General features: G+C 45.4%; 4 protein-coding genes across 4 annotated transcripts; 1 reads left to right on the top strand and 3 right to left on the bottom strand.

Moving 5' to 3' along the window:
- The first annotated feature begins 8,098 nt into the window (after window positions 1–8,098).
- LOC128846090 (olfactory receptor 11A1-like) lies at window positions 8,099–9,064 on the top strand. The gene has a single exon (XM_054045164.1). The coding sequence runs from the start codon at window positions 8,099–8,101 to the stop codon at window positions 9,062–9,064; it is 966 nt and encodes a 321-aa protein (XP_053901139.1).
- A 3,393-nt stretch (window positions 9,065–12,457) lies between these two features.
- Window positions 12,458–13,414, bottom strand: LOC128846089 (olfactory receptor 6N1-like). The gene has a single exon (XM_054045162.1). The coding sequence runs from the start codon at window positions 13,412–13,414 to the stop codon at window positions 12,458–12,460; it is 957 nt and encodes a 318-aa protein (XP_053901137.1).
- A 16,283-nt stretch (window positions 13,415–29,697) lies between these two features.
- Window positions 29,698–30,669, bottom strand: LOC128846088 (olfactory receptor 1020-like). The gene has a single exon (XM_054045161.1). The coding sequence runs from the start codon at window positions 30,667–30,669 to the stop codon at window positions 29,698–29,700; it is 972 nt and encodes a 323-aa protein (XP_053901136.1).
- Window positions 30,670–51,921: 21,252 nt separating this feature from the next.
- LOC128846871 (olfactory receptor 6F1-like) lies at window positions 51,922–52,851 on the bottom strand. Its single transcript, XM_054046125.1, has one exon. The coding sequence runs from the start codon at window positions 52,849–52,851 to the stop codon at window positions 51,922–51,924; it is 930 nt and encodes a 309-aa protein (XP_053902100.1).
- Window positions 52,852–72,089: the final 19,238 nt, after the last annotated feature.

The raw sequence follows: 72,089 nt of genomic DNA, 5'->3' as shown, positions 1-72,089 counted from the left end.
CTGGAGGCATTTCAGTTAATGCACAGAGTCAAGCTCCACTGGGAGCCTGGAGACATCCTGCAGAGTGAGTGAGAGCGTGCAGAGACTAAGAGGAGGGGTTAGATCCCGCTCCCCAGACCTAGTCACCTTCAGCAGAGAGGTCACTGCTTCACACTCAGGATCGAAGGTAAATGTTACCACCCTTGAGTCAACCCTATCTATCCTCAGGGCAAACCCTGAGGCCCTGACTCACTTGTTGCTCGGTTTCCAGATGCTAAAATTCCCATCACCGAGCAGGACCAGTGAGTGTTTCCCCTGCATTTGGATTTCAGGATCTGTGTCTTTTCCAGCAGAGAATCTTGTTTACCAAAAGGAGATATCCATTCACCCATCCGTGTCCCCATGCACCCACTCATCCACCCCAGTCAGTGAGATTGGGGGACCTCAGTGCTGCTCGGGAGGCATCCCGAGTTGATGGGAAATCCACACCGATTCGGAAAGAGCAGCCGCATCTGTCCCACCAGGCAAGGGGTTGCTTGTGCATTTCCTACTCTCCCTCGCTTCTCTGCTCTCTCCTGGATGTGTCAGCGCTGCTCCCAACGTAGCTGAACTGAGACACTGCAGAGCGGCTGGGAGAACTCAGTTATGGCTGCTCCACTGCAGTGGAGTCCATCAGCCGGTCCATGCCCCAAGACTCACCCGGATCGGATGGTGTATAGGGTGCAGTTGGGGGCAGAACCTGGGGAAATGGGATTGTGTCCAATCGGGCTGACTCCTTTGCGTGTTGGGGTCAAGGCTGGATTAACTTTTTGTGGGGCTGGTGCCAAACATATTTGTGGGCCCCCATGGGGGAAGATGCAGGGGGGTGGGATGGTCAGTCTCCGGAGTGAAGGGCGGGTTGGGGGCAATAAGGTAACGGAATGGCGGAAGCAGCCCCGCTCTGTGCAGCCCAGCAGGAGGGCACTGTTTACAAACCTGCAGCTGCCAGACGCACACTGGCCTGCCCAGCCCTGTGCTGCCAGCATGCCCCTTCCCTTGAGGGCGGGCCTGCACCACACCACCGCCTGCCCCATGCCCCACCCTTATGCCCAGCACCCCCTTACCCAGAGATCACCACCACAGACCTCTATACCCAGCCCCGACTCCTCCCAGAGACCTTCCCCACTGGCCTCCCATGACAACTGCACAACATCTTGAACACCACACCGCTCACCCAGTGCCCCCTGCCCATAGACCTCCCCACGTCCCACCACCCTCCTCACAGTCCCACCATCACAGCTGCACAGCACCCCATATTCCTGAGGAGATTCTGCACCAAAAAATTAAACATTCTGTGAACAATATTTTGAAATTCTGCAAATTTTTATTTGTCAATAAATAGATGTGGAGGCTGCAACATGGCAGTGGGGAGCACTGGCCACTGGTTGCATGGAGGTGGGAGATCATCCTGCAGCCTCCCCCCACCCCATCCTGGGACAGGGACTTGGCAGTGAGGCTGCACCTGACCCTGACACAGTGGAAGGGCCAGGCCTGCCCCAGAAACACGCTGGGGCCCTGACCCCTGGGCCAGGCGCACCAGGTGTGGGTGAGCAGGCTCAGCCTGGCAGCAGGATCCAAGTGCAGAGGGATAGAGTGTGGGGGGATCGAGGTGGGGTTAAGAGAGTTCTCTGTGGGGCAATCTGGGTGTGGGCGGCTCAGTGGGAGATCTGCATGCACAGAAGCTCATTGTGGGGTTCCAGGTGCAGGGGCAATGGGATTCTGCAGGGGATCGAGGTGAAGGTGTTTGGGGCTCAACGGGGGGTGGTGTCTAGGTGCAGGGTGGGGTTCATTTGGATGGGGGTCCAGGTGCAGGTGGTTGGGGCTCAGTGGGGAGGGTGCCTGGGGGGCTCATTGGGGTGGTACAGATGCAGAGGAGGTGGGACTTGTTAAGGTGAGGGTTTGATGGGCCGGCTTAACAGGGGAGCCTCAGCTTCTGCCAAGGGGATGCTGCATGCAGGGCTCCAGCTTCCCCCCTGTCCCCGCTTCTCTCATCCCCTTTTCTTCCGCATCCCATGCCCCTTCCCATCCCATCCCCTTTGTCCCGACTGCCTGTTTCCCCCAGCCACCGCTTCCCCACATCCCCTTCTCTTCCCCATCCCATGCTTCTTCCCCACTGCCCCATCTCCTCCCCACCCTGCCCCACTGCCTCTTTCCCCCAGCCCCTGCTTCCCCTGCCCCCTTCTCTTACCCATCCCATACTCCTTCCCCATCGTTCCATCTCCTCCCCACTGCCTTTTTCCCCCTGTCCCTGCTTCCCCCATCACCATCTCTTCTTCCCCATCCCATGCCCCTTTCCCACCACTCCATCTCCTCCCCATCCCACTCCCTTCCTTCCCCACTGCTTCTTCCCCCTGTCCCCTCTTCCCCATCCCTTTCTCTTCCCCATACCATGCTCCTTCCCCACTGCCCCATCTCCTCCTACTCCACCCCCTTCGTCCCCACTGCCTCTTTCTCCCAGCCCCCGCTTCTCTTCCCCATCCCATGCCCATTCCCCACCACTCCATCTCCTCCCTAGACTTGGGAGGTAGGGGGGAAACCAACTCCCAGCAATCACCGGTGGAGTGGAGCAGATTGGGACTGGGTCACTCCACTTCCTGCCACTCGGTGATTGTAGTGTGGGCCTGACCCCTACTGCAGTCCCCCAGGACGCGTAACTCAGGGGAGGGGGCTTGTGGGGGAAGGGGTGGAGTGGGAGTGGGGCTGGGGTGGAGCAGGGGTGGGAATAGGTGGGGGGCCGGAGGCCATGGGAAAGAGGCGGAGCAGAGGTGGGGGCTTTGGGGAAGAGGCAGGGTGGGGTCAGCTTTTCAAAGGCATCGGGCCAGCCAGAGACCCTTCTGACTGTGGGCCAGGCACCATGGCACCACTGGCGCCAATGTAAACCCGGTACTGGTTGGGGCCATGGCAGGACTTCCCATTAGGCACGTGCCTGGGGGTGCTGGCATTCTAGGAACACCTAAAAAAATCAAATGTTGCTGCTCCCGGAACTGGCAGGAGGCGAGGGTGGGGCTGGGACCAGCTGAGGGGGAGACGGCCCAGGCAGCCCTGCTGGAATGCCCCTCACTCAGCCCAGCAGACAGAGTCACTTCCCAGTGGAGCCGGGAGGCAGGGCTTTGGACAGTGGGTCTCTGGGCGGACTCTGGGCAGTGAAGCAATGGGAAGTGCTGGACAGTGAAGGGGTGGGGGGCACTGGGAAGTTGTGGTGGGGCTCTGCAGGGTGTGCTGGGCAGGGGGAGGTCTGATTGCATTAGGGGTAGAACCTGCCCAGCCATCTGGATGCTCTGGCGCTGCTGGCACTAGGTCCTGCCTCCTTCCTTGCAGGAGACCAGGATGGGAGCCAACGGGCAGCTAAAGTGTACTGAGCATTCTCCAAACTAGGGATAGTGCAATGCAATCCCCAGCACATGGATACAGCAGAGGGAAGCAGGCAGCTGCCGCATCCGACTGCATCTCCTCTCTCCCTCTGCCTCTTGGCAGGGACTGAAGTGGGTGGCAGATGGGGTGAAACAGGTTCATGTGCTGTGTCCATCCCAACCCTTTCAGAAGGCCTAGGGAAGCACTAGGGGCTGGAGGGCCATGGAGTCCCTGATACAAGAGGTTCTACTAGTATGATAAAGGCCAGTCATTCCCCTCTTTTATATTCCCCAGCCTGGGCCCTAAAAGGCATTAGTGAGCAGAGTGAGCACGGTGCAGATGGGAGAATGGCAAGAGACTAAACCACCTTTGCAGGGGTCTTGAGAACAAGGAGCCAGCTGGGAGCTGGGGGCAGAGGCATGACCCCTTTCCAGAGCTCAGGGTTCACGGGACACATGTAGGGGAATGTGTCCTGTGAAGGGCATGGGGGCTGAACAAAGGGTGGCACCTGGGCAGGTTGGGGTGGCAAAACACATGCTGGCCAAAAAAATAATGTGTGTTTTTGGGAGGGGGAACAAATCTAAAAATGTCCGAGTCATTTTAATTCCACCCATTTCAGAGATAAATCAATGGTTTATTTGATATTGGCATCCACATATATTTAAGGGTTGTCTCCATAGGAAAGTTAGATTGCGCTAAGCTAAGGTGTGAATTTAAACCAGTATAGTTATGCCAGTTTACTTCCTGGTGGAGATGCACTTATTCTAGTATAAGTGTTTAGCTGATGCCACTTGGGAAGGGGTTAGTTTGAGTTAAAGAAAAAAAAAGGCCATTCTTATTCTGGAATAAGGATGTGCTACCAGTATAAGTATATTGGTTTAACTATACCAGTATAATTATCCCAGGCTAACTGATAAAACTTTCTCATGCAGTCATGCAGACAAGCCCTTATTATTCAAGACAATGTTCATTTTTTCTTTGCTTTTTCAGTTTTTCTTTCTCCCCCATTTTCCCCCAATTCAGTCTTGTTTTTCCTTTTCCTGTTTTGCTACTGAACTCTGTTGAAAATCTGTGATTTTGGAAAGTAAGTTTGTTTTGAAGAAGGTACATCACCAATAGGAATTTACTAAGTGTGTCAGTAAAGCAATTAGACATGGGTTAAGGAGAGAGAATACATCTTGGCTTTAAGAACAAAAGAGATTGAAAAGATTAGGAAGATTTAGGTGCCTAATTGACTTAGGAACCTCGTAAAATTTTCAAAAGTATTTAAGAGCCAAAGTCCCATTTTCAAAAGTGCCTTAGGGACAATTTTTTAAAAGTATTTAGGTGCCTAGTGGGATTTTCAAAAGCATCTAGGCACCTAGATGCCTTTGAAAAGTCATTGATTTCATTGGGTGTTTGGCATTGAAAATCTGGCCCTAAGACACATTTGAAAATGGGACTTAGGCTCTTAAATACTAACTGCTATTAAAATTAAATAGAAATCAGTTTGCTACGTGTCTTAGGCACTTTGGAAAATAGGATTCAGAGTCCTAAATCAAATATGTTCTCTGGAAATTTTACTTTTAATTTGAGAAGAATGGTAGGGACGTTCAAAGGAATCTAGGGGAGTTAGGCAAACCAATTCCTTTGAAATTCAGTGGAATTTGTTTGTATAGCTGCCTTAGACTCCTCTGACAATCCCTGCCAAAATGACAAAGAGGGAAAAAGAAAAGGTAAGTAAAATAAGGGATGGTATCAAATAGATCAGCCATGAACTTCTATTCACTCTTTTTCATAAAGCGTTGCCACTGAACTTTGTACTTAGCTCATTTAGGATTCATAGGAGGAAATATTTTTTACATCATGTGGATTGAGCCTGTGGAAACTCACTGCCTAAGTAAATTACTGACAGTAGGAGACAGAAAAAGATAATCCATTTCTATGGGTACAAAGGTTATTCACACCTACACTAGCTAGGTGAAAATGTCCAAAGAATATCAGCTTCCATGCTTCAGGGCATAAGTCATCAAGTAACTACCGGGGGTTGGGGATAAACTTTCCCTAACATGGCTGGGATTTTCAAAGTTAGTTAGGCATCCAACTTAATTGAAAATCAATGGGAGTTGGGCACCTATCTCTTGTAATTGTCCTCTTAAGGATTCCTCATAAGAACATAACAATAGCCATATTGGGTCAGAAGAAAAGTCCATCTAGCCCAGTATCCTGTCTTCTGACAGTGGCCAATGCCAGCTGCCCCAGAGGGAATGAACAGAACAGGTAATCATCAAGTGATCCATCCCCTGTTGCCCCTTCCCAGCTTCTGGCAAACAGAGACTAGGGACACCACCCCTGCCCATCCTCACTAATAGCTGTTGAATGACTTATCCTCCATGAATTTATCTAGTTCTTTTTTGAGCCCTGTTATACTCTTGGCCTTCATGACATCCTCTGGTAAAGAGTTACATAGGTTGACTATGTGTGAAGAAATACGTTTTTTGTTTTTTTTTAAACCTGCTGCCTATTAATTTCATTTGGTGATCCTTAGTTCTTGTGTTATGAGATGGAGTAAATAACACTTCCTTATTTACTTTCTCCACACCAGTCATGACTTTATAGATCTCTATCATATTCCCCCTTAGTTGTCTCTTTTCCGCGCTGAAAAGTCCCAGTCTTATTAATCTCTCCTCATATGGAAGGTGTTCTATACCCCTAATAATTTGTGTTGCCCTTTTCTGAACCTTTTCCAATTCCAATATATCTTTTTAAAGATGTAGCGACCACATCTGCATGCAGTATTCAAGATGTGGGCAAACCATAGATTTATATAGCAGCAATATGATATTTTCTATCTTATTATCTATCGCTTTTGTGGGTAAAAAAAATCTTCAGATGCATGGAATGAAAATTACAGATAGAGGCATAAATATACTGGCACAAGAAGGGTAGGGAGTTACCTTACAAGTGGAGAACCAGTGTTGACAAGGCCAATTCAGCCAGGGTGGATGTGGTCCTCGCCCAATAATTGATGAGGAGGTGCCAATACCAAAGGAGGGAAAATGCTTTTGTAGTGAGCCAGCCATTCCCAGTCTCTATCAAGCCCAAATAATGGTGTTAAGTTTGCTTTTTGACTGCCGCTGCACATAGAGTGGATGTTTTCAGAGAACTATCCACAATGACTCCAAGATCTTTCCCTTGAGTGGCAACAGCTAATTTAAACCCCATCATTTCATATGTATAGTAGGGATTATGTTTTCCAATGTGCATTACTTTGCATTTATCAATACTGAATTTCATCTGCCATTTTGTTTGCCCAGTCACCCAGTTTTGTGAGATCCCTTTGTAGCACTTCACAGTCTGCTTTGGACTTAACTATCTTGAGTAGTTTTTTATCATCTACAAATTTTGCCGCCTCACTGTTTACCCCTTTTTCCAGACCATTTAAGAATATGTTGAATAGGACTAGTCCCACTACAGACCCCTGGGTGACCCCACTATTTACCTCTCTCCATTCTGAAAACTGACCATTTATTCCTATCCTTTGTTTCCTATCTTTTAACCAGTTATCAATCCATGAGAGGACCTTCCTTCTTATCCCATGACAGCTTACTTTGCTTAAGAGCCTTTGGTGAGGGATCTTGTTAAAGGCTTTCTGAAAATCTAAGTACATTATATCCACTGGATACTCCTTGTCCACTGCTTGTTGACTCCCCTCAATAATTCTAGCAGATTGGTGAGGTATGATTTCCCTTTACAAAAACCACGTTGACTCTTCCCCATCAAGTTATGTTCATCTATTTGTCTGACAGTTCTCTTTTTTGTTTACTAAACTTTCAACCAATTTGCCCTTTACTGAAGTCAGGCTTACAGGCCTGTAATTGCCGGGATCACCTCTGGAACCCTTTTAAAAAATTGGCGCCACATTAGCTATCCTCCAGTCCTTTGGTACAGAAGCTGATTTAAATGATAGGTTACAAACCACAGTTCTGCAATTTCACATTTGAGTTCCTTCAGAACTCTTGGGTGAATACCATCTGATCCTGGTGACTTAGTACTGTTTAATTAACAATTTGTTCCAAAACCTCCTCTAATTACACCTCAATCTGAGACAGTTCCTAAGATTTGTCACCTAAAAAGAATGGCTCAATTTTGGAATCTTTCTCACATCCTCAGCTGTGAAGGCAGATGCAAAGAATTTGTTGAGTTTGTCTTCAATGGCCTTATTGTCCTTTAGTGCTCCTTTACCATCTTGATCGTCCAGGTTGTTTAGCAGGCTTCCTGCATCTGATGTACTTAAAAAAATGGCTATTACTTTTTGAGTCTTTGGCTTGCTGTTCTTCAAATTCTTTTTTGGCTTTCCTAATTATATTTTTACACTTCTCTTGCCAGAGTTTATGCTCCATTCTTTCTATTTTCTTCACTAAGATTTAACTTCCACTTTTTAAAGGATGCCTTTTTTTGCCTCTCACTGCTTCTTTTACATGCTCATCTATAGAATCAGATTCTGGCTGCTGATGGAGACAACATACAAGACAATAAGAAACTATCATCTGATGTGGTGTGGAAATTGTTACATTCCTGTTTCCTTACAACATTTTAAAATGATTATTAACTTAGTCCTGGAAGAGTGGGTGGGGGACTGAGTTTGCTTCTTGGCCATTTTAAGATGAACTGGCAGAATATTGATTCTAGTTATTCTGGTATATTTGTATATTGTTATTACTTTTCTTTATTGAGGTTGCTGCATTGAATGGAGGAAAGAAAATGGGGAAATCAGACGTTGATCAGAGAATTCATCCTCCTGGAATTGGGGAATATCGCTGAAGTGCAAGTTCTTCTCTTCCTGTTGTTCCTAGCGATCTACATTGTGACCATGGCTGGGAACATTCTGATCATTGCCCTAGTTATGGCTAATCGACGTCTTCATACCCCCATGTACTTCTTCCTGTGGAACTTGTCCTGCTTGGAGACCTGCTACAGTTCCACAATCCTTCCTAGGATGCTGGCCAGTATGCTGACTGGGGAAAGAACCATTTCTGTTAGCGGCTGCATCACGCAACTTCATTTTTTTGGTTTCCTGGCAGCTACAGAATGTTACCTGCTAGCAGCAATGTCTTATGATCGGTATCTAGCAATATGCAAACCTCTGCAATATGCCATCTGCATGAATGGTAGGAACTTCCTCTGGCTGGCGTCTGGGTCTTGGATCAGTGGATTTCTGGGCAGTACAATAATGACATTTTTGGTGTCAAAATTAACTTTCTGTGGCCCAAATGAAATTGACCATTTCTTTTGCGATTTCACCCCAATGATTAAACTCTCCTGCAGTGACATCAGCCTGACCACCCTGGTGACCCTGATTCTTTCTTCCATGGAAACCCTGGTTCCATTTCTGTTAACCATGACATCCTATGTTTGCATCATAGTGACCATTCTAAGGATCCCTTCCACCAGCGGGAGGCAAAAGGCCTTTTCCACCTGCTCCTCTCACCTCGCCATGGTCACAATTTTTTATGGCACTATAATTATAGTCTATGTGATGCCAAAAAACAGTACACTGAGAGAGCTGAACAAAGTGTTCTCCGTCTTCTACACTGTCCTGACTCCCCTGGCCAACCCCCTCATCTACAGCCTGAGAAACAGAGAGGTCAAGGAGGCCCTGAGAAAATTTTGCACTAAGTATCTTGCATTCTCATGTTTTAATGCATTGGAATAATGAGTCTCGATTTATTAACCAGGAGGCACTATTTCGGACACCTCTAGCTCTGGCCAACCCCCCCCATCTACAGCCTGAGAAACAAAGAGGTCAAGGAGGCCTCAGAAAAGCCCTCAGTAAATTCATTGGACCAAATTCTCACCAGGTCTCCACACAAGTCAATGGAGCTATGCTGGTTAAACCAGCTGATTGGCTGGTCCATGGTGATCAGAAGACTTCAGATGGGCTTCATTAAATGAGAATTAATCCTTATGTTTTAAATAGTCTGGTTGGGCTGCATCTAGGTTGATGAACACTCAAACCATCTGGCACCACCATAAGAGAATGTCAGGATGTACTGAGTTCTCAGACAGCTGCATTGACTTTAGGGCAGGTATTTGCTTCTCTTATCACCTGTGGGGTACATGGGGTGGTTTGTGGGGGGCAGTGGGGGTCTCGGGGTGCAGAGGAGGCTAAATAATGAGCCCCACGATGTGGAGGATCTGAAACGGAGTAGATAAATCTGACCAAGATTGCAAGAGACAAGATCCATTCTAGGGCTGAAGGTGCTAAAATATAAAACTCGATGAAAAGATAATTTACCTGATGGATGTCCATGGTGCTTGTCTATGTAGCATTTTAATATTTTGACTTATATTTCAATTATAATGAAACAAAAACAAAGACAAGTATATCACTTATTTGTTGTCTGTCTGTCTTTCCTTTCAGTTAATGCAATTTTCATAATATCTGCAGTTATGTGCATTAATTTTCAGACATCAGTTGTGGCAGCAGAGAAATCAAGACTGAAAAAGGTCAACAAGCAAAACAAAATGACACACACAGCACAAACATAAAATCTTCTCTCTATTCTGCACATTACAATTCACCAGCTCAAACCAGCATATACTTCAGCAAGCATTCAGCAAGTGGCATGGTGGTCTAAATCACTGGTTTTCAACCTGTGGTCCGTGGATTCCTGGGGGTCCACAGACTATGTCTAAGGTTTTCAAAAGAGGTCACACCTCCATTCAAACATTTTTAGAGGTGTGTAAATGAAAAAAAAGAAAGATTGAAAACCACTGATCTAAATACAAGGCTCTTCCTTTGAGGTCAGGAAATACCAGCCTCAAATCCTTAGCCAAATCTAGCTGTTAGTAGGAAAGTTATTGCAAGATGAGAGATCTCCTTGCAGATATACTCACCCAGATGTTTGACGTAGGAATCACTTAGTGAAATTCTACAGCCTCGTAAGGCTCCTTTCTACTGTTAAAATTGACAGGTGAAGTTGTGTCTTGGCTTTGACTTCAATGGGACTAAGATCACATGCTTTGACTCTACTGCCCACTGGACAGAGCCTGGCGCGTTGACCAAATCATGGGAGTGAAAGTTAGGAGAGTTGGAACACATGCTGGGTGTGACAGATATGGAATAATGTGTTAATCCCATATCACGTTGGCCTGGTTCTTCAATGGGGTTTTCTGCACAAATGTTTTTGATTCACTGCTTCTCAGTGGGGGTTAGGGCGAGTGGTTCAGGATGGTTCAGACAAGATATAAAAACATACACCTGAGGTGCTTGGCTTTTGGGGAGAGGTCTCAGCATATGTTGAGGGGTGTGATTCCTGGACCCATCTCAACGTTGATTGGCCTAGGGGAGAGGAAAAATTGCCACCGGAAGGCCTGCCTGTACCTCTCAACACATGCTTGGGGTGGGATCTATGCCACGACCTTAGCACTGATTGGCCAGGGGCATGCTAAGAGGGGTGTGAAATGTTTGATGGGGGTATGGAAAAGTTTGCCTTAGTGCATGAAAAAGTTTAACAGCTTGGGTTCACCTAAATTATTATTGTGTAATGGTTAATAAGGAGCAAGAGAGGGTAATGATGGGGAAGGGGCAGCTATACTGTATAATGGGCACTAGGGGGGAGCAGAGGGTGGGGGAGGGAAGGGGCGGCTATACTGTATAATGGGCATTGGGGGGTGAGGGATGGGAAAGGATCAGCTATCTCATCAACTTAAGTGCATTTAGGATCAGATTCTGATCTCAATTCCACCTGAATATGGATCTCTGAAGTCAAAGCCTTTCCCTCCTGTTTCCATCAGTCTAATTAAGGTCAGAATCCGACCTGTATCAGTGACATTGTACATACTGTTATATTTTCATTCCATCCACCCATTATAACATAGACAAATATCCTTCCAATAGTTAAAATCATGATTCATCACTATATTTCATGTTCTCCCCATGTAGTATTTCGTGAATTATTGTTTTGAAAAACAGTGCAATTATGAGAGACGCAAATAAGGATCAGTGGGGATTGTTGCTAGCAAAGCTTTGGATGCACAACATTGTTAACGTGTTTTAGATTTAGGTATGTCTGTGTGGTTAGCTAGGAAGAACAATTGTCTTCTTTGTTTTGTAGTGAGAAATATAGAGATAACCTTATTCATCCTCAAGAGCTGAAGCAAACAAACCAGTTCCCTTGAGGGAAAGAGATGACAACAAGAAGATGCTTTCAAAGAAGCATCCCACACAAAATGGTAGCTTCTGGGAAGCTGACATATGTAGTATTCCAATGTCCAAATGCAATAATGATATAGACTATGGATAAAATGTTCAAAACGCCGAAATGATTTATGTGCTTAAGTCCTAATGTAATTCAATGGAATCTAGGCTATATGCATGTGTGTCTTTTCTAAAGCCCTACCAGCCCTGCTATTGACCTAGGAATACCTAGCTTCTTTAGATGCCTGCACTGTGGTGTTATGTATATTACTCTGATTCCCCTTAAATTACTATCCACTATTAACAGAGGAATGCTTAGGACCTGCTGCAGTTCTTTCGATCTTCTATTTTCACAGGGCTTTGAGCCGTCTCAAAACAGTCCTGTAGGGTCAGTAGGAGATCAAGCCAAAATCATCAAAGTTAATAACTTTGGCATTGTCCCTTAAGGGTTTGTGGAAAGGTGGCTTATCTTTTCCTTCCTGACTGTATTTTTTTTTAAGACAGTTGCCTGTTGAGTTAACCCCATATTGTCATACAGAAAAAGAGTCTCAGTAACCAGGAACATATGACATTACTAAATTATTACAGAGCAGCTCTGGATCCATGCTCGAGTTGCACACCAGTTTCTTGGGATGTAGGGATCATTGAGTGAGACTCTCTGGCCTGTTTTATAGGGGAGGTTAGATTAGATGCTCATAGTGGTTCCTTCTGGCTTTTAAATATATGGATCTATGAACAAATGAAAGCTGCAGACACAAATTGCTTTGATTTCAGTGGTTTCTTAAGAGTGAGCCAAATTGACCAGGCCTATGACAGGGATCAAGACATCGAGTGACTGTCTTTTAGACTCAAAAACACAGCTCAGGTTATCACCTTTTAGTGTAACCTACATGAGTTAGCTCAGTGTCACCAAATTCTCACAAAAGCCACAAATCTATTGAGAGATTTCTTCAAAGCCTCCTTGACCTCTTTGTTTCTCAGGCTGTAGATGAGGGGGTTGACCATTGGAGTCAGGACTGTGTAGAAGACAGAGAACACTTTGTTCAGGTTTCTCAATGTATGTGTTTTTGGTACAACATACACCATGATTAGGGTCCCGTAGAAGGTTGTAACGACAATCAGGTGAGAGGAGCAGGTGGAAAATGCCCTTTGCTTCCCAGTAGTGGATGGGATTCTTATGATACTGACTATGATATAGATATAGGATGTCAGGGTTAATAGAAACGGGGGAAAGATATCAATGGAAGCAAAACAGAAAGCAACAAGTTCTATCAAGTAGGTATCACCGCAGGACAGTTGGACCACTGGGGTGAAGTCACAAAAGAAATGATCAATTTTACTGGGGCCACAAAAAGTTAATTGTGACATCAAACATATTAATATGGTGACAACCACAAAGGCAATGATGCAAGACCCTGCTGCTAACTGGAGGCAAAACTTGCCATTCATAACAGTTCCATAATGCAGTGGTTTACATATCGCTAAATACCGATCATAAGACATCACAGATAAGAGGTAACATTCTGCAGCTGCCAGGCCAGCAAAGAAATAATACTGTATAAAACAACCACTAACAGAAATGGTTCTGTCCCCAGTCAGGAGACTGGCCAGCTCCCTGGGCAGGATGGTGGAGGTGTAGCAGATCTCCAAGCAGGACAAAATCCCCAGGAAGAAGTACATGGGGGTATGAAGGTGCTGATCAGCCACAACTAATGCTGCAATGAGGATGTTCCCAGCCAGGGTCACAATGTAGATCAGTAGAAAGAGTAGGAAGAGAAAGCTCTTCAGTTCAGGGAGTTTTCCAAATCCCAGGAGGATGAATTCCTTGCCGGCCGTTTCATTTCCTAGTTCCATGTCTGCCATGGGTTCTACCTTTGGAAGAGAAAACAAACTGAACTGGCAGTTGAAGACCATCAGGGTACTTTTCAATATACTCCATCTATTTCATTGCACAAATTATTAGTCCCCCATTTCCCCTTGTGGTGATGTGTCCATATCGCTGATGCATCATCTGACCTTCTGCTTTGGATCATGCATATTCTAGTTCCCCACCTTCACCAAGAAGAGATCAAACAAATTCTCTACCGATCCGTACCCCTGACAGAACTCTGATAGTTTCATTTTTTTATTCTCATTGGTACCCTAAACGCCTAATATTTTACAGCACAAACAATCTCCTAGGCTGATCATGTTTGGGTTTTGTTTTTCTTGTTTCAGGAGATAGACGTTTACCATTATATACTAACAACCCTTAATGTCATCCATTTTTTAAAGGAGGATCGGACACAATTCTTCTAAGCTATTGAGTTGACCTCTCAATCCTGATCTCTTTCTTTATCTCCCTATCTCTCCCTTTTGATACACTGATTTCTCTCTTTACCATTTTTGAAGTGTTGATCATAATTATACTTAGGCATTAAAAAATGGAACACGAGAACTGCCATACAGTTCATACAGAAGATTGGGGGAGTGTTTTGATCAGTGTCCCATCCCTCACAATGTCAACAGACATTTTCTCCCAAGGAAATGCTGTTTTTTTAGTTGAAATAAAGTTAAAACCTCAAAACATTTTTTTAAATATTTATTGTTAGTTATTTTTGCTTCGGGCACTGAATTGGCTGAAAATTACTGAACATTTTTCAACCCCAAACCAAAACGTTTTCTGTTTTTGCCTGAAAATGTTCTCTTATTTTCTGTTTTTGCTGTTCCAAGTAAAAATGAAAGACTTTTGCAGGAAAGCAGACCCGTTTGGAGAAAGCTCAGTTTTCCAGTCTAGAAAACTTTGGATGTAAATCTTTGGACCACTCTTAATGTCAACACAAGACTTGGATTTTGATTTGAATCATCAGAATATGCCCAAGTACATTAGATCATCTATAGTTTTATAAGAGAAATAAATACCTTTGTTTCAGGGTTTAAAGCAATGAATATCTGTCTGGAATTATGAAGAAGTGTGTTATATAATTCCTCTGCTTCCTCAGGAGCATTTGATACAGACCACTATCGAACAGTCTGACCTTGCAGCTCATAAGATATGTCTGCACTGCATTATAAACCTGGGTGTGTGGACTCAGTGTTTCCATGCCTGCACTTGAGCATCCAGACTGCATTGCTTACAATGCCTGGACCTGAAATCATGTGCAGTCTGGACATACAGGCATAGGACTTCCCTGAAGTCATTCCTCTTTGAACTAGAGTAGATCTTTTAGAAAACCCAGACAAATTTATGTTAGCCCTCTCCTGCTTTTTGCCTTTACAGTAACTCCTCACTTAACATAGTAGTTATGTTCCTGAAAAATGCTACTTGAAGTGAAACAAAGTTAAGCTATTCCAACTTCCCCATATGAATTAATGTAAATGGGGGGCGGGGTTAGGTTCCAGGGACATTTTTTTTTGCCACACAAAAGATATATATATATATATATATATATATATATAAGTTTTAAACAAACAATTGAATACTGTACACAGAAATGATGATTGTGAAGCTTGGTTGAGGTGGTGAAGTCAGAGGGTGGGATATTTCCCAGGGAATGCCTTACCGCTAAATGATGAACTAGCATTTGGCTGAGCCCTCAAGGGTTAACACATTGTTGTTAACGTAGCCTCACACTCTACAAGGCAGCACGAATGGAGGGAGGGGAGACAGCATGGCAGAGAGAGACAGAGATACACACTGTGTGTGTGTGAGACAGACACGCCTTGCCCCTTTAAGTACGCTTACCCCACTCTAAGTACACTGCATTTTTAAGTAGATCATTATGTTAAGACAGCAGGTGCTGCCAGCAAGTTCCCTGTGTCCTGAGCACGGTTGTGTCGTCTCCCCGCTCTGAGGAGATAAAGGTACAGGAGCGGGGGCAGGAGTGGGGGGAGGAGGACACCCTGACATTAGCACCCCTCTTCCTCCCCAGGCAGGGAGCTCCCAGGCAGAGGACGGGAGCAGCACATGGCAGTGCAGGGAGGGAAAGTTGAACTGCCCTGCAATTAATAGCCTGCTGGATGGATGCCACACAGGGAACTTAGGGGAGCAGGGAGCTGATAGGGGGGCTGCCAGTCCACCCTGGTTCCAAGCCCCCACCAGCTAGCTCCAACGGGCTGCTCTTCCTGAAAGCAGTGGACAAAGCAGAGAGCTGCCAAACAAGTTATAAGGGAGCATTGCGAAACTTTAAACCACCATGTTCTCTAATTGATCATCAAAGTAACAATAAAACAACATTAACCGGGACGACGTTAAGTGAGGAGTTACTGTAATTCTTTTTCTTTTTTCTCTAGACGTTCAGGGTTGTGTCTCCATCCCAGGGTCAAGATATCCAGAAGGTTTGATTTAAATGGGATTGCACCCAATCTGCTATTATAGCTAGAGTTTTTAGCTCAGTGTTCTGGATTAAAAAAAATATTTTGACTCTGCAGGGAGTCTATAGTGATGACAGAAATAAAGACAGACAGAGGAAACAGGGGAGCAGAGAGGTGTATGGAAATGGTTAGAAAGATAGATCGATTGATAGATGTGTATGGGGAAAGAAAGAAAGATCCCCATACACATCTATCTACCTCTGAACCCTTCTGTATGTTTTACTGACCTGCTTGACATATGTATCTTCTTTTAATTCAATTTCATAGAATAATGGAATTATTCCTCATTTTATTCTGGTCCATGAAATTATTCATATCAGTCAATTATTCACATTCATCAACATTCACAGTGATTCCGGAGAAGAAGAAGCATGATAAGACATAGCTTTGACACAACACATTGAATATTCCTAGCCTGTTAAAGACCATTCCTGGCCCATTAAAGACCTTTCTTCCCCAACACACCAGTGAGGGAAGCCTTAGCTCACGTTTGCCACTTCAAAATCCCATGATTTAATTGAAACAGAAATGGTGGAAATGTTTTACCTTTAAATCTGTTCTACGCAAGGCTGATTTTCGGATACCGTCCCTTTCCCCAGTGATTCAGAGACCAGGATACTGGTTCTGCAGTTTATCTTCTTCCATCATCTGCTTCACGTTCTTCAACAGTGCCAGGAAAGAGATCTACTATGAATATTCTATATGATGCTATTTGCCTTGTGCCCAGTTCCTACAAGAGAGACCCTCTCCAGATTTCTCTTTTATCCCTTCTGTGGGAAGGTGACATCTCCCTTGATGCTTACCTTGATTAATGAGAAGGAAAACTCAACACGCTAGTGCTGTAGATGGTACAAACACCAGAGGGAATGGAGACAAACTGCTACCCTCCGAGGAAATGGCCTTCCTTACTACATGCATGTGATGAGGTCATTGGTCACCTCCAATTATGGTGCTACAGTCCAAGAAGAGACTTACAAGAAACCTATTGCACATTTTCCCACCTAATTGCTATTTAGGAGACTCTTAAAAAAAAAAAAGAGTGGGGTCCCTCACCCATGTCTTCAGGGTGGAAAGAGAAAGGGAGGGTGTGACAGCTGGTCATGTACTCAATGTAAGATATCAGATAATGTTTGGGATTTTCCTGACATGCTGCTGACTTTCAAATGGACTTCTGCTCTTAAATCATGTAGACACTTGTGAAAAGCTCACATATTATATTCTCTGTTTCACCCTGGGAAGGATGAGAGAGGACATTCAGGCTGAAAGTTTTCAAGGGGCCTAAGTGAGTTAGGCCTTGCATTCCCAATGCCTTTTGATGGCATTTCAGTGTCTACCTCACTTAGGCACATTTCAAACACCCAGCCTCAGGTCCCAGACTTCTATGGAGACACAAATGTCTACAAAAATCTTAGTGACTTCACCCTTTTCATTATCTATGCTCTAATATGCCTATCAATGTGGCATCTGGGAGTGTCACATACGTTCATGGACTTATTCTCCCTGCATCCAAGTGTGGTAGGGGACTATTATTATGCACAGGGGAAACTGAGGCAAGGGGGGATTAAACAGCATCTCAAAGTCACATAGTGAATGTGTGAGAGAGCCAAGTAGAGTCTCAGACTTGCAGACTTTAAGGCCAGAAGGGATCATAATGATCATCTAGTCCAGTGGTTCTCAATCTTTTGTACTGGTGACCCCTTTTCACATAGCTGCAGAGGAAGGTGGGGGAGAAAAACCAAAAAAAAACCAAAATTAAACCAGGGTCTCTGCCAATCTGACCTGGGGGGAAATTCCTTCTGAACCCTAAATATTGTGGTCAATTAGACCCTGAGCATGTGGGCAAGACCCACCAGTCAGACACCTGGGTAAGAATTCTCTGTAGTAATTCACAGACTATGACAGAAAAAATAGGTTATCTTCTCAAAGAAAGAGATTGGGTTAGTCTGACATGACCTACCTTTAGTAAAACCATAATGTATTTGATCCCATTTACAGTTTACCTCTATGACTTTAATTAGCCTCTCTTTCAATATTTGTTCTAAGAGCTTGCAAACAATTGAGATCAAACTAACAGGCCTGTAGATCCTGAATTATTACCCCCCCCCCGCCCTTTTTTATATAGTTTCTATATTTGCAGTTCTCCAGTCATAGGGTAAAACGCCTGAGTATTTCAAGTTTCACTATCTTGATTTAAGCTCAGAACCATCCACCCTTCTGTGACGAACTGGGACTGTTCTTACTGTGGTCTGTGAATGCTGACAGGGGAGTGTGGCTAGGATAATCTGCATTGGGGGATGGGAGACTGACTGACTGAGAATACCTGAACATGTAACATGAGAACCCAGGAAGGGGTTAGAGGCCAGGTGACACCTTTGCCCAGGAAACTGAACAAAGGCTGAAGGGAGAGTTTCAGGAGCTGGCTGGGAGGCAGACGGGCTCTGACCTCGCAAGGGGCTGGGGTGCCCTGAGACCCCAAGATGGACCCAACTGAGGGGGGTCCTGTTGTCTGTGCCTGCAAGACCTGTCTTGGGCTGTATTCCTGTCATCTAAATAAACCTTCTGCTTTACTGGCTGGCTGAGAGTCATGGTAAATCGCAGGAAGCCGGGGGTGCAGGGCCCTGAGACCCCCACACTCCGCGACAACTGGTGGCAGTGGTGGGATCTACTGCACCCCGTGGACGGCGCTTCCTGCAGTAAGTGACTGGGGAGCAGCAAAACGAAGGGGGATCGACGGGGACCAGGTGGGCTGAAGAATCAGAGAGAGACGGTTTCAGGGAGCAATTAACCCCTGGGAGTGTGTGACCAGTGAGAAGGACTTTTGCAGTAACAGGGTCCCCTGGGGGATCGCAGCGAGCGGTCCTGGGGTGGAGGAGTCTGCAGCTCGACCCTGGCAGAGAGGTGGTGACCTGAAGAAGGGCTGGCACACTAGGGGTCCCCCTGGAATGGTGGAAAGCGGAGAGCGCAGGCCGGCGAGTGGCTAGCAGGAGGATGTTTGCTAAACGCCTCAAGAGTGACCTGGTGGAGCTGTGCAGGCAGAGGGGGCTGCGCATTGGGAGGTCCACCAAAGAACAGCTCATTGCCCAGCTGGAGGAGAGGGATCGCTTGGATGAACCGAGCCCTGTCCCTGAGAGAAGCCGCCCGGCGGATGCAGCGTGGGCCCCGGGGCTTGACATGGCTGGGAGGGGTCAGACTGCTGCCGCGGACATCCCGAGACCCTGCCTACCTATACTTAGGGGAGGGGTTGGGGGAAGCCCAGCAAATACCAAGGGCACCCTGACCCCGGCGACCAGCAGGGGATCGTCCCGGTGGAGCTCCCCGTCCCGGGAGCCGATGCGACTGGAATATGACAGGGAGCTGAGACTGAAAGAGCTTGAGTTAAGGCAGCAAGAACTGAAGCAGGAGCGGGAAGAGAAGGAGAAACAACGTCAGCATGAGCGGGACCAATGTCAGCATGAGCGGGAAGAACGGGAAAAACAGCGTCCGCATGAGGAGAACCAACGTCAGCATGAGCTGGAACTGGCCAGGCTGAGGAGCAGTGGGGCCCCGGGTGCGGTGAGTGAGGGGGGACCCAAGACTGCAAAGAGCTTTGATAAGTGCTTTCTGGCCCAGCGTAAGGAGGGGGAGGACATGGATACTTTCCTGACGGCCTTTGAGAATACCTGCAAGCTGCTCCAGGTTGACCCTGCAGACAGGCTCCAGTTTTTCATCCCCTCACTGGACCCCACAGCCAGGGAGGTGTACAGCCGACTGAAAGGGGCGGAGGGGGACTACGAACTGTTCAAAAAGGCCCTGCTCTGCGAGTTTGGGCTGACCCCTGAGATGTACCAGCAAAGGTTCCGGAGTCAGCGTAAAACCTGTGAGGTCACATACCTACAACTAGCCAACCGGGCACAGGGGTATGCCCGCAAGTGGATGGCTGGGGCCCAAACTATAGAGGACCCGCTTGACCTAGTCATACTGGAGCACGTGTATGAGCAGTGCCCATCCAACCTGAGGTGATGGTTGATGGACCAAAAGCCAGAGAACCCGCAGCATGCAGGTCAGATGGCCGACGAGTTTGTGAACAGTCGGGCAGGGGATAACCGGGAGGAGTCCCAAAGGAACAGTCCTGCCACAACACAAAGAGAGAGTCATCATGGGACCTCCCAGCGAGGAAATAGGGAGAACCCCCACCAAAGGGGAACATCCAGCGTCAGGTCCATCTGACGCACTCGAGGGGTCCATGGGACATGGGCTACTATCGCTGTGGCCAGAGAGATCACATACGGGCCCAGTGCCCCAGGCTCAGGGACAGACTGAGCAGACCGAACCCACAGAGGGTTGACTGGGTAGACACCCAGCCGGGCGAGAGGCAGCATTCCCAGGGAAGGGGTGCTGGCAGAGTACCACCTGCTAAGGAGGGAGGAGAGCTCCAAGCCAGCTCCTCTGGGGGCCTGGATGCTCCAGACTCAGGGTTTTTGGTTTATACGGTGGGCGCGGGGCTGTCCCTCTGGAGAGAGTACCTTGTTCCCCTGGAGGTGGATGGGAGGAAGATCAATGGATACTGGGATACGGGCGCAGGTGGTGCCCAATACCTACCTGACCCTGAGGGGGGTGGGCGGGACACCAGTCAAAGTGCCTGTGGTGAGGGTACACCTGAAGTGGGGGGCCAAGGAGGGCCCCAAGGATGTGGGGGTACACCTGTATTTGCCCACTGAGGTGTTGATGGGGGGGGACCTGGAGGACTGGCCAAGCAACCCCCACGGTGCACTGGTTGTGACCCGCAGTCAGAGCCAGCGAGGGGCACGGCGCCCTGACCTTGGGGAGGGTGCCTTGCCCGAGGCGCAGGACCCTAACCTGGTTGGGAGGGAACATGCAGGGACATGGCTCAGGGAGGCTGCGGCTTCAGACCCAGCCGGCGAGAGAGAGCAGGTGGCCATCCCTGTCCCAGCTGCTGAGTTCCAGGCTGAGTTGCAGAAAGATCCCTCCTTGCGGAAGATAAAGGACCTGGCCGACCTCAGTGCAGTACAGACTGTGGGGAGAGGTGGCCAGAAAAGGTTCCTGTGGGAGAAAGGGTTCCTGTACCAAGAATGGGCTCCCCCAGGGAAAATGGAGTCAGGGGGGATCAGGAGGCAGCTGGTGGTACCCCAGAAGTATCGCCACCAGCTGCTGTACTGGGCCCATGACATTCCCCTCTCAGGGCACCAGGGAACCTGGCGTACCCAGCAGAGGCTGCTACAGACCTTTTACAGGCCTGGGGTCTTTGTTACTGTCCAACAGTACTGCCGATCCTGTGACCCCTGTCAGAGGGGGAGGAAGGCCCGGGACAAGGGGAAAATGGCTTTAGGACCCTTACCCAGCATAGAGGAGCCTTTCATGAGGGTGGCCAAGGTTAAAAGGGGGGCTATGAACCAAGAGGCCCCAAATCACAGACCTCCAGACTGGAACACTGGGAGAAGACCCCAGCCCAGTTGGAACCCCAGGGGTATTGGGGTGGGAAAAGGGCACAGGCTGCATAAACCTTCCCACATGCGAACTACGAGTGCCACCGAGCAACCCCGACCTAAGGGGGGGGGTGAACCTGGAGGGGCCTGGTGTAATTCTCACCAAGGAATGGGAGGGATGCTGGGGTATCCATGGGAATGGGGGTAGATTCAAACTTCCCCAGGTCACTGGCTAAAGTGACCCTGCTCAGTTTGGTCTTGAAGGGGGGAGAGATGTGATGAACTGGGACTGTTCTTACTGTGGTCTGTGAATGCTGACAGGGGAGTGTGGCTAGGATAGTCTGCATTGGGGGATGGGAGACTGACCGATGGAGAATACCTGAGCATGTAACATGAGAACCCAGGAAGGGGTTAGAGGCCAGGTGACACCTTTGCCCAGGAAACTGAACAAAGGCTGAAGGGAGAGTTTCAGGAGCTGGCTGGGAGGCAGACAGGGCTCTGACCTCGCAAGGGGCTGGGGTGCCCTGAGATCCCAAGATGGACCCAACTGAGGGGGGTCCTGTTGTCTGTGCCTGTAAGACCCGTCTTGGGCTGTATTTCTGTCATCTAAATAAACCTTCTGCTTTACTGGCTGGCTGAGAGTCATGGTGAATCGCAGGAAGCCGGGGGTGCAGGGCCCTGAGACCCCCACACTCCGCAACACCTTCATTTTGCACTATAATTTTATCTGAATTCACAGTATGGTGGTGTGTGGGCATGGAGGGCATCTAGCTGGTTTCCTATATGCTTTTAAGAACTGCCTTTACCAAGGTGGGTCTTTCTATCTGCATCCAGTGGGGAAAAGTTGTAAGCTGCCTTCTTGGCTCTGTCATGTCTCTTACCTCCAGACTGGCCAAGTTCAGTATATTTTTGGGTGCTAAGAGCCCCTCGGTGCCAACTGGCAGAGGACCCACTGTACAGTGACTCAAATTACACCTGACACCTCACTACACCTAACACTTTGCTGTCATTATTACCCCTTCACATAACACAAGACCCAGGATCACCCAATGAAAGTCGTAGGCAGCCAGTTTAAAACAAACATAAGGAAGTAGTTCCTTGCACAATGCAGTGAACCTGTGGAACTCATAGCCAGGGCATGTCGTGAAGGCCAAAAATATAACTGGGATTAGATAAGTTGATGGAGGATAGGTCCATCAATGGCTATTAGCCAGGATGGTCCAGAACACAACCCGATGCTCTTTGTGTTCCTAGCCTCCAACTGCCAGAAACTGGGATGGATCACTAGATAATTACCCTGTTCTAGTCATTCCCTCTGAAGCCTCTGGCACCAGCCACTGTTGGAAAACAGAATACTGGGCTAGATGGACCGTTGTTCTCACCCACTATGGCTGTTTTTATGTTCTTATGTCCTAGTATTTATCTATAAGGAATGTCATGTGAAATAACAAATGAAAGCTAGTGACACACTGGCCATTGATATCATTGCATGATGGATGGATGGATGGCGCGTAAAGAATAATGAATGTGTGCTGGGAATATGTTCCTAAAACGTGTTTTGGAGGCAGAGTTGGTAAACATGTTTGTCCTGGACAAAGGAATGTTGATTTGCCTGCGTCTGAAATGTAAATCAAGCAGGATGAGCCAGAGACAATGAGCATTTCATTTGTAAACCCCAGTTATCAGGAAGTTGAGGAAACAGCATGGCACCAGAACACCAGAGGACACACCAGAGTCAGAACCCAGGGGTCATCCTAACTCTTGAGACAAAGACAATGAACTTTGGTGAATATAAGGAGAAACAAAAGGGCATCTTGTTATCCGTCACTGAGGGGGAGAAGAAAAAAAAAAAAAAAAGGTCAGCGGTCTTTGTGTTTAAGGAAAAGCGGATCCTCAACCATATGGGTCGGTGATGCTACGAAGTAGCTGTAGGTGAGAAAAATGTCTTTGCCAAGCATTATAACCTGCTGAGTTACATTTTAGTCATGAGAAGATTATAATAATTTTTTGTTTTATTTGTAACCATTTTCTGGGCCTCTGATCTCAGTATTCCTGAAATCTCTTCTTTGTTAATACACTTAATCTGGTTTTATTATACATTCATCTCAGTGCTATTCTACTGAAGTGAGGTGGGCATTGTTGAAATTCCCTCTGGCCCATAGGTGCCAACTTCCTCTCTACCCAGGGAAAGCTCAATCTCCCTCTCCACCCCAGGCTCTGCCCCCACTCCACCACTTTCCCCAAACCCCACCCCCTCCCCGCCTCTTCCCTGCCACTTTCTCCTGAGCATGCCCCATCCCCGCTCCTCCCCCTACCTCCCAGAGTGTGTGGGGGGGAGCTTGGCTGCTGGTGTTTTTCCGTGGGTGCACCAGCCCTGGAGCCCCCACAAAATTGACACCTATGTTCCGAGCCCTCCTTCAACTCAACTTCCCAAGAACTCAGTTCGATTCTTGCCATTGTCACTCAGGTATTTTTATTTGGCATAGACTCAAACATGGGGTGGATGCTGGGTACATCACAGCACCAAAGTTACATAGAAACACTTTTCCTTTATATACATTACACATGAACGGCAATACTAGGTCAGACCAAAGGTCCATCTAGCCCAGTATCCTGTCTTCCAACAGTGGCCAATGCCAAGTGCCCCAGAGGGAATGAACAGAACAGGTAATCATCAAGTGATCCATGCCCTGTCACCCATTTCCAGCTTCTGGTAAATCTCATTGCATTTATTTTAAATGACAAGACCACAAGAACCAGTTCAGTAGTGAAGGAATCCAGCCAGGTTTATTGCCGATGAAGCTTGGTCCTCGCTCCCTGGATCAAGGTCATAAATAGCCACATCCTGCAATACAGGGATGATTTAGACACAGTCGGATTGTTGGGTGGATGGCAAACCATTGGCCAAAACCAGATCCCTTTGAAGTGTGTGGCTAAATCCCAATTGTTATGGTTATTACAGAGCTAGCTGCACCTCTACCTCTTCCCTAGTATCTCTAAGTGAACCCAGTAGGTCTCCACCTCATCTGCCCCTTCCTTAGGGTGGAATCGTGTGATTCTCCCCTTCTTAAATGGGTCCCAGCCTGCAGCACCCAGTGCACCAACCATGATTTCTCAGCTCTTCTGACTGTGTTCAGTACCTGCAATTCTTCCCCTCCTTGAGTGAGCAGACAGCCTTCTCCAAGCAAACTGTGATTTACTTACCAGAGTAGGAACAAGGCATAACATAAAAGAAAATATTAGATAGCAACTCTGTAGAAGTCTGGACTCACCCCTGCGGCACCTCCTGCTGGTCCCTTCTGGGAATTAGCTCTTCCAGCCTCTGGAGCACCCTCTGCAAGCCGGTGATCTGCCTTGTCCTCTTCTCTGGCCTCCGTGTCCCTCCCAGGACCCTGGTGCCCCTTGCCCTGGGAGCTGCCCCCTGGCAATACCAACACACACGCTAGGTCTTCCCTCCCGGGGAACCCCCACCCACTATCCCCACCTTACCTCAGGATAAGGCCACTGCCAGGCCCCATCTAGCTCCCACTCTCTGGGGAAGACTGCAGTATAGGCCACTCATCATCAGCAAGGTTGGGTTTGGACCTGCTGCCTTGGCCTAGTCCTGGGCTGCCCTCTGCAATCCCCAGTACCCCTTAGCCTTCTCCTAGGCCACAGCCTGGGGCTATCCAGGCTGGAGCTCCCCAGCCTTTCCCCAGCCCTGCTCCACCCAGGGACTTTGTGTCTAGCTCCCTGCAGCCAGGCCCTTCTCTCTCTGAAGGCAGAGAGAGACTCCTGAGATCCTGGCTCCCAGCCTCTTATATAGGGCCAGCTGGGGCCTGATTGGGGCATGGCCCAGCTGTGGCTACTTCCCCAATCAGCCCAGTAGCTTTTCCCTTTGCCCCAGCCCTCTGCCAGTGCTGTTTTAAACTCCTCAGGCAGGAGCGGGGTACCCACCCCGCTACAAACTCCCTTTCCATCACACTGAAAACTTTAATGGGATCAACATTTGGCCTCATTATCCAGGGTCAACTTCAGAAAAAATGTAAAACCTTTCTCTTCAAAACTGCCTTTCCACCATAATGAGAATGATGCAACATTGATTTATTTAGGTTAAAATAATTAAAAAAATATGCTTATCTAAGACTCTATGTGCCCTAACGCATCATTGATAACAGAATAAATCCCAGAAACATGAAAATAGTCATTTCAGTAGGAACTCAAACATCCAGACATCTACAGAGACTCCTTTCTACCCCTTAAGCATTGTGGGAGGAAAACCTTCAACTCAGAAAACCTCATCAATGAGACGATGACATTAAAACCCTAATAAATGGGGGAGGGGGGGAATGACGCCCCCGTCTAAGCAAATTCCCCCTTCCAAACTCCCAACCACAAATAATACATGGAAAAAAGGAACAAATTAACCAACTGACAAATAAACAAAACATAACTTATGAGTATAACTTTTCCTGGGCATGGCAGCTGTCTGGTAAACTATGAACAGGCTGGCCTAGAGAAAGAACAGAACTCTGCCACGGTTTTCACACTCAATACAATAGAGAGGTCACGGTCGGATATTATTGTATCCCCATTCTGTCACACAAACAAACAAAACCTCTAAGACCCCAAGCATATTTTCCCCCAAAATAAAAGAAGAGCCAGAGACTCCATGAACATCATTCTGGGATGTATTAGCAGGAGTGTTGTGAGCAAGACACAAGAAGTAATTCTTCCGCTCTACTCTGCGCTGATTAGGCCTCAATTGGAGTATTGTGTCCAGTTCTTGGCGCCACATTTCAGGAAAGCTGTAGACAAATTGGAGAAAGTCCAGAGAAGAGCAAATAAAATAATAATAATATTATTATTATTATTATTATTATTAAAGGTCTAGAAAACATGACCTATGAGGGAAGAATGAAACATGATAACAGTTTTCAAGTTTTTAAAAGTTGTTACAAGGAAGAGGGAGAAGAATTGTTCTTCTTAACCTCTGAGAGTAGGACAGGAAGCTATGGGCTTAAATTGCAGCAAGGGAGGTTTAGGTTGCTACATCAAATAACAGTATTTTACAACAGCAGTTTCTTACAATCTATATGTAACGGTAACTGCTACATATACCACATTTCTACACATAGCAGTTTCACACACACAATATAGTGCAAGAAATTGCTACCTGTAGGCATTTGCTACATCAGGTAGCAGTTTTATACCATAGCAGTTTCTTACAATCTATTACCTATCAGTAACTGCTACCAGTAGTACATTGCTACCGGGAGCAGTTTAATACATTGAACCCGACAATCTCGCCAGCTGTCTATCCACCTTATGTCCATTCATCCAATCCATACTTTTTTAACTTGCTGGCAAGACAACTGTGTAAGACCATATCAAAAGCAGCTGAAAGAAGGGCCAATTGGATGACTGCCATTGTACCACTCGAAGATTACTCCAGACTTCAGTAGTTATCAATTTTTACTAACTTGTCGCGGATGTATGTAAATGCTGGAGACAAAAATAAAGTGCAGTTTTAAGTGAAAGTACTCTTGTATTGTACTGTTCGTGCCAGTCACCTATCAGTACAATGGCCATGTCTCCATTAATTTATTTCCCGCCACCACCTCGCCAAGAGTAATAGTTATCAAGAGCTTTGGGTGAGTATCCCTTGAGCAAAGAATTACAAGGGATGTTCTCTGTCTCCCCCCAGATCAGGTCCTGCAGCAACGGTAGGCAAAGGAACACTGGTCTTCCCCCAGTTTATGAATTGTACTGGGGCACAGATGTCTTCACTCCTGGTGTGGGGCTGCATGCACCGAAGCGGAAAGGTAAACATGGATATCTGTGGACCTCCAACTGCAGAAATGTAGGTGCTGAATGAGTTTAGGTACCTACACGGTATGGGGGCACCTGAATGGGGGCGTTTCTTTGAGTCCCAGTTGGGCCCGATTCTGGCATTTATGTGCCTAAAATGGCAGTTAGGTGCCTAAATCCCTTTGTAAATCAGGCACCTACTGAGATTTTCAAAAGTTCCTTAGCAGGTTAGGTGCCTAACTTCCATTCAGATCAGGTGCTTGACGCTGTTTACATTCTTTTGAAAATCCCACTAGGCACCCATCTGCATCTTTAGGTTCCTAAATACCTTTGATAATGTGGCTCTTAGGGCCACATTTCGGAAGGTATTTAGGTGACTGGTGGGATCTTCAAAGGCATCTGGGTGCTAAAATCCATTCAAATCAATGGCTATATGCCTAACTGCTTTTGAAAATCCCACCACTCACCTAAATATCTTTCAAAATCTAGTCCTTAGTTTATTAGAATAAGAGACATTAATGCAATGAGCCAGATTCTCAGAAGATAAATAGGGCACATTCACTTCAGGGGAGATAAACCAATTTATGCTAGCTGGAGATCTGACCTATAGCCTCCAATGGATCAACACTCCTATACATAGGCTTGTCAAATTTGTTAAATAATTTTGACAGATAATGTCAATATAATATATAAAAAAAAAACCTAGATCAATTCATGGAGGATAGGTCCATCAATGGCTATTAGCCAGGATGGGCAGAGATGATGTCCTTAGCAACAGGGAATGAATCACTTGATGATTACCTGTTCTGTTATTTCCCTCTGAAGCACCTGGCATTGGCCATTGTCAGAAGACCGGATGCTGGGCTAGATAGACCATTGGTCTGACCCAGTATGGCTGTTCCTATGTTGTAATATTTATTTTAAAGATATATATATACTTTCACAGTTGCATGAAACTATGTGGTGGAGGATCAAACAACTACTTAATGAGAGCAGACACTGAAATTCAAAAAATGAAAGATTTATAGACTGTTAGAATATCAGTTGTCAACCTCATGTCAAAATACACGAAGTGAATAGCCTTAAGTCAACAAATCCTACCTGATTTTACTATTTTTATTTTTGCTAGTGTAACAAGCCTAATTCAAAAGTCCAAATCATTGGATTTCGACTCAAATAAGCTCTCAAGCAGGGGTAACGAGTGGTGTTCCCCAAGGGTCATTCCTAGGACCAATCCTTTTCAACTTATTCATAAATGATCTGGAGAAAGGGGGAAACAGTGAGGTAGCAAAGTTTGCAGATGATACTAAACTGCTCAAAATTGTTAAGACCAAAGCAGACTGTGAAGGACTTCAAAAAGATCTCACAAAACTAAGTGATTGGGCAACAAAATGGCAAATGAAATTTAACGTGTATAAATGTAAAGTAATGCACATTTGGAAAAATAACCCCAACTATACCTACAATATGATGGGGTCTAATTTAGCTACAACTAATCAGGAAAAAGATCTTGGAGTCATCATGGATAGTTCTCTGAAGACGTCCACGCAGTGTGCAGCGGCAGTCAAAAAAGCAAACAGGATGTTAGGAATCATTAAAAAGGGGATAGAGAATAAGATGGCGAATATCTTATTGCCCGTATATAAATCCATGGTACGCCCACATCTCGTACAGATGTGGTCTGCTCATCTCCAAAAAGATATTCTGGCATTAGAAAAGGATCAAAGAAGGGCAACTAAAATGATTAGGGGCTAGGAATGGGTCCTAGATGAGGAGAGATTAAAGAGGATAGGACTTTTCAGCTTGGAAAAAAGGAGACTAAGGGGGGATTTGATAGAGGTCTATAAAATCATGAGCAGTGTGGAGAAAGTGAATAAGGAAACGTTATTTACTTGTTCTCATAATATAAGAACAAGGGGCCACAAAATGAAATTAATGGGCAGCAGGCTTAAAACAAATAAAAGGAAGTTTTTCTTCACGCCGCGCACATTCAACTTGTGGAACTCCTTGCCTGAGGAGGTTGTGAAGGCTAGGACTATAACAGGGTTTAAAAGAGAACTGGATAAATTCATGGAGGTTAAGTCCATTAATGGATATTAGCCAGGATGGGTAAGGAATGGTGTCCCTAGACTCTGTTTGTCAGAGGGTGGTAATGGACGGCAGGAGAGAGATCATTTGAGCATTATCTATTAGGTTCACTCCCTCTGGGGCACCTGACATTGGCCACTGTTGGCAGAATCATAGAATCATAGATTATAAGGTCAGAAGGGACCATTATGATCATCTAGTCTGACATCCTGCACAACGCAGGCCACAGAATCTCACCCTGGTAGACAGGATACTGGGCTGGATGGCCCTTTGGTCTGACACAGTACAGCCATTCTTATGTTCTTATATTCTTAGCAACATTTTTCATACTTTGCATATCTATACATATGAGTTATTATGGAAAAAATATTTTGGTCACTTAGTGCATGTATGGTAAAATCAATGTTTACCAACACAAATCTAACCCTTCTTAACACACTAGCTGAGTGTGGGACCCAATAAACTTATTCCTATTTCATTTGAACCTAAAACTTAATCTAGTAATTTTTTTTGCCTCCTCATAAAGACAACAAATTTCCTGACAGATTTCCTCAGGGAGATGTTTACTTCTTTGTTTCTGAAACTATATATGAGGGGATTGACCAATGGAATTAGAACAGTGTAGAAGACAGAGAAAATTTTCTTTAAATCTATTGGAGCGTTGATGGGTGGCACCATATAGACAATTATCAGGGTGCCAAAGAAAGTGGTAACCACAATGAGGTGGGAGGAGCAGGTGGAAAATGCCTTTTGCTGCCCAGTGGTAGAAGGGATTCTCAGGATGGTGATGATGATACAAACATAGGATGCCAGCGTTAATAGAAATGGGGGCAGGGCACATATGGTAGAGAATGAGAAATCAGCTAGGGTGAGTAAGTGGGTATCACTGCAGGAGAGTTTGATCAGTGGGGTGAAATCACAAAAGAAATGGTCAATCTCCTTAGGACCACAGAACACTAACTGGAAAATCAAATAGACAATGATGCTGTTGAGGGCAAAGCTGCTTATCCAGCACCCTGCGGCCATCTGGATACAAGCCCTGGTGTTCATTATAGCTGCATAGCGCAGTGGATTACATATGGCTAAATACCGATCATAAGACATTACAGATAAGAGGAAACACTCAGTACCAGCCAGGCAACCAAAGAAGTAAAACTGCATGATGCAGCTGCTAACGGAAATGGTTCTGTCCTCAGCCCAGAGACTGGCCAGCATTCTGGGCATGATGGTGGAGCTGTAGCAGGTCTCCAAGCAGGACAAGTTCCCCAGGAAGAAGTACATGGGGGTGTGAAGGTGCCAATCAATCACAACTAGCACAACAATGGTGAGGTTCCCGGCCATGGTCACAATGTAGATAACTAGAAACAGCAGGAAGAGAGGAAACTGCAGATTCTGGAGATCCCCAAATTCCAGAAGGATAAATTCTGTGATGACTGTTTGATTTCGCCATTCTGTTTTTGCCATGGGATGTGTCTAATCAGAAATTTAAACAAGGAATCTAAGCATGTAATTACATATATACACACAGGCACAAAACACCATTATTACAAGAATATAACTGAGTCTGCTAAGTCAAGGTAGGAAATGTTCAAAGTCCAACTAAGGTGCAGCTCTCTGTTTGTATGCATCATGATACGGGGACTTTAATTCCTGATCACTCACCATTTTTCCAAGGGTTTCTTTGTGAAATTTAGTTGTGGAGCTCTAGTAGGTTTCTAATAAGCATGTGTGAACTGCAATTTGTCAAAGGCTTATAACTTGGCCAAATTTGGGCGATTTTCATAAGGAAGACAAAAGGCACCTCTCTGAATCAAAGACATACCCTGCCAAATTTCAAATCCTTGAGCCAGAGCCTGTGGGCACCAGAGCATCTCAATGAAAAGGTCACCAGAATTTTTTAACATGGGCAAAGCAATGTGCCTTTCTCTACCCTAGTTACTGGAAATGCATAAATCATTTTGGCTGAAAATTTAAATAAATAAATAAATAAATACAGCTTGAGGTTAGACACTTGGCATTTAAAGCTTAGCAAAGTTATAAGCAAATGAAAACATGGTCTTAATAATGGGAAGTATTAAGTCAGAGGTAGTGCTAGTGTCCTCACCTATAGGGTCATATACATTTATGTACATTAAAGGTAACTCAGCAATAGATATCTCTGGATTCAGACTGGTTTGAAAAAGCTCACAACATAAAATAATTTCATAATTATTAATATGCCCTTACTTATATGAGGAAATGACTGTCAGTCTATCTATCTATCTATCTATCTATCTATCCTTTGAGAATCACAGCCTTCCTGTGCTGTAGCCATAGGCCTTAATATAGCCTTACATTAATTTACTTTGGTCCTGGTGCATCTCCATTGAAATCAATGGAGTTTAACTTCTGTAAATTTGGAGTAGCACAATAGTTAATCACACCCACACTTCCTTCATGTCCCAGGTATCCTCATGGAGTTGATCACATCACTGTGCTGAGCTGTGCAATAGAAATGCAGTTTGGATTCTATGAGCACCCTCAGAGGAGAAGGGAAATCACCGATTGTCTTACAGGGCTGGGGCCCAAAGAACTCTCACCTGGTATAAGCTGAGGTAGGCACAAAGACTTCAGTGGAGCTATGGAGACTTATCAAAGCAGAAGAGGTAGCCCTTTCTTTAAACACAAAAGCAACAGTCCCTTTTGCTTTTCAGAAATCTTTAATTTCTTTCTTTCTTTCTTTCTTTCTTTCTTTCTTTCTTTCTTTCTTTCTTTCTTTCAATGTTCCTGTACAGAGAATTTCAAAAGTAGATTCCCCCCAGGTTACAATGAATATACAAGCAAGGATACTGCACCTTGCTCTCTAGCCTTTTCCACAAACATTGATTCAAGTTATGTTTTTTTGTGATTAGCATCAGGATAGCCCCATTCTTCACAATTAATCCTTTGTGCTTTTCCACTTATTCTGTAGCCCCATCTGTGGTGCTTCCCATTCCTTCAAAGTTCTGCAGTGCAATTTTCTTTGTTCCCCTTGCTTTTATCCATAATGGCTGTGCACTGAAACCACTTTTCCCTGGCTATTGGAATTGATCTGCAAAGGGATTTATTAAATGCAGCATTTGTCAGAGCTGTCTTTTAAAAGAAGATATTTAGCCCACTTGCTTTACTCAAAGGGAATATTTGTCTTTACCTCGTGCATCCAGTGTGTCCTCTGGTGGCTAGTAAGAGGTAATAGATCACAATTATTCCTTTGAGGTCATGGATTAGTCCAGGAAAGGAGAGACAAATTAGGTGGCCCATGCTAGGAGATTCCCTATGCATCTACCAGAGGGGAAGAGAAGAGATGGGGCAGGGAAGAAAGTGGGTTCAGCCTGCTTATGGAGCTACAGCAATAACTGCAGTTGTGTATCAATACCCCACGCTCTATCACTGAATTGTTTTCTTCCTAACCAGGAGTCAGATTCTATTCTATTCACGTTCTTAAAACGATGCCCATCCCTGATTTATGTGAGCATGGGGCCTTGACAATTTGTCCCTTATGGACTAAACTCATTCCTTGGATTTAGCCAGAGGAGGCTGGTGGCACATGGCACTGAAGCTGCCAGCACTGTCAGGTCAAGGTGTGTTCTGAGCCATTTTACCAGTGTGGACAGACCCACAATGAATCTTCCCACCCTGCCTCTCCATCCTTCAAGGAACAAACATCAGTGGATTTTTGCAGAGCTGGAAAATCATGTATCGGATTGAGCCACAGAGAAAATGTATTCCTCAGACATTCCATCTCCCACTTGCTCCGAACTGAAGTCGAGAGATCACTTCCCATGGAAGTGCAAGCCATTGAAAATAAAATTAAGAAATCACTTTAAAGGGAGAGAGGAGGAAGTGTTCGAGAAAGAAAGAAAAAGGAAGAAAGAAAAAGAAAAAGTTTATGTGAATGATTCATCTCAATCTCACTCTTTTGCCTTCACAAATAATGACTTTAAAAAAAGTCTTCTTATATGTTTTCCTGAAGCTTGGACTGGACAACAGGGGGTGAATCGCTTGATAATTACCTGTTCTGTTCATTCTGTCTGGAGCACCTGGCATTGGCCACTGTCAGAAGACAAAATACTGGGCTAGATGGACCTTTGCTCTGACCCAGTATGTCCATTGTTATGTTTTTATGTAAGACTTGAACACAGATCTGTTGCCTTTACTTAGAATCAAAGAAAACTTTGTGCATTACATAGCTGTGTGATTGTAATCCCATTGGGAATTATGACCCAATGTAAAATAATCAGAGGAGCTCATTCTCCTCTCACACTTACCCTGGTGTAAATCAAGAGTAACTGCATTGGAAAAATTGGAGCTGACTGTTTTCTCACTTGCCCATATCATGTTCTCTACACCCATTATAACAGTGTTTCTCAAAGGAGGGTAAATATTTTTATTAGGCCAGGCCAAAAATGGATTTTTCATGCTGTCAGCAAACTTGAAATTTTGAAATTTGGTTTCATCCCAAAAAGCCAAAATGTCAGATTCTTATGAGATATTAAATATTCCAACATATTTTTTGCAAAAGTGCAAGCAACCTTATCCAAAACCAAAATACGTTCAGTAATTTCCCATAGAAAATTTCAACAAAATCAATATATGGTCCCATGAACTCTTCTGATTTTGTCCTAACTGCATTTTCCAATCTTCTCACTCCAGTGAGGATCTTCAGCTAGGCCCTTTACCCCATCATGGTAGTCATGCGCCACCCCAGCCAAGTCTCTTTGTCCCCTTGGCACTAAGGGGTCCTGGAGTCAGAAAGAGTCTGATCCAAAGCCCGGTGATCTACGTCATTTGAAAGACTCTTGCTGACTACATTTGGCTTTGGATTAGTCCCTGTGTGACTCTCACATAAGAATAAGGCTATGTCTACACTACCACTTTTGTCAATATAATTTATGTCGCTCAGGGGTGTGGAAAAAAACAACCCCTTGAGCGACATAAGTTACACTGACAGAAGCGCTGGCATAGACAGTGCTATGTTGGTGGGAAAGCATCTCCCACTGACAGAGCCACCACCACTCAGTGCAGCTGTGCCACCGTAAACTCTCTGTTGTAGACATGGCCTAAACCAGATTTGTCCCCAGGTCAAGGTTCTGAAAGAATTGGTGGGGCATCCACATTTTTCCAAACTTTTTTTGATGCAAAATTGCTTTTTCCCAGTCTGTCTCTTCTTGCCTCAAAAATATTTCATTTTTTATTGGAAAACCAAAAATCCAGCTGAAAACCATTTTTTTCCAATTTTGAGTAGTTTTTTTGTTTTGATAAAGAGGCACTATTAACTCAAAAGCATCAGGTCCATCCACAGTTAAAGGGTTTGGGTTCTGACAACCCTAACTATAGCTGGTAGAATCTTCTACTGTTTAAAGGACTGTATAAACATGAGGCTAGATTGTAGCTACCTTCCTACCCCTAGAGGACCTCCCACCAGCCAGATGTTCATGGAATATCCCCTATCCCCGATAACAAGTCTCTCGTTTTCACTGGGGGAATTTCTTCTTTCACACACTTCACAAAAAATGAATAGAGCTGGCTGAAAAATGGGGACATTTTCTTGAGAAACATATCCCTCCTTCTCCTCAACATTCAAAACTTCAGCAGCCAGCTCACTGAATAAAAAAATGACACTGCTTCTTCTCGCCTCTTGAGTGTTTTCATGTTTGTTAGTTCTGCTCAAAATTTTCCCCTTGTGTCAATGGGGCACATCAGTCACCACCAGACTGGCTCTTCCTCCTGGTCGCTCTGGGGATAAGCTCAAGGCCGAAGCCCCCATCTGACCATCACTCCATCTCTGCATCTGTCTGTAGCCCCTCTCGCAGCTTCAGGAACCAAAGCACCATCTTCAAAACTAGGTACTTCACACTTTTCTGACAGTTCAAAACAGCCATTCATCATCATCATCGTCGTCGTCAGTAGTAGTATTTTCCTAGCACTGAGGATCACCATTCACCAGGACCCCATTGTGCTAGGCGCTGTACAAACAGAGAACAACAAGACAGTTCCTGCCCCATGCATCTTACAATCTAACTAATGTCAGTTTCACTGGGCAGTTTGCTCTGGCTGCTTTGTACCACTCAGGAGCAACCCAGGAGCAACTAGGGATTACCAGGAATTAGGACCTAATAGTTTTTAGAAATAATAACATGTCTATGGGGCCCTGGTTGCAGGTCTGTATTTAAACAGATTCAACCTCTGTGTCATTCCAAGACAGCATAACCTGTTCAACCTTCAGAGTATTACCAGTTACACACAACATTATGATGCAGTAAAGGATGATAGCATGTATCAGTAATTTAGAGTAACTATATTAGAAGGAATTTGTAATTACCCCAAAAGAAAGCATTGGAAACCAGGAAACTGACAGTTAAAGTGAAACTAAAATGGAATACAAGGGTGTAGGACATTTCCTGACATTTTGGAATTGATTGGATGTGATTTTCAAAACTTGCCATGTTAGATAAATACAGACAGACAGACTGTCAAGGCTGATTCCCCACTCTGGCACTTTGAATGCAGAAGGTGGGGGGCCCGCAAGGACTCCAAAAGTTAATACTTGCCACTCCAGGCTTGTATTAAACTCTCAAAAATACATGTTTTTTCTTACCTTGGATTGGTAAATGCTGCCACCAACCAAGTACAAAACCCCTCTGAGAATCCAGGAAGGCGCACTTGGGGAATCTTCCCTGTGGGGTACCCTCAAGCCCTTTCACCCCCCACTCCGGGAAAGAGCTGAGAAAGAAGCCAGAGGAAATGAGCTGTTGCCACCAGATAATTAAATAACGTGCACAAACCTCTTAGTACACAAAAGCCCAATCCTATTCTTAAAAAAAGGAAATTTTATTAAAAACAAAAAGAAAGAAAACATCTGGAAACACAGGCTATTGCTAGATTAAAAAAAAAACACAAGGATTAATCATCAAGAATAACTTTCTTGAGGTGCAGCTTAAAGGTTAAAAGCAAAACAAAAGCATTTGGGGTTAGCACGGAGGAGTCCACAAGCCATAAAGAAATAAAAGGGATAAACCTAATTGACTCTTGCTAAACATTTCCTGATCTACGTACATATCTTCGGTTTTAAATGAGTAGCTTCTAGGTATGTGCCTGATGATTATTTCATACATGGCCCCAAGCTTCTTACAGCATAGTTTTTTCCTGTTCCCTCGCTCTGGAAGAACAACAACAGACAGACAAAGGGGGAGTCTTGTTTCAATTTTAAGAAGTTCTAGCCTTCCCATTGGCTCTCCTGGCCAGGTGTCCACTCACTTATTTTAACCCTTTACAGGTAGAGCAAGTAGAGAACAGCTACTAAGAGGGATTTTATAGCTAACTGGCTGGCTGGGTCCATAAAATGGAGCTACCCTTCATTTATCACACAGACAGAGAAATGCCATCACGCTGAGTGCAGGGCTGCGCTTCCTCAGCCTCCTAGATAATGTGAGGGTTATCATATGGCCGGGTTTTCCAAGACATGACCTCTCTTTCCATTCGCCGCCCTCCGTCCAGGTGGATTTTTCAAATAAGAGGAAATGTCTGGGAAAACTGTCACTGTACCCCAATTGGTCCCTCCCCTGCATCCACAGCTGCTGGATCCTGCTCACCCCAGCCCGCCCCAGCCCGCCAGATAAGCAAAGCCGCCAAACGCCTCTTGGCCAGGCCTCTTGCCCCACCACTGGGCTTCAGAGCCTGGCTAGGAGGGGTGACAGGGCCAGGCACCAGCTCCCCACTCCTGCAGTGAGGCGCTGACTGATGGGCTGGTGCTGAGTCTCAGGCCTGCACCAGCCACCCTGCCACCATGACAGGGAGCAACACTGCCTCCCACCTGCAGTATGTGCCCCCACCCCAGTTACCTCCTCCAGCACACCCAAATAACCCTCCCAGCACACACACCCCTCCAGCTCCCCCCAAATATCCCCCCATTTCCCCAAAATACTCCCTCCCAGTACACACACACCCCTCCAGTTACCCCCAAACACCACCTCCTGCACCCCCCAATATCCCCTCCAGCGCCTGCTAAATACACCCTCACAGTACACATACACCCCTCCAGCATCTCCCGAAATACCCCTCCTGCACCATGAATAGCCCCTCCTGCACTCCCTAAATACCCCCTCTAGCACCCCCAAATACCCCTTCCAGCACCCTCATCACCCCTCTCAGGATACACACACCCCTTACACACCCCAAATACTCTGTCCAGCACCTCCCAAATACCATCTCCCAGTACACACACACTCCTCCAGAACCCCGAAATACCGCCTCGAGCTCCCCCCCCCCCCCCGCAGCAGTGTCCTCTTTTAGTGAACTTGAAATACAGGTGGGTCACCCCAGATACAGCTGAATTTTAAAGGCAGGTGTTTCTGTTCTCCTTCATAGTGTGACTGCAATGGGTCCAGGCTCTGGAAGTCTCAATGAGCTACAATCCCAGCAGGGTCCCCAGAGGGCAGTTCCAGGCGGGTGTGGTGATTCCCTGCTCAGCCCGGGCAGAGGCAGCATTGCCCTTTTCTCTCCCCTTATTCCGAAGGCTTGGCCTGGACCTATGTCACAAGGTTGTGTGAGCTGGGTACACGCTGGGAAAAGCCCTGAGGCCCCCCACTCAGGCTGGTGCAGAGAGGGGAGCAGAGCCCAGAGGCCTCCAGCCTGGCTCTCTCGCTTCTTCCCCTCTCCACCTAGTGCCTTGTGTACCCCGCTGCAGATGGGCTGAATCTCGCCCCAGGGGGCCCAGCCGAGGGACACCCTGTCTCTCTCTTGCTCTCCCGGGGGTCTCTCCCGGAGTCAGGGTCACCGTCTACTGACGGAAGAGGTGCCTGGTGGTTGCGGGGAGTCTCACTTGCTCAAGTGGAGATGACTCCTTCCAAGGCAGAGTGGCGCCTGCCGACATTCCCCGCTCCGGCGGGGTCTGTCCACCAGCTACCTCATCCCTGGAGCGCAGGGTCTTGCCTCTGCCCACACGGAGGGAGCCCTCATTGCTCAGTGTATAACATGGGGGTCGCTTAGACTCCTGTACAACACGAGCAAGAGCCTTGTGTCCAGCTAGTATAAATGGGAGTGGTTCCCCCCAGGCTTTGTCTGTGGGTCCGGAAGCCCGAGAGTGCAGGGTGATAGATAAGCAGCTTTGCGATCAAACAGCATCATTGAGTATTTGAGGTCCCAGTTAATGTTCTGTGGGTCCTAAGGAAATTGACCATTTCTTTTGTGATTTCACCTCATTGATCAAACTCTCCTGCAGTGATACCCACTTACTCACCCTAGCTGATTTCTCATTCTCTACCATATGTGCCCTACCCACATTTCTGTTAACGCTGGCATCCTATGTTTGTATCATCATCATTGTCCTGAGAATCCCTTCCACCACCGAACAGCAAAAGGCATTTTCCACCTGCTCCTCCATAGTGCTCCACACTGCTCCTCTACATCATGCCACGCGTCAACACTCCAATACATTTTTATAGATTCATAGATTCATAGATTATAGGACTGGAAGGGACCTCGAGAGGTCATCGAGTCCAGTCCCCTGCCCGCATGGCAGGACCAAATACTGTCTAGACCATCCCTGATAGACATTTATCTAACCTACTCTTAAATATCTCCAGAGACGGAGATTCCACAACCTCCCTAGGCAATTTGTTCCAGTGTTTAACCACCCTGACAGTTAGGAACTTTTTCCTAATGTCCAACCTAGACCTCCCTTGCTGCAGTTTAAACCCATTGTTTCTGGTTCTATCCTTAGAGGCTAAGGTGAACAAGTTCTCTCCCTCCTCCTTATGACACCCTTTTAGATACCTGAAAACTGCTATCATGTCCCCTCTCAGTCTTCTCTTTTCCAAACTAAACAAACCCAGTTCTTTCAGCCTTCCTTCATAGGTCATGTTCTCAAGACCTTTAATCATTCTTGTTGCTCTTCTTTGGACCCTTTCCAATTTCTCCACATCTTTTTTAAAATGCGGTGCCCAGAACTGGACACAATACTCCAGCTGAGGCCTAACCAGAGCAGAGTAGAGCGGAAGAATGACTTCTCGTGTCTTGCTCACAACACACCTGTTAATGCATCCCAGAATCATGTTTGCTTTTTTTGCAACAGCATCACACTGTTGACTCATATTTAGCTTGTGGTCCACTATAACCCCTAGATCCCTTTCTGCCGTACTCCTTCCTAGACAGTCTTTTCCCATTCTGTATGTGTGAAATTGATTTTTCCTTCCTAAGTGGAGCACTTTGCATTTGTCTTTGTTAAACTTCATCCTGTTTACCTCAGCCCATTTCTCCAATTTGTCCAGATCATTTTGAATTATGACCCTGTCCTCCAAAGTAGTTGCAATCCCTCCCAGTTTGGTATCATCCGCAAACTTAATAAGCGTACTTTCTATGCCAATATCTAAGTCGTTGATGAAGATATTGAACAGAGCCGGTCCCAATACAGACCCCTGCGGAACCCCACTCGTTACGCCTTTCCAGCAGGATTGGGAACCATTAATAACAACTCTCTGAGTACGGTTATCCAGCCAGTTATGCACCCACCTTATAGTAGCCCCATCTAATTTGTATTTGCCTAGTTTATCGATAAGAATATCATGCGAGACCGTATCAAATGCCTTACTAAAGTCTAGGTATACCACATCCACCGCTTCACCCTTATCCACAAGGCTCGTTATCCTATCAAAGAAAGCTATCAGATTGGTTTGACATGATTTGTTCTTCACAAATCCATGCTGGCTGTTCCCTATCACCTTACCACCTTCATTTTTAAAGAAAATATTCTTGGTCTTCTACACCGTTCTAACCCCATTGGTCTATCCCCTCATATATAGTTTCAGAAACAAAGAAGTAAAACATTTTCCCTGCGGAAATCTGTCAGGAAATTTGTTGCCTTTATGAGGACTTTTAGGTTCAAATGAAATGGGGGATAAGTTTATTGGGTCCCACACTCTGCTACTGTGCTGGGAAGGGTTAGATTTGTGTTGGTAAATGCTGATTTCACCGTACATGCACAAAGCATTATTATCCATAATAACTGATATGTATCGATAGGCAAAGTATGAAAAATGTTGCTTGAGAATGTATTAGAGTCGAAATCCAATGATTTAGACTTTTGAATTAGGCTTGCTAGAGGAGCAAAAATCAAAAATTGTAAAAACAGGTAGGGTTTGTTGACTTAAGGGCTATTCACTTTGTGTATTTTGACATGAGGTTGACAACTGATATTCTAACAGTCTATAAATCTTTCATTTTTTTAAATTTCAGTGTCTGCTCTCATTAAGTGGTTGTTTGATCCTCCACCTCCTAATTTCATGCAATTGTAAAAGTTTATGTAGTTTTAAAAAAAAATCTTTAAAATAAATATTAAACATAAGAATGTAGGAACGGCCATACTGGGTCAGACCAATGATCCATCTAGCTCAGCATCCGATCTTCCGACAGTGGTCAATGCCAGGTGCTTCAGAGGGAAATAACAGAACAGGTAATCATCAAGTGACCCATTCCCTGTTGCCCATTCCCAGCTTCTGGCAAGCAAAGGCTAATAGCCATTGATGGACCTATCCTCCATGAATTTATCTATTTCTTTTTTGATATTATATTGACATTATCTGTCAAAATTATTTAACAAATAATAATTTTGACAAGCCTATGTATAGGAGTGTGGATCCATTGGAGTCTATAGGTCAGATCTCCAGCTAGTGTAAATTGGTGTATCTCCCCTGAAGTGAATGTGCTCTATCTATCCTCTGAGAATCTGGCTCATTGCACTTTTAATGTCTCTTATTCTAAGAAACTAAGGACCAGATTTTGAAAGATATTTAGGTGTTACTGGTGGGATTTTCAAAACCAGTTATACATTTAGACATTAATTTCAATGGATTTTAGCACCTAGATTCCCTTTGAATATCCCACCAGTCACCTTAAATACCTTTCACAATCTGGCCCTAAGAGCCACATTATCAGAGGTTTTTATGAACCTAAAGATGCAGGCGGGTGCCTTAGTGGGATTTTAAAAAGCATTGTAAATATGGTCAAGACTTGCTAAGGAACTTTTTAAAATCTCAGTAGGGGCCAGATTTCCAAAGGATTTAGGCACCTAACTGCCATTTTAGGCACATAAATGCCAGAATCAGGACCTGCTGGGATTCAAAGAGACCCCCCCAAATCAGGTGCCCCCATACCATGTAGGCACCTAAATTCATTCAGCAACTACATTTCTGCAGTTGGAGGTCCCCAGACATCTATGTGTTTAACTTTCCGCTTCTGTGCATGCAGCCCCACACCAGGAGTGAAGACACCTATGCCCCAGTACAATTCATAAACTGGGGAAAGACCAGTGTTCCCCTCTCCTTACTGTTGCTGCAGGACCTGATCTGGGGGGAGTAGTCTTCAAGTGGTATGACAGTTGAGTCATCCAATTGGCCTGTCTTTCAGATGCCGTTGGGGACCCTAAACTGTGTCCCTGAAGAGTCCACCTACTTCATACTTCCTCCCCTTATTTATTTGGGTTAGTGTAACAATAATATTCCAATAAAAAACATGTTAAGCAAGCAATTTCAAATGTTAAGCAAGAGTTTTTTTCCTAAACCATCAATTAGACAGAGGTGTTTTTTTGCAGAGCCCGTGTTTTGAGAGCTCTCACAAACAAACACATCCCATGTCAGATATAGATAGGCTTCCTTTTTCTCTAAAACACATATCTCAGCAGTTTGAACAGAGATCTCACCAGGAAGGACAAAGGGTCGGCTTGCCCCTTGATCCCCTCCCTTCCTGGATTCTTGATTATATGTGGTGAGGCTGTTGCAGAGGCCTGCTTAAACCAGCTGATTTCGCTCCTTTTGACCATAAGCGTGACAACCGATATTCCAATCATCAATGGTGGTCTAGGTATTTTGCTAGTATGCCAAAATCTCCCTGTACAGTGGGAGAACCTCATTCAAGTCCCCACTTCAGTCTAAGGAGGGTTTTGAACAAGGATCTGCCACTTTCCAGGTGTCTGCTCTAAACACTGGACTATGGGACACTCTGATAGTGGGCTCCCTCAGTCTCTCCTGGTTGAAACTATACCACTGTGAATCACTAAGGAAAGACTCAATGGGCAAGTGAGAGAGAGAGAGTGAATGTGAGATTGACTCCGTCACCTGGTGGTTGGAGCACTTGCAAGAGAGGCTGGTGACTGAGGATCCTGTCCTTCTATGACAATGCCATTTAAAAATTATTTATTCACAGCGTTCCTCCTTTCAAAGGTGGTGTAGACACCTAATGCCAAGAGAGGGTTCACAGCTGAGAATCCCAACCAGAGGGAGGCACATCCCCGGCAGCCTGGAGTTGTTAGGTGCCTATCTCAATGAGAGGGGATGTGGGTCTTAGGACATCTTTAGCAACCTCATTGGCTAGATTCGGTGAGGAAGGTGTAAGAATCCCATAGTAACAGATATGGGATAATCTGCCCCCAACATTAGCTCTCATCCTGATCTCTAATAGTTCAACATTGGTTTATGCTCAGAATTATGCAACTTTTATATCGCTTCCAAATATTTTGTTATCATTAACTGTTATAAACTGCATATAATTGTTCAAGTAAATGTCCAATCCCTCTTTGAATCTTGCTAAATTCTTTGGCTTGATGGATTACAGTGGCAGTGAGTTCCACAGACTAAGTACATGTTATGTGAAAAATGTATTTCCTCTTAGCAGTTTTGAAGCTGGCACCTTTAAATTTCATTGAATGTTCTCTTGTTCTTGTATGATGAGAAGCTCCTGATCTTCCTTCTCTAGACCATTCAGACAAAGAAGGGGGTCTGGGGTGGGTATTTAAAGGCATTTCAACACCTGGTGGGATTTTCAAAAGATGTCAGTCTTGTAGAGATGCATTTGAAAATCCCACACGAAACCTTAATTTCTTTAAAAAATGCTGCTTAGGCTGGAATTTGTCAAGGAGCCTAAGGAAGATAGGTTTATTTCAATGAGCCCATAGAAATTAGACTTGAGTGAGTCCGAGTAGGACATCACTCCATCTCCACCCACCCTTTCTGTCCAGTAAGGATTATTCCCTATGCCATATTTTCTAGTGCCAAGTGGACAATGGGTAGGAACGAGTGAAATTTTTCAGATGAATAATTGCTTTGCAGAAAAATTCAATTTCAGTAAACCTGAAACTATTTGTGAATTTGACCCAATTAATTTGGGGTAAGAAAAAGGTCCTCAGGGCCAGCTTTAAAAAAAAAAAACCATCAACCTTTTATAACCTTCAGGCCATCTATCTCTTATAACTGACAAGGGCCTCTGCCCAGAATATGAGAGATCCAGGACAGAATCCCTGTTATAAAGATGAGTCTTGAACTCAGAGTCCCTGTCACAGATAAGCATCCTATAGCCATGAGGCTACAGGCCATTGTGGGATGCTTTGCTCTGAATCTCTCCTGCTGATGCTGTTTCACATTGAACAAAAACCTAAATATCCATTGGGCCACAGAGAAACCGAGGGAGAATACCACAATAGCTGGTGCTTTTGGTACTCTCCATAGATAGAAGATTTGGATTCACTTCCCTCTTCTAAATCAAGCAGAGAGTGTTATGATTTTTTGGTTTGCTGGTTGAACTGGAAAAATCTGTGATTTGCCCAGTTGTAATGATAGCCTCCTGTTGTCTTGTTTCAGTGTACAATTTAGGCTATTTCCCTACAGCATAATTCAAGTATTTAAGTGAAAGGCAGCAGGGCATAGAGGCACCGACTCCGTGGGTTCTCCCAAAAAAATAGTGGGTGCTCAACACTCATCAGACACAGCTATTCTGCAGCATCACCGATCAGCTGGTTGGCGGCTTGGGGAGCGGTTTGGGGGAAGGTGGAGAGCAGCAAGTGGTGGGCGGGTGGGGGCCTTGGGGAGGGAGTGGAATGGGGTCGGAAGAGGCATAGCAAGGGCGGGGTCTTGGGGGAGGAAACAGAGCAAGGGAAGGGCCTTGGGGGAAGGGTGGACTGGGGACGGGGCCCTGAGGTGGAACAAGAGTGGAGTACCCCCAGGGAAAAGTAAAAAGTCAGTGCCTGTGAAGCATAGCCCAGTGGGATGGGTACTGTACTAGAAGTCAGGACACCTGGGTTGTGTTGCCAGATCTCTCTCTTACTTGTTGTGTAACCTTGGATAAATTGTTTCCTCTTTCACCCTTTATACATCGTTTCTATTTAGATGGTAATCTCTTTGGGGCAGAGATTGTCACTAACATAGCAACACAACCAGCACACACACAATAGCCCCAAACAAGCTTAGCCCCTCACCGCAGCACACCTGTCTGATTTACCACTTTCACAAATCCACACAAAATCCCTCAGACACAACAATACAACCAGGACACTTGCCCACCCTCACTCATAATTACTAGTTTTGCAACAAATACCAAAATGGTCCCACTGTGGTTTTTGGTATCATTTTCAAAATTATATATGTTCCATTTTTATATCAGTTGCAAAATTCTAAACCAAAGGTTCATAGATTTTACACACATAGATCTGAAAGCACTTTTCAAAGCAGGTTACATTACAGCTGATAGGAAGCTTTCCAGTGTTGTTTTCTATTGGAAAAATGCAAGTTCAGTGAAATGAACATTTCTCATGTGAACATCTTTTAAAGGGAAATTAGCAAATAGATTTGTTTCAATTTGGTCAAAATGTCTCATATTGAATTTATCATTCTGAATTTTGTGTTATATTATAATTTATGTATATTACACTATATTATACTATAATTTATAATATAATGCTAAAGTTGATAAGAAATATTTCAACCTCATCACCACATTTTATTTCAGTAATGTAATTGTGATGTTTCTAATGTAACCCTTCTACCCATCTAAGTTGGCAGCAACAAGGGCCGGGTTCTGTATCTAGGGGTTCCGTTTCAATAACGCAATGCAAAAATGGCTCGAGCCCCCACCCACTGACCTGGGACAATTATATACCACCCCCTGGGTGCCTCTAAGAGGCAATACTTCCCCTCTCGCAAGCACGGAGTCTGAGTGTAGCAGAAAATGTTTAATAACATGAGGTAAACGACATCAGCATTAAATTGGAAAAACACCACAAACAGGATTCATAACACAACCATGAGCAAAAAAACCCACCCCAGCAAATTGGGCTGTATTCTTTCCCTTTGGTTCTTGAATCCAGCAACCCAAAAATCACCCAGAGTCCCCAAAGTCCAACACCCCCCAAAGTCTCTGTCCCTGGTCAGTGCAGCCCCAGAGTAAAAGGGGGGCACGCAGGGTGTTAAGGGGCACCTTACGTTATCCGAGGCCGGACGTCTCTCCGTGGGGTTCCGCCGCAGCCTTCACCATGAGCCAGTCCGCTTCCTGCTGTCCCACAAACTGTTCCGCTCTACAAGCTGCTCTGCTCTGCGACCTGTGAGCCACTCCAGCCATCCCCGCAAACAGCTCCACTTGCCGTTCCTTGGGCCGCTCCAACCGTCCCCGCAAGGCTCTGCGCCGCTCACTGCTCCTCCAGTCATCCCCACAAATTGCTCTGCCAGCTGCTTAGCAATATAGCTTCAGGCTCCCCCACTAGTTAACACAGCACTTAATAACTTTAACTCTTTTGTGATTTCATCTCTTAGTGATTTCAGCTCAGAGTAGAGGAGTCCCAGTGCTGGTACACCATTAGGTCAAAGTGAATTCAGCTCAGCAGCCTGTAACTAGACTCCTAATGGAATCAAAGTTAGATCTGACATTCAACAGTAGAGAAAGAAGGTGATGCAGTTGGTGTTTCAAGCTCTCAGAGATGGGTCCATACCATCCAATACAAATACCTGCCCCTATCCTCTCTCTCTCAATTCACTGGGTTTTGTAACCCATGCCCCTTGTCAAGCAAGTGCTACTTAGGTAATGGTGAAGGACTCACTCATTTCTTCTGTTGTACAACAGTTCCACTGGCCTTGATTCACAGAATCAGGGTAACAAAACTTTATTCTTCCTGCCCCAATAACAGAGAAACTGGGGATCTCACACCAGCCAAAGTAACCACTGTCAGTTGCTGTTGTTTCATGCCACGCGGGTGGGTGTGCCTATGCAAACAAGATCAGCCCCTGGAGTTCTTTTCCACACTTGCCATAATTCACCACCAGATGTCAGGGTAGAGCTCATCCTGACTCTGTTTACACTAAAATGAAATATTTTAGAAATTTAATTTTTCAGTACATTTCAGTGTTTGGTTCTGATTAGGGATGAAAGAACATTTCTGGAGTGTGCATAGAATGGCAATTCTATTTCCTAACAAACTTCCACTGGTATCATTATCTCCATTTCACAGACAGGGAAACTGAGGGCCAGGACGTGAAAGTGGGGTGGCCAAGGTCACACAATGAATAAGTCTATTGCTGGCACAATCCCTACTCAGTGTATCATCTGCAAGGTCATGCTGAATTCCTTGTCTAACAGCTAGTGAATTCCATTAGTTGACACATTTATCTTCAATTTTCCCACAGTGGATCAAAAGATGTCCTTTCTTGGGATTAGATTCTGCCACCCTTCCTCTCAGTGAGTAGCACCTTACTCCTTGAGTAGTCCCACTAAAATCGTGATCAAGGGTGATAGAATTTAGGTCTCAGTTTTTACTGAGGGTGGAGTTTTCTGAAGAGGTTGAGGTTAAGTGCTTAAATCCCATTGAAACTCCACCAGCCTCACTTGAAATTCAAGCCTTATCATGCAAAACTCTCCTTTAACATCAATGAGAGTGTTGTCCAAGTAAGTACAGAGTAAAACCTTTGTACATGAGAAAATAAGAATGGCCATACCAGGTGAGACCAAAGGTCCATCTAGCCCCCCATCCTGTCTTCCGACAGTGGCCAATCTCAGGTGTTTCAGAGGGAATGAACAGAACAGGTAATCACCAAGTGATCCATACCCTTTTGCCCATTCCCAGCTTCTGGCAAACAGAAGCTTAGGGACACCATCCCTGCCCATCTTAGCTAATAGCCATTGATGGACCTATCCTCCATGAACTGTAAAGAAAGACCCCACATTTTGTCCCAAAGCCAAATAAAGGATGTGTGTGTTAGGCAATGATTTAAGAATGATACATACACATTGCATTTTTTTCTGTACCGTGCTCATTGGGCCTGACCTTGATACCCCTGTTTATGATGAATGGTGCCTTACTGCGCACATAGGTTGGGATTTCCAAAGGGACCAGATGGACTGTCTAGTCTAGAAAACTGGCATAGCTGTGCCATCAGAGCCTGTCACAGAGCTGGCTGTTTCAGGGATTCAGTTGCCGAGCCTACCTGTTACAGGCTCCACTGAAGGGGATGAGTCAACCCAGATCAACCTGGGGATAGTTACCTGAGAAGAAAGGAAGCTCCAAAAGAAGAGAGTTCCTCAGGAGCCTGAACTAGGTGAAAGAATAACAGATGAGGAGGCCTGGGGTAGACCTTAACCAAGCAGGAGAAAGACTACAAAGAAAGGCTGGCAGAAATCATGAGCAAACAGGGGGAAGACTGCAGAGCTCCACAGGCAGTGGAGAAGCCTTAATCTGTACAGCAGAAGAAGCTGCTGTTATAATCTAGAGATTTTTGTTTTTGGACTTTAAAGTTTTATCCCGGCTCCGAGATGAGAGCTTTTCAACCTTTGTACAAATGCTCCTTTCAGAGGGCTTTATTAGAGGGAGATAAACAGCTGTGAAGTAGACTGTTTGGCTGCTCCTTGACCAAGCTCTTTAAGTAACCTCACCTCACTGTCACCTCATTAAGGAGGGGAAACTGATGTAGGCCACAGCAGAACCATCCTCTGCTGCATGGAGAAGTTTGGGAGGTGATGGTGCCCCTTCTACAGTGCCACCTAGAGGAGAAGCAGCATATGCTGACAAAAGGAGGTCTTTTGTCGGCATAGCTACACCACCTCCCTGCATGACATTAGCTCTGCCATCACAATAATTGTTCTTTCAATATAGTTGCAGCATTTTTTTCATGCTCCTAGCCAACATAAGGACAGCGGGAAAGCTTTACAGTGCAGCCCAAGCCAAAGAGAAGTAGGCAATCTTCTCCCATTAGTGCCTAACTCCCCTAAGCTTCTTTGTAAATCTCAGCCATAGTCAATGTGATTAATGGCCAGGGAAGAGATTGGGAAAGTTCTTGAGTACTACCTCACCATGCAAGGAGTGGCATTGATTGATCAAGCAGTCTCCATTGTCTATGTGTTCTCTCTGAGAAGTCTTCTGGGATGACCGTTGGAAAAGTGGATTCCCTTTGATGGGTCATCAGTGCGTCTGGCTTATCCATTGTTGTACCTGAAAGGCTGGTTGTGGGTGTTCCCAACTTCACACCATATTTCAGTAACACACACATAGCTAAATTTTGTAACTTCATACACAATGATAGCATATACAATCCAACAGTAAATTTATGTTGAACAGATCAAGACTTTTAAAATGATACCTCACACGGCATACATTGTACAAAACATATCATAATTATATGACAGTGGTTAATATGGGATCCCCAGAGTGCTGTGTCAAAAATCTGGTGAAGTTGTCCTCATTTACACTGCTGTAAATTGGGAATAATTCCATTGAAATTTGTTGGAGATAATTACAATGAATGTGAATCCAGACTAAGAGCAAAATGCTGCCCTGTATGTGAAATGTCTTGAGTTCCTGCTGTTTTATTCTTCCAGCTTTTCCGAAGACATAGGGATATCATGTTCTCTGAATACAGATGCAGAATTCCCACAGGATTTGCCCAAATGGGTTGAGATTAAGGTAAGTCCCTGAGCTTGTTAAGGCAAGAAAGGCAGCTCCACTACCCAGCAGCCCTACTTTCCATCCTTTGCCTCCAGGAAAGGGTCTTCATGCATACCTTCAATGAAGCAGGAATAGCCAGTTACATGGTGATTGTTTCCAGTGCGCTCCATCTGTAACATCAAAGTTGAGTGCCAGGAGTCCCACCCCTGGGCACACACATATACTTTTGGTCCACTGCCTGGCCCCTTGTGCCCTATATCCACCAGTTTACAATCTTGGCATGGTATGGAAATATCTCTGGTATGCTGGAATCTGAGCATGACCGAATCTATCTTGTTAGGTTCCTTAGGCCTACTATGAAAGCAACCTGTTAGGGCAAAACAAGGATCATCTTGTAGATGGAAAAAGTTTTATATAACTTCTCAAAAGGCATTTTCAAAGGGGCTAAGTAAGTGGATGCTGATTTTCAATGGGAATAGGGTATCTAAGTCCCTTAGGCCCTGTTTAAAAATCCCAGCCAATATTACCTTGGGGCAAACCAAACTCTACCTTTCTGATAAAAACTTCCCTCTACAAAGAGCAAGCAACATCAGTTATGAGGAAAATGTGGTTAATTTTGTTCAGTATGCCGAATCTTTGAACACATCACCACATCCATTGACATAATTTTGATATAATCTAAAATACATTGATCAGAGACACTTAACATTTTGAAAAAAGAAGAACAGGAGTACTTGTGGCACCTTAGAGACTAACAAATTTATTAGAGCATAAGCTTTCGTGGACTACAGCCCACTTCTTCGGACCGAAGAAGTGGGCTGTAGTCCACGAAAGCTTATGCTCTAATAAATTTGTTAGTCTCTAAGGTGCCACAAGTACTCCTGTTCTTCTTTTTGCGGATACAGACTAACACGGCTGTTACTCTGAAACTTGTCATTAACATTTTGACAAGACTTGGACATGACTTGAAGGCTATGACAATACTTTGTCACATCTATCAACATTTGGATATATATTTGGCAGGCTTCTACAAACTTTTACATAACTCTAGCTCTATTACAAAATTTTGACAAGGCTTGAAAGCCCAGACCTTCAAAGATGTTTGGGCGTGTAACTCCCCTTAACTTCAGTGGCAGTTAGGCACCTAAATACCTTTGGGCATCTGGTCCAAAAACCTTTGCTATGTTTCAGAAAGCTATGAAAAAAATATGGACATGGCTCTGATAATTACAACATCCATTTGTCATGTGTCCACAAACTTTCACATGATGCAATTTGTATTTAAGATTATGATGAAAGAAAGACTTCTCTCTAAAATGTTGGCATTGCTTTAATGCATCTGAAGACATTTCTATGATGTTCCCATGTCCCTAAAATGTATTTAAAGACTTTGACATGTCATTAGAAGCTACAATAAATCTTTGACTTGTCTCTAGAAATATGTAAATAACTTTGGCATGTCTCTGCAAACTTTGACTTCATTTGAAATGCCTCTATTATGACAAAATATTGGAATCATCTCAGAAATTAACCTCACTCAGTTATGTTGCTAAAAATGCTCCTTGGACAATGAAATACCTCTACTGTCTTTAAAAAGACTGTGATGTGTCACTGATAATTTTCATGAAAAATGGGATGCAATGTATTGGTATGTTTCCAAAACTATGGCATTTTGACATGCCACTAAAACCACTGACATTTATTTATCATGTTTCTAAAGGCATTAGTATAACATGCCTACACAAAACAACTTGACAATGGTTAGGCAGCTAGTGTGCTGAGATGTGTGTCATTCTTACCAGTAACATAAGAACATACAGCATGGTTTTGCATCCCTGCCCATCCTGGCTAATAGCCATTGATGGACCTATCCTCCATGAATTTATTTGTTATAGACTTGGCCTTCATAACATCCTCTGGCAAAGAATTCCACAGGTTGATTCTGTTGTGTGAAGAAATCGTTCCTTTTGTTTGTTTTAAACCTGCTGCCTATTTATTTCATTTCATGACCCCCAATTCTTGTATTATGAGAAAGAGTAAATAACATTTCCTTATTTACTTTCTCCACACCAGTCATGATTTCATAGATCTCTATCATATCCCCATGTAGTCGTCTATTTTTTAAGTCCCAATCTTATTAATCTCTACTCTACTATGGAAGCTATAATACCCTTAATTATGTTTGTTTCCCTTTTCTTCACCTTTTCCAATTCCATGTATCTTTTTTGAGATGGGGCAACCACATCTAGATACAGTATTCAAGATATGGGCATAGGGTGGATTTATACAGAGGCAATATGGTATTTTCTATCTTGTTATCTATCCCTTTCTTAATGATTCCCAACATCCTGTTCACTTTTTTGGCTGCTGCTCACATTGAGTGGATGTTTTCAGAGAAATAGTCAGTGATTCCAAGATCTCTTTCTTGAGTGGTAACAGCTAATTTAGACCCCATCACTTTATATGTATAGTTGGGATTATGTTTTCCAATGTGTATTACTTTGCATTTATCAACACTGACTTTCATCTGCCATTTTGTTGCCTAGTAATCAAGTTTTGTGAGATCCCTTTGTAACTCTTCACAGTCTGCTTTGGACTTAACTATCTTGAGTAGTTTTGTATCATCTTCTCATTTAATTACTTCTTTGTTCTCCCCCATCTATCTGTCAGTATAAGACTGTTGTCTTTTGCCAAATATTTAGATTGTAAGCTGTTTGGGGCAGGATCATCTTGTTGTTCTATCTTTGTACAGCACCTAGTACAATGGGGTACTGGCCCATGACTTTGGTTCCTAAACACTATTATAATGCAGACAATAGTACTACTAATAATAAAAATTGACATATCTCAGAAGTTTTATGTGATGTTCTTTGATGATACTTTTACATGAGTTTGACATGACCCTAGTAACTTTGCTAAGGCTTTAATACATCATTAAAATGATTGACATTGTCTCTTTCCATGTTTTCTGCTACAATCAGTGACCATCAGGACATCTTACAATGACTTCAAGTCCCCCTGCTGAATACCTTTTTCAAGATCTCTCTGACCTCTTTGTTTCTCAATGTATAGATGAAAGGATTTAGCAATGGAGTCACAATTGTGTTCAAGATGGTGACTATTTTGGTTAGTTCCAAAGAGGTTTCTATGGATGGTTTAACATGTAGAAAAATGGTGGATCCGAACCATATAATCACAACTGTGAGATGGGAAGAGCAGGTGGAAAAGGCCCTTTGCCGACCTCGTGATGAGGGGATTTTCAAGATGGTGGAGATGATATAAATGTAGGATACCAGGGTTATCACACAGGACCCTAGGATGACGATGGCAAACATGATGAAACAGACCATCTCAACAAGGTAGGTGTCAGTGCAGGAGAGAATTATCCAGGGAGCTATGTCACAAAAGAAGTGATTGATGATGTTTGGACCGCAGAAGGACAACCTGGCAATCAGACCTGCTGGCACGGAAATAACCAGGAAACCACCCACCCAAGAGCTAAGGGCCAGCTGAACAGAGAGAGTGCTGCTCATAATAGTGTTATAATGCAATGGGTAGCAAATGGCCAGATAGCGGTCATAGGCCATGACAGCCAAGAGGAAGTATTCTGTACAGCCAAAGGAGAAGACAAAATACATCTGCAGAAGGCAGCTGGTGAAGGAGATGGATTTGCTTTGAGACACAAGATTGGCTAGAGTCTTAGGGACACAGGCTGTGGTGAACCAGATCTCCAGGAAGGCAAAGTTGCAGAGGAAGTAGTACATGGGGGTTTGAAGGCATGTCTGGGTCCTGACTAGGAAGATGATGGCCACATTACCAGTGATGATCAGGACATACATGACGAGAAAGAGTATGAAGAGGGACAGTTGCAAAAACTGAGACCCAGGGAATCCCAGAAGGATGAATTCCTTCACTCTGGTGTGATTTTCCTCGCTCATCAATATTGGGAGTTTTACCTGATGAAACAAATGGACCCATAAAAGAAAGATAGTTAAACCCGTAGTCAAACTTTGTCATATAGAGCTCATTTTTATTAGATAATTGGGCTTTATAAGGACTTGATTCTTGTCAAGTATTCCAACACTAGAATTATGGGTGTTTTATTGTCCTTGGATGGAACTGTCAATGGGGATCCTAAGGGAGTTTGGCACCCAATACTCAATAGGTACCCAGTTACAATAGGAACTGTTGCCTAAATATTTTAGGCCCCTGATTTTGACAATCTCATAACATATAACTAGATCCCTGTCTTACAAACAGATCTTCATGGCACACAGATCTTCATGGTCCTGGATTAGCATCGAACAGTTAAGTACTCACCAAAAGCAACTAGTCTGTGTGCGACTAATCTACTGATTAGTGCATTTTATGAATACCTATCTGTGCCCAAGCTGCAGAGTTTATGAGTCTGTCACAGGACCAGTTAGAAACCCCTTGGTTCTTTCACTCAAAATATAGGCATTCATGGCTTTACTTATGCAGGTCCTTGGTTCGATCACTGAAGTCAACCAAGATGACAGGTGTAACATAAGTCTGGTTAATTGTCAACTATAAAAGGTCCTACAGGTCCTATAAACAACAGATATTGGGGGCCCTAATTCCTAGCACTATTAGGCACCTGTCAAAATCCCAGTCCTTGGAAACAGACCTACTCCCTGCTATCTCCCGTCTAGGAGTAGCAGGTAGAAGCAAGGTTAAAGCAGACATCAATACAAAGTAGCTGTGTGTGTGCATGTCTAGATATTCTTGAGCTATAAAAATTGCTCAGGTCTTAAAAGCTGCAGAGCAGTACAGATGAGAGGTTGCTTCCCGTGACAGTAGGGACTGCTTAGTTCATCTGGGATTCCAGCCATTCATCATCTCATTTCATCAGAGGGTTTCTTTGGATATACTTTAAATGCTGGTTATGTTTGCAAATGCAGCATCTGTCCACTGACTGATATCGGAAGGATGGGTAAAGCTGCTGTTAGACCCACAGTTATCCAGGGTTATTTTAAACAAAACCACACACCTGGTGTTATACAGGTGAGTGTTTGCAAGAGCCTTGACATCATTGAACTCACTGACACTCTGACATTTTTGCCACCAAATGTTTTGTCCAGATTTAAAACTGCAGCGAGGAGAATGAAACCAGACAGTATGAGCCCTCCCTGCTCTAACCAGTAAGCAACATACCCCTAATGAAATGTGTAATAAATCGTTGATCTGGCCTAGAGTTGAGTGAATGACCAATGTTTCATTTTGGTAGCTAAAATGCCAAATTTAAAAAAGAAAAATTCATTTCAGGTCAACCCAGAATGTATTTTTTCCAGTTTTTCTCGCTGAAATGAAAAACTGGGGGGGAAAAATTGTTACAAGTGAAACAAAATATTTTGTACAGCCAGAAATATTTTATTTTATTTTGTTTAATCTTTGGGAATTTTTTTCACACTGTTTAATTGTTTTTGAGAAATCTAGCTAAATTTCTAAACAAAATGTCCTTTAGAAGAAAAGTGAAAAATGTTCATTTGAAAATGTCAATATGAAATTTCTCAGTGTTTTCTTCTTTTTTTGGCCAAAGATATTCCATGAATTCAACCTGAATTCATGAATAGTTTTGATTGTCTCAAAACATAATTATTTTTGTGAATAAATTATTCATCTCCAAAAATTCAACCAACTCTAGTCTCATAGACTTTAAGGCCAGAACGTACCATCGTGATCATCTAGTCTGACCTGCTGCACATTGCAGGTCATAGAACCTCACCCACCGACTCCTGTAATAGACTGTAAGGCTCAATTACTGACGTCCTCAAATCTTGATTCAAAGACTTCAAGTTACAGTCAGATCATTAGCTGGTATGAATCAACTTAGCTCCATTGTAATCAATGTGCCAGAACTCAGCTGGTGTAAGTAATTACAGAAATTAAGTTTATTAAATATTTTGTGTCTTCTGTTAGAACCTTAAGGTCCCATCTAGGGTTGGGACCCCATTGTGCTGGGCACTGCACTAACATAGCACAGAAGTCTTTCCCTCCTCTGAAAAGCTTACAATGTAAAAGACAAGCCAGACAAACAGGTGGAATCAAACCACAAAGAAAGAACTTCCCAGAAATATAGTAAAGTTGCATCACATTTTCAACATAACAACCCTCCTCTTTCACTCACCTCCCCTGGACTCTGCTTTCAGTCAAACCATTACAACCTGGGCTAGACCGGAACAATAGTCTAATTAGTTAGGAATCATGTTCCAATCACTGCCCAATGCCAAATGCTTAAGGAACAACGTATAACCCACCCTACAACTCTAAGTATTTCTGCCACATTGTACAGAGGATAGTCCTGCCTGAACTGAGACAGCCATCAGTTTCTAGAAGAAAGAAAGAATTATTGATAGTCATTGTAGCCTAGTATTTCCCAATGGGTCAGAGGGAATTAGTGCAATAGAAGCTAGGACACTAACCCCTTATGCTTCTTTGAAAATCTTAATTGTAATGCCTGTCTTCTCCATTTGAATTTATTCTTGCACAGCTAACAATATTTAGCACTTTTGCAGATCTTTACATCTGCAAAGCATGGCTATTAATCCTCACAAGCCTTTCACACTAGAGACCTGCTTTATGGAGTGAATGGTGTGACTAGGTGAGTATGGCTTTTCCCTTTTTATAGATGCGGAAACTAAAACAGGGATGGGAAGTGATCTGTTCAAATCACAGAGACAACTGAGGATAGAACATGAGAGCTGAGATTCCCACTTCTGGGCACTGATTGGAAATAGGTCTGTCTACCTACCTACCTGCCTATCCATCTACCTATCCTTTTATATTTGCCTCAGTAAAGTTACTATACCAATAAATTCCACAGGTTAAATGTATTACAGCTGCTAGCAAAATTTCCGTCAACACCTTTTTTCAATGAATATTGTCTTTTTGATTAAACAGATTTTTGCAAGTAAATAAACAAATAAAATGTTTGGGGGATTTTCATGAAAACAAGACATTTCTGGCAACTAAAGAACGTGTTTAACTTTTGGTTAACTGAAAACTTTTTGGTTTGTGGTTTTCTTTGAGAAAAACCGAGACAAAATACAAGAAAAATGGGTAAAAATGAAAATATTTTAATTTTTGTAAATTTTTTGAAGTAAAACAATAATTTACCAATTGGCACTATAAGTGATAAAATTTACCAAAAAATTACTATTTCCTTTTATTCATCCTAGATTTTATACTACGTTTAAAAAAGGAAAGAGATACACTGATACTTTCAGTAAAGGTGTGTTGACTCCTCAAGGAAGCAAACTTTTTGAATGGCAATTTTCAGGTTGCTCATTATAAAGAATGGCTAACCTATTTCACAATACAGGTACTTTTGTAGTTCTAACTTACCATGTCTTCCAGTAGAGCCTGTCAACACAAACTCCTTTCTTTCACAATCTTTTTTTCTCTGGATGACACACAATAGCATGCCTGCTGGAAAATGGTGCATCAGAGGGTGATATATCTTCCTTTCCTCCCTCTCCCCAAGCTAAATATATATCAAATATAGGAATATTTCACACCTGGTTCATATTTAAATCAAGACCATTCTCCACCACTGTAGCACTATAAAGGGCTTTAAAATGGGTGTGACATGTATGATTCACTCAGTTTTAAGCTCCCATTCTACTGCCAGAGTGGTGTGAAGTGTTGTTAATATAAATGAGAATCTGTCTCTTCAAAACCAAAAGACTCAGGCAAATGCTATAGATTTTGAGATTGGTGGGATTCTCTTTCCATCACCAACCAACTGGTTTTACCCCTACCTACCTTGCTAATGAGCTGCAACTCACACTGGCTGCATGAGGGGGTTGGTTTTGTACTCTGCCCCCACCCCCCTCGCACACTGGGGTATTTGATCTCAACAGAATTTCACAGACTTCCCTAGAATGTGCAATGGACTCTGCTGAGTCAAGCTGGTCACCTGGTGAAAGCACAGTACTGGTAGCCTGAAGACCAGCGTTCTAGTTCTGTCTTTGCCAAACACTTGCTTAACATTGGGAGCTTTGGAGTGTTACTTAAGACCCCCCCATCCTCATTTTCCCCAGCTGTAAAGTAATGGCAAATGCCAACATTTGACCCTTTCCACTTTCTTGACACAAACAAAGAACTGGACAGAGGAAGCCCCAACAATGAATTTGATTGGTCCTACAAAACCAGGGAAATATGCTTCATATACGTGACACCATGTACAGGCACCTAATCTATTCTCCATTTCAATATATACAGATATATAGCACTCCTGTAACAGAGGAAATTAAGCTGCACCATGTCTAGTGAGTCAGGGAAGAATTGTGCCTTGGAGCCGTGTCTCTGAAACAGACAGTAAAATGTGGACAAGTGTCTAAAGGCCAGATTTTTAAAGGTATTTAGGTGCCTAACCCCACTGAAATCAGTAGGAGTTAGGTGTTTAACCTGCTTAAGTGCTTTTTTGAATCCCTCAAGATATCTACCTGCAATTTTCAAAGCCTAAATAGCTTTGAATATCTAGCAAGGGTAAGATTTTTAAAGTGATTTAGGTACTAGAGGGTGTTCCAAAGGCATCTAGGCATATTATACCCATTGAAACCAGGTGCTTTTGAAAATCCCACCAGGTGCCTAAATACCTTTAAAGATCTGGCCCTAAGAAACCTTTGAAATAAGACTTAAGCACCAAAATTCCTTTGGTGCTTTTCAGTATTTTAACCCCAATGCCTAGCAGGAGGTAACACAGAAGTAGGCCTCTTGTGTAGCAAGGTAAGCACATTTGTGTGTCACAGATGTAGCCCTTTAACCCTAGAGATTGCTGGGAGTTGTAGTCTCCAGATAAGGCACATGATGAAGTTTGAGCAAGCTAACCAAATGTTATGTGACTACCTGCTGGAGACTATGGAATTGGAGGTTCTGGGATCTGTCTTTAGAAGATGAGGGTTGAGGAAAGACCTTCAGGTTATGCCCTGCCTGGATTCAACAGGAGGCCAAAGGGGTAGCCAAGAAGACCTAGCTATTTTTCCCGCACACAAAAAGCTATTACAGCAGAAAATGTGTTTTTGTTTAACTCAACATTTTCCACAGGAAAACATTAAATCTGACAAAAATCTCAATTTTCTGGTGGCAAAAGTATTTCATTTTCAAATATGGACCCTAAATCATAGAATCATAGAAATGTCAGTGTCACGTTCTGTACATCGTGGGAACACCATGCACCCCATGTTCATCATGATTGTGTGGTATCCAATGCAAAGTTTGTCATTTCAGGTGTCTTCGGACGGCTCATGATGCACTGACCATTGTTGTTAAAGTAATGACATACTAATTGTTGTTATAATAATGTTATGTTATAGGTTGTAATTTCATTATGAGGCTGAAAATGTGTCCTCATGGCTTAAAACAAGCCCAGGCAAAAACTCTCCAAGAGCAGCAGGGCAGTTCACACCTCATCAGGGCATGTATGGGACAAACCCAGCCCAGCCTCACAGGAACAAAGGACACTGGCCTAGGCAACAACAACAAAGGATCTGTTGGACTCGAGTGAGTCACCCGCCTTCCCTTGGTCAGTTTGGGACTATGGTGAGGTAATGTTCACCTGACTCTGAAGGTGGGGCAGCAAAGCCAAGAGGGAAGAAAGAACATGATAAAAGGGAGAGACATTTGCCATGCTCTCTCACTTCCACTTCCATCTACAGAAATCACCACCAAGCGACTGAAGCACTGATCAAAAGGTAGAGCCTGATTGAAGAGCAACCAGCCAGTCTTTGGTTAGAAGCATCTGAGTTTGTAAGGGCACTGAAAGTGTTAAGATCAGCTTAGAATATGTTTTGCTTTTATTTCATTTGACCAAATATAACTTGTTGTGCTTTGACTTATAATCACTTAAAATCTATCTTTGTAGTTAATAAATTTGTTTGTTTGTTCTACCTGAAGCAGTGTGTTTGGTTTGAAGTGTGTCAGAAACTCCCCTTAGAATAACAAGCTTGGTGCATATCAATTTCTTTGTCAAATCGATGAACTCATATAAGCTTGCAGCGTCCAGTGGGAAAACTGGACACGGCAAGATGGAGGTTCCTAGGGTTGTGTCTGGGACCGGAGATATTGGCTAGTGTCATTCAGTTGCACAATCCAAGGAGCAGCTTACATGCCAGAGGCTGTGTGTGAACAGCCCAGGAGTGGGGGTTTTCACAGCAGAGCAGGGTAAGGCTAATATAATATTACAAGCTCAAATTGAATGCATACACCAAAATAAAAAATAAAATAAAAAAAAAAAACATAGTACGAGGACCAAAAAAAGTGCCCCATAGCTAAACAAAGTAAAAGAAGAAATTAGAAGCAAAAAGTCATCTTTTAAACATTGGGAGTTAAATCCTGCTGAGGAAAATAAAAAGGAGCATGAACTCTGGCAAATGAAGATGTAAAAGTTTAATTAGGTAGGTCAAAAAAGAATTTGAAGAGCAGCTAGTAAAAGACTCAAAAACCAACAGCATTTTTTTTAAGTACATCAGAAGCAGGAAGGCTGCCAAACAATCAGTGGGGTCACTGGACAATCAAGGTGCTAAAGGAGAACCCAAGGAAGACAAAGCCACTGTAGAGAAACTAAATGAATTAGAATAATAGAATATCAGGGTTGGAAGGGACATCAGGAGGTCATCTAGTCCAATCCCCTGCTCAAAGCAAAACCAATCCCCAACTAAATCATCCCAGCCAGGGCTTTGTCAAGCCTGACCTTAAAAATCTCTAAGGAAGGAGATTCCACCACCTCCCTTGGTAACCTATTCCAGTGCTTCACCACTCTCCTAGTAAAAAGTTTTTCCTAATATCCAAGCTAAACCTCCCACACTGCAACTTGAGACCATTACTCCTTGTTCTGTCATCTGTTACCACTGAGAACAGTCTAGATCCATCCTCTTTGGAACCCCCTTTCAGATAGTTGAAAGCAGCTATCAAATCTCCCCTCATTTTTTCTCTTCTGCAGACTAAACAATCCCAGTTCCTTCAGCCTCTCCTCATAATCCAGTCCCCTAATAATTTTTGTTGCCCTCAGCTGGACTCTTTCCAATTTTTCCACATCCTTCTTGTAGTGTGGGGCCCAAAACTGGACACAGTACTCCAGATGAGGCCTCACCAATGTCGAATAGAGGGGAATGATCACGTCCCTCAATCTGCTGGCAATGCCCCTACTTATACAGCCCAAAATGCCATTGGCCTTCTTGGCAACAAGGGCACACTGTCGACTCATATCCAACTTCTCGTCCACTGTAACCCCTAGGTCCTTTTCTGCAGAACTGCTGCCTAGCCACTCGGTCCCTAGTCTGTAGCAGTGCATGGGATTCTTCCATCCTAAGTGCAGGACTCTGCACTTGTCCTTGGTGAACCTCATCAGGTTTCTTTTGGCCCAATCCTCTAATTTGTCTAGGTCCCTCTGTATCCTATCCCTACCCGTCCAGTGTATCTGCAGCAGCCTGGGAGCTGACCTTGTTCGTGAAGACTGAGGCAAAAAAACCCCAACCAACCAAACAAAAAAAAACATTACATTAGCTTTTTCCACATCCTCTGTGACTAGGTTTCCTCCCTCATTCAGTAAGGGGCCCACACTTTCCTTGACTTTCTTCTTGTTGCTAACATACCTGAAGAAACCCTTCTTGTTACTCTTAACAAAAGTATTCTTTGCTTTAGTCTTCACTGCAGAGGATGTGAGGGAGATTTCCACTCCTGAGCTATTCTTTTTCAGTGAGAGATCTGAGGAATTGTCCCAGGTTGAGCTGTCAACAGAGGAAGTTTTGGAACAAATTGTTAAATTAGACAGTAATAAGTCACCAGGACCGGATGAGATTCACCCAAGAGTTGTGAAGGAACTCAAATTTGAAATTGCAGAACTACTAACTGTGATATGTAACCTGTCACTTAAATCAGCTTCCATATGGGATGCTAGAGGGTAGCTAAGGTGAGATCATTTTTTTAAAAAAGGCTCCAGTGGCAATCCCGGCAAATAGAGGCCAGTGAGCCTAACTTCAATACGAGGCAATCTGGTCACCCTAGGAAAGGGACATAAAAGAGTTATGCAGCCAAATCCCATTGACTGTCAATGGGATTTGGGCACCAAACCCCTTCAATTATCTTGAAAATCTGACTTATGCAACAAATCTCCCGGTGGAGGGAGCAAATGTTATTTTCCCTCATCTGCAACATGTGTGCACTGAGACACAAGCTGGTTCAATGACAGAGCTAAGAATCAACTCCGGTTTGACTCACTGTCAGCCATTCACCCTACCTATAGTTGGAATAGGTAGCTTTAAATGTTCATGACATCACATGTCTACTGACTCAGAGTTGTAGCCGATTGTTTGACTACACACATGGCTTGGTCCTAAAAATGTTCAAGAGACCAAATAATCAATCAGAGCTAAATGTATTGTCTAAAGTCAAAGCAGTACAATACAAAAAAGAGATACACCCTCATTCCTGGAAGCATATTCTTGCAGCGTGTTCACCTTACACAGAAGGTGTGCTTCAAAGAGATGCATTTCCGCTGGCAGTATTTATAGTACAATTATTCAAGTTGCAAAGCTCTTTATTCAACACTAAAATCCATCCCACTGGTTTGTAACTGTCTCTAAACTTGCTGCTTTGTTCTGTACTTTTCTAGTCTCTCTTTTGGATTTAAAAAATTTATTAAGATGATGTTAAAAAGAAATAGTGAACAGAGTTTGAGCATAGAAGTTTCTAGTTATCAGGGAATAACATACAGATTATCGAGGGTGCAAAGTTTGGTTTAAGATCAGGTGGCATGAGGAATACATAATCTGCAATATCCCCGATTGGGGGTAAAAGGTTGATGGGTCAAAGTACAGACATTGAGATATGAGGGTATGAAGTTCATAGAGTGGCTATGTTCGGGTGTGGAGTATAATGAGTGGATATGATGGTGAGGATGGATTGACCCTCATTTGGTGAGATTTAATGTTCAGGGAGTTTATGGTTCCAGTTCATATGATCCAACGGAGAAGGTCACTTGGTCCCTTTCTCGTAGTGGGAGAACGATGTCACTCTGGCTCACGCTTCCTGATACTGTTGGTGACCGGTGATGTGCTCGATGTAGATGTCCCTGGACCATCGGATGGTGTCTGAGACCATGAGACATGCGTAGCATCAACCGATCCCACAGGTCCGCAGCACACACTCATTGCAGGGGTTCCAGGCGCCCAGGGCTCCAACAATCAAAGCATCCATCTGCACCTCGTAGCCCTTCACTCTCAGGGTGTCAGCCAGGGAGCTACTTTTCCAGCTTACGAGCTCGGACTTCACGAAATGCCGGGGTCCTGTTCTCAAAGGAGACCGTGACGTCGACGAGGATGATCTTTTTCTCGGCCTCGTCGGTGACGACCATGTCAGGTCATAGCTGGCTGTTGGTACCGGGGATGGTGCAGTTCACAGAGATCTCCCCCAGGCGTGGTGCGATGGCTTTCACCAGGTGGTTCTGGATGGCGTTGTGGCACAGCTGCCAGGCTCTGGAGTGGGGTTTGCAGCTGCACAGGATGTGGGGCAGGGTCTCATTGGAGTAGCCGCACTTCCTGCAATGCTTGTCTCAGTTCCCGTGATGGACGGCTCCGTTGAGCGGGACGCAGTTGAGCCGGGCACGGTGGATGAACCGCCAGTCAGCAAAACGGGTGAAGCCACCCCCGGCGAGGAAGTGGTTGCTGGCGTCCCAATTGCTGGTCAACTCAAAGGCTTTACCCTGGTCCGGTTTACGCTTCAGGGTTTCCACGTACAGCGAGTGGATGGCGGCCTTCAGAGTCCTCTCCAGCAAGCCCCTGGTGCTCGGGGTGACGATGGTGTTGTCGTCAGACCTGATGTGTGGCACCCGGACTCCCAGCTCCTGGAGCTCCTCGCACCACTCCTAGCGGCAACCGATGTGCTTCCCCAGGCGACATGTGGCTTTGCGAGTGTGGGACCACAGTGAAGCAATGTCGCACCCGTCCCGCCCAAATTCCCCATCCAGGGAGCCACACAGGAAGGTGGCAATGTCTTGGTTGGAGGGAGCTCTGCTGATCCGCTTCTCTGTCACATCATGCAGGGTGTTCGCCGCGATGTTCCTTATCGTGGCGTCGGGACATGTCAGCAGGCGGAAGGCATGGGTGATCACCGCGACATCACACAGGTCACCCATGCGGGGGACGTTGGCGCCGCTGTGCCTGTGGGTGATGTAGACCAGCTCGTTGCTGGCTCTCTGGGGAAGGAAAATCCTCTTCTTCACCAGCTTCCAGATGATCTTGTCTGCCTTGTTGAGGGGCATCTTCGCCACAGCGGATCCTCTTAGGGTGAACGAGATGCGTGGGATCAGGAAGGTGTTCAGGGCGTTTATCTTCTGCCACGGTGCCAGTAGGGAGGCATCAATCTTGGAAGCGTCCTGCAAGATCTCCTGGATGGTGTCCTTGGGTGTCTGCCAGACAGAGAAACCTGTTGGTGTGCCCAGGTGCTGGTATGCCTGCCCCTCTGCCAAGGGGAAAGACGGGCTCACCCTGGATCCGGAACCCCGTTGCCTGCACTGAGTCCCTTTTGCTGCCATCAATGTGCAGAGTTGTGCATTTCTTTGCATTGAAGCAGAGCCCCATCCAGTCAGTAGCTCGGCTGGTGGCATCTAGCATACCTTGGAGGCTCTCTGGGTCGTCCACGGTCAGGACCAGATCGTCCGCGTAGGCCAGAATGCTGATTTTCTTGACGTGCAGGTCAAAGCCAGTTGGGCCACTGGAGATGGCTCGGATGAGCGGTTCCATGGCCAGGTTAAAGATGATGGGGCTAAGGGGGCATCCTTGTTTCACACCGCGGCGGATAGGAATGGCATCCGTCTCTCCGTCCGTGGTGCAGATGGTGGTGGTGCAGTCCTTGTAGAGGTCCTAGAGGATCTGGATGAAGGTTTCTGGCATTCCAAACTCTCCCAGGGTGGCAAAGATGTGATGGTGGGGTATGGACCCAAAGGCGTTGGTCAGGTCAAGCCATGCTACTGCGCACTGCCTCTTGGACCTCCTGGCCTCCTGGATGGCCGTCTGAAGGAGGACGTTGTGCTCGTAGCATCCCTCGCAGGACATGAAACCCTTCTTCACTGAGCTGACAGCACCCCCGCACACTGACCAGTCTGTGATCCTTGCCGCGAAGCAGCTGGCATACAGCTTGTAGATGGTGGAGCAGAGGGAGATGGGCCTCCAGTTGCTGGGGTCGTCTTGTTCACCATTTTTGTGGATGAGCACAGTCATGGACTTTTTCCAGGAGTGGGGAACGTGATCGAACTGCTTGCATTTGTTGAAGATGGCAGCGAGCACCAAGCAGCCAGGGTCTCGCTTCTTCAGCATGGGGTAGCGGATGCCATCTTTTTCAGGGGTGGTATTTTTGGTCCTCGTCAGCCTCGCCTGCACCTCCTGCGGGGAAAAATCTCGCTCCAGGTCCTCTGTGAGGTCGATCCGGGGTAGTGGGGGAAGGCACTCTGGGCGTCGCAAGTTGGTCTGGGCCTCGTGATCAGACACGTCCTTGAAGTAGGAGTAGAGTCTCTCGGGCTGGATGGCACAGTAGGAGGAGGTCCCATCGAGGATCTCCCTCATGGCTTTTGTCCGGTTCATCCTGTATAGTTTCTGAATATGGGATGCAGCCGCTGGATCATAGTGGTGGCTGACGTCCCCTCTCCTGCCTTCTCTGGCGGTGTTGTTATGGCTCGGCGCAGGGAATCTGCGAGTGGTCCACGTGGCCTCCTGGGGTTCCTTCCTTCTGGCTGTAATTTCCGCAGACAGTTCTGCAGTCAGTCTGTCCATCAGAGTGTCGAAGTTCTTGAAGTCCTCAGCCTTTCCCAGCTCCTCCATCCAGGTGGATTGCCACAGCGTGGCGACCCTCGCTCGCAGCTGTCGCTCCTCCTGCTGCGTTGTCTCCACGGGTTCAAGTGCTGCAGGGACGGTCTGTGGCCTTGTTGTCCCTTGGGCTGGGGAGCAGTGTTCAGGTGGGTCTTGAGGCGGGGGTCCTGGTGCGGTGCGGAGGGCAGCTCTTGGTGTCTCTGAGGCAGCGCTGGATCTTCCGAGAGGGAGTGGGATTCTGGAAGCACAGGTGCTGGGCTTTGTCGGGGCGTGGTCGTGTTTGGAAGCACTGGGGATGGTTCTGGTTCTTCTGCGGGCGGCATCTGGCTGGGGGGTCCTCGGTGGGGCATGGGATTTTTGGTGGTGAGAGGTTCGTTGAGTAACCTTGGAGGAGATGTTGGGTCTCCTGGGGGTGGGGTCTGGGCGTGGGATCTGGGGGCTGCGGGAGGCTCCTCTGTTCACTGCATCTTGTCATGCAGCCTGGGGGTCGCTGGTAGTTGCTCCTACGGCAGGGCGGCATGAGGTTATCTGAGGGGGAGCATTGCACCATCTCGTATCTGTGTTGTACCAGAATGTTTTTATGAAGTCGCTGAGGTGTCTGGTGAGGTTGCTGACTTGCGAGGTGGCGGTGGTCCCCCTCACAGCAGGGTCCAGCGTGGGGATTCTGGAGATGGGACTGGTCCTTTTGGTGGCATCATCAGTCCTTGAGGCGGGGGTTACGCTTCCGTCAGTTGGCGGTTGGTCCCCACTTACCTGCTGTGACTCTGGGGATGCTGGCTGGGGTGCTGAAGCCAGACCATTGGTGGGGGTCAGGGTTGGAACCCACAGGATGTCAGTGGGATTCACCTTTGCGGTCGTGAGGGGTCTCTTGCATGTGGCTTGATGAAACTTACATTTCTTTTGGATCTTGAAGGGGAGATCACAGCGGCTACACCGGAAAGCAATCAGTTTTTTGTAGGTCTTACGAACGTGTTTGCTGAAGGCCCCAAGGGTCTGGACTCCATGGACGGGGAGGCAGAATGGGCCGAGGAGGAGACCTGTAGGGAGCGGGTACTGGAGGTAGATGCGGTCTTCTTCCCCTGCCTCATCCTCTGTGGGGCGGACTTCTGTTGTGCCTGAAAACTCGCCAGGTGATTCCTCTGGGTCTGGTAGAGAAGCTTGAGGAGGTGAAGTCGCTTTTGGAGGGGCGGGAGATAGCAGGGGCGCTGGACTCACTGGCCACGATGTCTCTTTGCCCGGAAGGACAGCATGCAGCATCGAGATCTTGGGCTCTGAAGTGCATTCCCCTTTGAGGGGCCCTCCTCCGGACAGGCGGGTGGTAAGTAGTTTCGGGGTCTGGGGTTGAGGAGGTGGTTCCTTCTGGAGCATCCCTCTCTGGAGCAGCGGGGCAGCGATCAGCATCCTGGTCCTGGGTCGTCGGGGGGGCTCCTCTGGTGGCATCATTCCCGGCGGGGCGGTGATCAGTATCCTGGTCCTGGGTCGTCGGGGGGGCTCCTCACATGGCAGCCTTCTCTGGAGCAGCAGGGCAGCGTTCAGCATCCTGGTCCTGGGAAGCGGGCAGGGTTCTCCAGGGGTCTCCCTCCTGAAGAGATGTTAAGATATTCTTGCTCCTAGATGTGAGGTCCCGAAGAGCTGTCCTTCTGGTGCCAGGTCTCCCTGCAGAGATATCCACAGGGGTTTTCTTCAGCCAGCTCCTAATGTTTTCATTCTTGGAGGTGGTCCGGGTCTTCCATGAGGCACCAAGGGTGGTCTTCGGGATAGGTTTCTGCTGAGCTTTCTGGGAAGCAGGGAACGCAGGAACAGTAGCAGCTGACAATAATGTAGCTGAGGGTGAAGAAGAATTTTTTTCCGAAGTAGCAGTAGTGGAGTATATCTTCAATGCAGCATCATTTTTTTCAAAGATGGCTGCAGGAGATTCCATCTTCAGGACAGGTGTTTGCAGATGTCCATCAGAAAAAATTAAACTGATAAATGCTAAACCAGTTGGGTGTAGAGATTCATCCCAACCCGATCTAGGACAAAGCCATTGGCTTTGACAGGCTTCCTATTTCCTAATGCCAAAGCCAGCTTCAGTTTTGCGAAGTGTTGTGGGATACTCGACATGGGCAAGCAGAATCACGGGAAGAGCATAATACATACAGTTAATATAACTTCCCAACACATATATCAGTAAAAGCTCCCCTGAGTCAATGGCTCAAAGATATATTGCATATTACATTAATAGTGTGCATAATACCCATTGATGTGGTGTACGATATGCACAACTTGTATGTATTGGCTAACACCTCTGTTGAGGCCTAATTCTACTGAAGTCAATGGAAAGACGCCCATTAATTCAGTGATCATTGGATGAAGCCCGTGGCCTGGGATTTTCAAAGGAATTAAAGGGAGCTAGGGCCAGATTTGCAAAGGTATTTAGGCACCTAAAAATGCAGATGGGAGCCTATTGGGTTTACATAAGCACATAGGGAGGTGAGGTGTCTAACTCTATATGTGTCTATGTGTACCATTGGTCTGTGTCCATCCTCCTGGGTACATGTGTGGTAGGAATGAACATTCAATTCATATTTGTGGCAGAAGCTGGATATTGTGATTATCTTACAGCTCTGACCAGGCCTCTCTGTGCATCACTTGATGCTACCCATCAAATTCATAGCAGCAATGGGAATGAATGAAGTTACCTGGACATCAAGGTCTACCACAGAAATCACCAATTAACACCCACAATGATCTTTGTGAGACTCAGGATCCAGAGCTAAATTTCACAGCCTAGGTCAGTCATTATTTATGAGTGGATCTGCAGCCATATGAAAATCACAACACCCATGTATAACACCAATTGGCAGGCTGAGAAGACAGATTAAGAGAAGACACTCATGGTGTGGGTGCTGTCATCTGGTTCTCACCTAGAGAAATGACCTCCTTTGATCAGTTTTGAAGCACATTGCTGGATGGGACAATCCGTTGTGTGTGTGTTTGTGAGCGAGCGAGAGCAAGAGCTTGTATTTTCACTGCTCTCTGTCCAATCATCTGTCAATCTAAACATCCACTTAATTATCCATCCTGTTACCTATCTGTCCATCAAGATGTCTGTCCATTTTTCCTCCCCCTGCGCTTTGCCCATCCAATTATCTATCCACGTGTATTTCTAATTGCCCATCTACACTTCTGTCAATCTGCGATGTCATCCGTTCATCTGTCTAATCATCTCTCTGTCCACTTGGTGTTTACATTCACCTGCTTCTATCTATCTACTGCTAATTGGCCCATCCCTGTGGGAAATGGACTTCAGTGATCAGGGGCTGCTGACATTTCCTTATTGGTTTTTAAGGCCCTGGCTAGGATGATTTAGTTGGGGTTTGTCCTGCTTTGAGCAGGGAGTGGACTAGATGACCTCCTGAGGTCTCTTCCAACCCTCATCTTCTATGATTCTATGACTTTTCTTAGTCATGGACACTAAAGGTAATTAAAAAATATCTATCATGATTATTGGTAACTAAAGGATATTCATTCTGACTCTGTGTGCAGCTAATTTCACAGGCAAAGCAGGTGGGAATTGAAGCTGACAAGGGGCTTGCAGTATGACTGTGACACTCTGCTAAGGGTATCAGTGGCAAGGGGATAGACTGTAACAGGAGTTATTTCAGTCACTGGTAGCTGACCAGACAAGTGGCAATGAACAGTCTGTCCCTAGTGTGTAAAGTGCTTGACCTTAAGGATGCAGCTGTTTCTATAGGTCTGATTGCAGATCTGCAGTGACAGATCTCCAGCATGAAGGAACCCAGAGCAGTGTCATCTGAAACATGTTAATTTCATTGACTCTTGCTTAGGATAAAAATAATAATCAGTTAAAAAGCCCTGCTTCATTATGTGCTCGTTAAAATCGTCCCCGCTAGCAACACAGCTACTAAAGAGAAATCTCTCCAACTAGGCAGCAGCTCTATAGGGATTTACAGGAGGACATACAGGTTGTTATAACTCCTCATGTCTTAATCAGCACTCTGAGAAATGTTTTGCTCAGCTGAGATCTGGGCACTGTCTGGAGATCTGACAAACCTCTCAAGGAATTAAGGGCCAGTGCCAGAAACAAAGTTACTCGTCATTTTAATGGGTCCCATGGAGGCCATTAGAATGGAAACGCTGTTGGAAAATGCAGGTCACGGCAACAGTCCCATTGGGGGTGATTAGCAAGGAAAGTCAGAGGCATTGATTAATGTTAGACAAAGGAAGGGGAGGGTTTGTTCCTATGCAAGTAGGCTCCTGATGTGTAAAGTGAAAGGGGTCAAGCCAGTTCGGCCAGCTCCTGTGAAGGGTGATCCCTTCATTCACAAATTCCACCAGAATCTCACCTAGCTAGTGGATGTAGTGGGCGGGTGTGTGGAGTGCAGTGAAACTGACATGTAAACAAACCGGAGATTCCTACTGGGTTAGGCGAGGCAGAAGGGCCCAGGTGCAGTGAGTGAAAGGCAATTCCAGGTGCCTAGGCCTCAGTGACAGATCAGCCAACGTACCTGGATTGTGACAGGCTTTGCTGTCCTGCCCACACACCCCAGCTCTACCAGTGCCCCTCAGTTCTGACACACAGCCCTCTGCTTTCCCAGTCCTTGGTTCCCTCCACAGCTGTGCTGATGTGCCTCAGTCCAGTCATGTAATACCCCTACTATTCCTGGCCCCAAGCCACTTCCCAGCACTGCCAATAATCATAATAATGAGTTACAACCCCCTCTTTCCTGGCTGACCTGCCCCAAACACAACGCTGACAAATAGTCAAATTTAGCCCTGCCCCTCTCACTCCCTTCCCCACACAGAGCTCTCTCAATGCACCAGAGCTGTGACTTGCAGCTCCGCCCGCCCCAGTATTCCAGGCCTGGGTGTGCATGCACACAGTCCTGTTGGCACACTAGTCTGCAGCACTGGCCAAGGAGAGTACACTTGCACTGCGTTTTAACAGCCAGTCTCAGAGCCTGGGTCTGCAGACCTGGGCTCACAGGGCTCATGCTACGGCCCTACAAACAGCATGTCAGGCTGGAGCTCGGGCTCTGAAGCCTGGGAAGGGGATGGGCTTCAGATCCTCAGCCCAAATGTCTCCGCAGTTGTTTTCGGGGCTATAGCAGGAGCCCAATTCCTTAGATCCAGGCTCTAAGGCTCGCTGCTGAGGATTTCAATGGGGGACAAGAGCTAAATACCCCTGCACACATACACACGAAGCAGAGCCCAAACACTCCGGCAGGGGGCAGCAGCAAAAGACACAAAACAAATATACACACACATTCCTTCCATCAGGGGGCAGCAGTCACACATATAAGTCCTGAGTAGATCTCAATCTTTCCAGCAGGGGCCAGCAGTGAAATACACACACACACACACACACACACACACACACACACACCTTTGAGATCTGTGGCAGTGCCACAGATGAACTACGTCTGGCATTTTGAAAGGAGATTATAGAAATTAGATGTCCAAACTCCATTGACGTCAGGTGTCTAATTCCCTTTGGCTCCATTGAAAATCCCAGCCTAATTATTATTTTTAGCCTGAATCATCCAATTTTGAAAATGTTTGGCCACAAATCAATGTGGCAGTGAATTATTATGTAGGCAAACCTTCCTAAATCTCTTCATTTGGGAGGAAAGGGGGGTTACAATTTTCATTTATGGCCAGGGTGCTCCAGGCTAAAAGAATGTTTTCAAAGCATATTTTATCACATTTTCTCTAAGATCAGGTATACACTTAAAAACTCACACCCCTAACCAGCAAAGCTATGCTGACAAAACTCTCAGTGTCAGGGGCACTGGAATGGGCGGGGGGGACAGGGAGCCATGGCCTTCAGACTTTTTGCCATGCCCCCCCCCCCCACCTCTTCCTCCCAAGTTCCTGCCCCTCTCCCCTGGACAGGCTGGCAGCTGGAGCCCAGTTGGGGAGTCCGGGCAGCTGTAGGGAGCTGCAGACCCCACCCCCTGGACTCCCCACCCAGGGCAAGTGGAGGATCTGCAGCTCCACACAGCTGCCCACACATCTCTTACCATGGCTGGGCTTCGGCTTCTAGGCCCCACCCCCCGGCTGAAGCTGGGTTGGGGTAAGAGTTTCCCAGGCAGCTGTGAGGACCTGCGGACCCTCCACCTGCCCGGCGCGAGGGGCCTGGGAGAAAGGGGACATGGGCTGGGAGCTGCTCTCAGGCTACCCCCACCCTGGACAGGTGGAGGATCCGTGGTTCCCCAGAGCTGCCTGGGCTGGGCTCATACTGCTGTCTCGGCCGGGGGACAGGGCCTCATAGGGAAGAGGAGAGGAGAAGTGAAGCCACAGAGGGGTTGGGGGCCCCCGGTTCCCCCACTTTGGGAAGGCTCTGCCACCCCTGCTCAGTGTATGACATCTGTTGGCATAAGCTATGTGGTGTAGACTTAGGGTCATATTTGTAAAGGTATTTAGGCACCCAATGAGATTTTGAAAAGTACCTAAGCACCTAACGCCCATTGAAATAAATGAGTTTGAGGGGCCCAGGGGCTTTGGAAATTCCCACTAGGCCCCTAAATACCGTTAAAACCTGGCCCCTGTATGGACAGAGCACATAGCACTGGCCAGAGACCATCGCCCAGCCATTACAGCATGAAGATGAAGCCAATCTCATGTTTCAGGCACTGGACTGGCACTCAGAAATCTCAGCTCAGTTCCTTGCTTTGTCCCAGACTCTCTGAGGGACAATGAACAATGATTTCAACCTAAAATTAATGGGAATTGTGTGTCCAAATCCCTTAGGAAGGTTAGAAAAGCTCAACCTTCATTCTTGTGGGCCATATCCCAAGCTAGTGTAAATCTGCCTTTGTTCCACTGGATTCAGTGGGGCCAGACCCCCAACTGATGTAAATTGACTGTAACTACATTGGAGTGAATGGAGCCCGATTCCCAGCTGGTATAAATCAACCTTCACTCCATTGGAGTCCGATAGGTCAAATCCCCAGCCGATATCAACCAGACCTAGATCCATTGGAGTAAATGGTCCAGATACCCAACTGGTGTAAATCAGCCACAGCTCCATTGGAGTCAATGAGACTGTTACTTAGCTGGTGTCAATCAACCATCACACCACTGAAGTCAACGAGCAGGATTCCCAGCTGCTGTAAAGGAGCCATAGATCCATCCAAGTCAATGGGCCCCAGGGGCTACCTGCATGACTGCATGTTACTTAAGCCGCCTGGTGCCTCAGTTTCCCCATCTGTGAAATAGGGATAATGGCTCCTCCCTTCCTCCTAGGGGTGTTGTGACAGTAAATTATTAATTCCTGTCAGGCCCTAAGGTACCACAGTGCCTCGGAAGGTGGCGTTATAGAGTCTGAGGAATCAGCCATCTGTGTC

This window comes from Malaclemys terrapin, chromosome 12, assembly GCF_027887155.1.
Source record: "Malaclemys terrapin pileata isolate rMalTer1 chromosome 12, rMalTer1.hap1, whole genome shotgun sequence".
Taxonomy (NCBI): Eukaryota; Metazoa; Chordata; order Testudines; family Emydidae; genus Malaclemys; species Malaclemys terrapin.
Note: the sequence above shows the minus strand (reverse complement) of the source record. Positions and strands in the feature narration are given on the sequence as shown.

Bases quoted from the DNA above. Each gene is read 5' to 3' on its own strand.
- LOC128846090 (XM_054045164.1), top strand. From the start codon at position 8,099: ATGGAGGAAAGAAAATGGGGAAATCAGACGTTGATCAGAGAATTCATC.
- LOC128846871 (XM_054046125.1), bottom strand. From the start codon at position 52,851: ATGAGCGAGGAAAATCACACCAGAGTGAAGGAATTCATCCTTCTGGGA.
- LOC128846088 (XM_054045161.1), bottom strand. From the start codon at position 30,669: ATGGCAAAAACAGAATGGCGAAATCAAACAGTCATCACAGAATTTATC.
- LOC128846089 (XM_054045162.1), bottom strand. From the start codon at position 13,414: ATGGCAGACATGGAACTAGGAAATGAAACGGCCGGCAAGGAATTCATC.